Source organism: Gossypium hirsutum, chromosome D08 (genome assembly GCF_007990345.1).
Source record: "Gossypium hirsutum isolate 1008001.06 chromosome D08, Gossypium_hirsutum_v2.1, whole genome shotgun sequence".
Classification (NCBI taxonomy): domain Eukaryota; kingdom Viridiplantae; phylum Streptophyta; class Magnoliopsida; order Malvales; family Malvaceae; genus Gossypium; species Gossypium hirsutum.
Window position 1 is genome coordinate 40,892,581 of NC_053444.1, and position 60,948 is coordinate 40,953,528.

The following is a 60,948-nucleotide window of genomic DNA, read 5'->3' on the forward strand; positions in this document are numbered from 1 at the left end:
TAGTTTGCATACTTAGGATAATTGGCATTAGGGATCATTGCATTTAGTTTAATATATTTTAATCACCACTTCTCAACTATATTGTGTTTTTATTTACCAAATTGTTAATATAATTTTACAAATCAAGTGACATAGCACAAATACAATCCCTGTGGAGACGATAACTCGATACTTACTTATTACTTGATAATGACTGTGTACACTTGTACAAACCTAATCGTTACAAGTTTTTGGCACCGTTGCCGGGGATTGTCAATTGTTGCCATAGTCATTTTTTTCGTGAAATTATTTATTTTTAATTTGATTTATTTCTAACATTACTAAGTTATTCTTTTTAATTTTTGTGATTTTCTTTTCAGGTGTTTATGAGCATAGATCGAATTATTGATTTACTCCCTATAGACCCTAAAATTGAGCAAACTTTTAGATAAAGAAGTCGTGAACGAACAGTTCAAAGACAAGTCAAGATGGACCTTGGGAATTAGAATCAAGACCAAGGTAATGAAGCCGATCATGTACGAAATCCTATCCTCATTTCTGATGGTAGGGATCGATGCATCAGACAATATGCTGTGCCACTTTTCAGTGAGTTAAACCCAGGAATTAGAAGGCCAGATATTGAGGCAACCCAATTTGAATTGAAACTAGTGATGTTTCAAATGCTACAAACAGTGGGCCAATTTAGTGGTATGCCTACGGAAGATCCACATCTCCACCTTCGATTGTTTATGGAGGTGGGTGATTCATTCAAGATAGCTGGTGTGACTGGAGACGCACTGAGGTTGAAGTTGTTTCTGTACTCGTTGCAAGATCAAGCGCGAGCATGGCTCAATTCATTGCCACCAAGTTCCATATCTACATGGCAATAATTAGCAGAGAGATTTTTGGTTAAGTATTTCCCACTTAGCAAAAATGCTAAGTTGAGGAACGAGATCATAACTTTCCAACAATTGGATGACGAGTATTTGTATGAGGCTTGGGAGCGATTCAAGGAGTTACTTCGTAAGTGTCCTCATTATGGGATTCCTCACTGTATCCAATTGGAGACATTCTATAATGGTCTCAATGCACATACAAGATTCATGGTAGATGCTTCCGCAAATGGTGCAATTTTGTCTAAGTCTTATAATGAGGCTTATCAGATCATCAAGAGGATCGCGAGTAATAACTATCAATGGCAAACAAATCAAAAAACTTTAAGAAGACACATAGCCGGAGTTCATGAAGTTGACTCATTCACTTCGTTATCAGCTCAGGTATCGTCTATTTCCTCTATGTTAAAATAGTTAACCACTAATAGTACTAAAAACTTTGCAGCTCAGCCACTAAGCCCGTTTGAAATAGTTTCCTGTGTGTACTGTGGGGAAGGTTATTCTTTTAAGAATTGTCTATCAAATCCCGAATCAGTGTACTATGTGGGGAACCAATATCAAAATAGGAGTGGACAAGGACCCCAGTCCAACTTCTACAATCCTTCATGGCGTAATCATCCTAACTTTTCTTGGTGCAACTAAGGAAATAGACCGAACAATAATGTATTACAGCAAATACCCAACCAATCTAAAGGGTATAATCAACAAGCTTCAAAACCACCTCAAGCTGAGGCATCAAACAGTTTGGAGAACTTGTTGAAAGCGTACATAGCAAATAATGACGCTTTGATCCAAAGCCAAGCAGCAACACTGAAAAATTTGGAAAACCAAATGGGTCATTTAGCTATAGAGCTATGTAATAGACCGCAAGGAACCTTGTCGAGCGATACTGAGAATCCAAGAAATTTGGGTAAAGAACATATCAAGGCAGTGGCACTGCGAAGTGGTAAAATTCTAAAACCCCGATTGATTGATGTCGAAGAAAAGCGCGTTGAGAAGAATCAACCAGCTGTTGAAGTTCCTACACCAAAGGAATCAAAATCTGCAAAGTCTGACAAGGTAAAACTTGACTTAGTGAATTCAGATATTTGAACATCTTCTTTGGATGCAAATTTACCTACTCAGAAAAGTTGTCTGGTTCAACCAAAAGTTCCACTACCTCCATATCTGCAAAGATTGCAGTAGAACAAGCAGAAACAGGAGGTGCAATTCAAGAAGTTTTTGGATGTTCTAAAGCAGTTACACATCAATATTCCATTGGTGGAGGCTTTAGAACAAATGCCGAATTATGTGAAGTTTATGAAGGATATACTATCCAAGAAGAAACAACTGAGTGAGTATGAGACTGTTTCCTTGACAAAAGAGTGCAGTGCGTCCCTACAAAACAAACAGCCACCAAAATTGAAAGACCCAGGAAGCTTTACTTACCCTGTAATATTTGTAACACCCCAAATTTTAGGCCTAGAAGAAATAGGTTTTGAGAAAGGGAACAGCTAGGAGACTGCACATAAATATTTAGTTGTGCAAGGAAGTGACATAAATGAATGTCTGCTTCAATGGTTAAGCGATTTAGGAGTGTTTGGAAGTGTCTGAGAAGTCAGAGGTTCAAGCCTTGACTTACGCAAAATTTTTTATTTTAAGTGAATAAAACCATTGGATCTAGATAGTAGGTTCTTAAATTATTGTGGTTAAAATATGATACAAAGGGGCGTGTGGAGTGTACATGGGGTCTAAGGTTCGAGTGGTGGTGCATCAAAAAAGGGAGTATTTATTTTGCTACCTAATTCGTGTGGGTGGTAGAGTTGGATTGAAATACTACTAAATGGAGTTTGAACTGGTCATAGAGAGAATTGAGGAGGGATATTTGGAGAGATTTGATGAGAGAATATTGGGATTTGGGGAGGTTGTTGTTGTGGAGAGTAGCCGAATTAGAGGAGGGATTTTTGGGATTTGGGGTTGTTGCCGATTTGATGAGAGTTAGAATTCGAGTTTCATTCCTTTTCTTTCAACCTTGGCCGAATACAGCTTCTCTCCTCCCTCACCATTTTTCTTTTTGGTTTTCTCTTCTAGTCGATTCTCCCTTCGTTTTGTTTTTAAGCTCTGCCGAATAGCTCTTGGCTTTAGCAATGGTTTGTTGATCAATTGGGTGTGCACGGTTTTTATCTTCCTCTCCCTCAAGTGCTCTTCATTGGCCGAATACTTATAGATTAATCTTGATTCTCGGTTCTTTGTACGCTACATCTCTAATCTACAATCTATTTTATCGTTGTTGGTAAGTGGTTATGGTATGATAATGAGTCATCTGTTACTTTTTGAGAAACAGTATTGAGTGGTAAGTGGGGTGCAATTGAGATGGTTTGTCAAGTATGAGTCTAATATAAAGATGGTGACTTTTGTGCAGGTGGTGGTTGAGGTTGATTGGCACATTGCTTGGGAACCAAGGGTGCGATGATCATTAATTTTCAGAATAAGAGTGTTCGGAATGAAGGGAATCTGCAAATCGCATCAGGTGTGTAAACACCCCACTGTAACTGTAGAACGGCAAAAGTCGAAAATACGGTGTTTGAGACAACACGAGTGTGCGATCGCTCGTATGGTAAGCCAAACCCACAAATCATGGGCGATAGACTGTGGAGGCCTCCATGAGCATTATCATGGGCTTAGGCCGTAATGGGCCACGTTGGGCTGAAATGGGTCGTGTGGGCTCAATGGGCTCGTTGGCCCCACAGGAATGAAATCGATGATTTATGGAAAATACTGGACTGGGCTATGTAGATCTCATAGCCGCGGTGAAATTTAGGCTAAACGGGCCGTACGAGCGTGTGGGCCCACTTGGGTCGAGTAATAGGCCTTGGGCCCATTTACACTGTTATGACCATTTAGGTTACCTGAGTTGCTCAAGGCGACTGTGGACCTTTCGAGAGGTCAATATCTACACTGAGACCCCAAAATAGGTAAAATAACAGAAATACCCCATAGGGTAACATGATCGAAATACCCCGATAGGGTAAAATGATCGAAATACTCTCATAGGGTAAAATGACCAAAATGCCCTTATAGGGTAAAATGACTGAAATACCTCTATAGGTTAAAATGACCAAAATAGCCCCATAGGGTAAAATGATCGAAATACCTCCATAGGGTAAAATGATCGAAATACCCCCATAAGATAGTATGATCGAAATACCCCCATAGGGTAAAATGACTAAAATACCCCCATAAGGTAGAATGACCGAACTACCCCCATAGGTTAAAATGATGAAAATACACCCATAAGGCAAAATGACTGTTATACCCCTAAGAGATGAAATGACTGTTATGGCCTTATGTTATGTATGACTGATTTGCTCTATGATATGTATGACTATGATTGAGCATGACATTTTGCATACACATATGATATTATGTCACGACATATTGCATGGGGATAGGTTGTTATATTTGGTGGAAGTGTACCGTACTGATAAGGTTGCATAGGTCGCCCAAGACGACTGTGGACCTACTGATGGCTATATGTCGTTTATCTTACTAGCAGCTTTGTTGTAATACTGTTTAGTGCTGCAATCGGTGTTAATTTTGGTGTGCCTGGCTGGGTGGGTCGATTTTATCCCCACATGGTGTGTTTGGCGGGACGGAGTGGTGTGTAGAGGCTGGATTGGGTAGGACTTCTAACTGCATATCTGCACTGATTAATGATATTGTATTGTTACTGTATCGATTAATAATATTACACACTATTCACTGCATGACTGATATCTGTTACTGTTATGGGCCAAGGCCCCACTGATACTTTACTGAAATTGGGCAAAGGCCCTACTGATTACTGGCATTGTGATGGGCTCAAGCCCAATCGTTTACTGTTACGGGAAAGGGCTTAGGCCCACACTAAACTGAAATGTTACTGTAACGGGCTCAGGCCCAAACTGCATTTATCTATTGTTTAATTGACTGTTTGCTTGTTAGGAGATTACACACTGAGTTTTCGCAAACTCACCCTTCTGTTTAACTGTACAGGTAATCCCCAGTTGTAGATGAGTCAGTGCTGCAAGGGACTCAATGATGACCACACAACCGCATCAGCTTTCGTTTTTAGCTTTTGATTTATAAGTAACTGAATCTGGGTATTTTTATGTAAAAATCCTCTTTAAATTTATAACTTTAAATTGGGGTTTTTATTTATTTAGTTTAATATAAGCTTCTAGTTGTAGAAAAAGACGAGTTTTCAAAAGGTAACAGTTTTCAAAGACACCACGTTTTCGCAACATTTAGAACGTTTTAAAAGTGATTAGCTTTCAATGATGCACGCTTGGAAATGAACAACCCGTTTTGGAATCACCGTTTAATAACAAAATGATTAATTGATTTTAAGGATTTCAACGATAACAAGTTTTACGCTAATCACCTCAATGTGGCACCACCAGATTCGGCCATAACTCCTAGGTCGGGTTTGGGGTGTTTCAATATTGGTGACTCCTACTGTGGTAAAGCTTTGTCTGATTTAGGAGCGAGTATCAACTTGATGCCTAAGTCTATCTTCAAGATGTTAGGGATAGGTGAAGTAAGACCAACAACTGTGACGTTTCAACTAGCGGATCGATCTTTAGCATATCCCAAAGGAAAGATCGAGGATGTTTTGGTAAGAGCCGATAAATTTATTTTTCCTGCTAATTTCATTGTCTTAGATTTTGAAGCAAACAAGGAAGTGCCGATCATCCTTGAGAGTCCTTTTTTAGCCATGGGACGAATGTTAATTGATGTGAAGAAAGGAGAACTCACCATGCGAGTTCAAAACGATCAGGTAACTTTTAACATTCTTAAAGCGATGAAATTTCTCGATCCGGCAGAGAAGTGTTCAGTTATGGAAGAGATAAAAACCTTGGTTTCTATGGAAAACAATTTTGAAGAAGATCCATTGGAGAAAGCCTTAGATCTTAACCTTTTGGAGGATGAAGAAGGTGAAGAAAAGATGTCTTTGATGGAAGCCAATCCGGGAAATTTTATTCAATCCACACAGTTTGAACCGTTGGAGTTGGAAGTCAGAGAATTTGTGCAACCCAAGTTGTCAATTGAAGAACCACCTAAACTCGAACTAAAGGTATTTCCTTTCCATTTGAAATAAATTTATTTTGGTGATTATTCTACTTTGCCTGTGATTATTTTAGCGAAACTGACGAAAGATCAAGAGGAGCAACTAATTGTTGTTCTAAAGAAATTTAAGAAAGCAATTGGTTGGACCATAGCTGATATTCGAGGTATAAGCCCTTCTTTTTGCATGCATAAAATCATTTTAGAAGAAGGTGAAAGAGCTCGAATTGATGGGAAAAAAAGGGTCAATCCTATTATGAAAGAAGTTGTGAGAAAGTAAGTGATCAAATGGTTAGATGCAAGAATCATCTATCCTATTTTAGCTAGTTCGTGGGTAAGTCCGGTGCAGTGTGTGCTAAAGAAAGTGGAATCACGACTGTTGAAAATTAGCTTAACGAGTTAATTTCAACAAGAACTGTTACCGGTTAGAGAATTGATATTGATTACAGAAAGTTGAACAAAGCCACTCGGAAGGACCATTTTTCGTTGCCTTTTATGGATCAGATGTTAGATCGACTGGCAGGTAATGAATTTTATATTTTTTAGATGGCTATCCAGGATATAACCAAATAGTTGTAGCCCTAGAGGACCAACATAAAGCAACCTTTACTTGTCCATACGGTACATTTGCTTTTAGGAAAATGCCTTTTGGTTTATGCAATGCACCTGTAACTTTTCAACGATGCATGATGGCAATATTTACTGATATGGTTGAAAATTTTGTTAAGGTTTTCATGGATGGTTTTTCTGTCTTTGGTAACACTTATGATATCTGTTAGAGTAATTTGGCTAAGGTACTAAAGAGATACGAAGAGACGAATCTTGTCCTTAGTTAGGAAAAATATCATTTTATGGTCAAGGAAGGGATTGTCTTAGGTCATAAGATCTCAAAAAAATGAATTGAAGTTGATAAAGCAAAGGTGGACGTAATTGAAAGATTACCGGCCCTAATGAATGTGAAAGGAGTCAGAAGTTTCTTAGGCCATGCTGGTTTTTATCGAAGGTTTATCAAAGATTTCTCAAAAATTTCTAAACCATTGTGTTTTTTGATAAAGAAAGATACAGTGTTTGCTTTCAACAAAGCATGTTTGGAAGGTTTTGAAGAGTTAAAAAAGCGGTTAATCTCAGCCACAATAATCGTTACACCTAATTGGAACTCACCTTTTGAGTTGATGTGAAATGCAAGTGACTATGTCGTTGGAGCTGTGATGGGTCAAAGAAGAAATAAAGTGTTTCACCTATTTACTATGCAAGTAGAACTTTGACGGGAGCCCAATGCAATTATATAGTAACCGAAAAATAACTCTTCACTATAGTTTGTAGTTTTGACAAATTTTGCTCATATCTTATAGGTACCAAAGTTACAGTATTTACTAACCATGCGACCATTAAATACTTGCTCACGAAGAAAGATGCAAAACTAAGGCTAATTCGTTGGATACTTTTACTCCAAGAACTTGAGATCCAAAATAGAAAAGGTGTCGAAAATCAAATAGCTGATCATCTATCGAGGTTGGAGCAAGATGAGGTAACTCAGTCATGTGTGCCTATCAACGAGAATTTCCCAGATGAACACTTATTAGAGATAAATCGAATTCATGAAATACCCTGGTTTGCTGATTTTGCCAATTATCTTTAATGTGGAATAATTCCTCGAGAAATGACATACCAACAAAGGAAAAAATTCCTTCATGATAGTCAGTATTATCTTTGGGAGGATCCATTTTTGTTTAAACAATGTGCAGATAATATAATCCGAAACTGTGTATCTGAAAGCGAGATTGCTGGGATCTTGTATCATTGCCATTCATCTCCAAGTGGAGGACACTTTGGTGGTTCACGTACTGCAGCAAAGACTTTGTAAGCACGTTTCTTTTGGCCTACACTATTTAAAGATACTTATGCTTATGTGAACAACGGTGATAAATGCCAAAGGACTGGAAATATATCAAGGAGGAATGAGATGCCTTTGACAAACATTTTGGAGATTGAATTGTTCGACGTATGGGGCATTGATTTCTTAGGCCTGTTTCCTTCTTCGTATGGGAACAAATACATCTTAGTTGCTCTGGACTATATATCCAAGTGGGTTGAAGCTGAAGCATACCCTACAAATTATGCTAAGGTAGTCAGGCGATTTCTACATAAGCATGTGTTTACACGATTTAGGACACTAAGAGTTGTTATTAGTGATGAAGGTTCTCATTTTGTGAACAAATGGCTTAAGTGGTTGCTTGATAAATATGATGTGAAGCATAAGATTGCTACTGCCTATCATCCCAAGTCTAATGGGCAAGTTGAAAGAGTGAATCACAAAATCAAAGGTATCGTTGAAAAGGTAGTACACTCTAGTAGAAAAGATTGCTCTCGAAGGCTCGATGATGCATTATGGGCCTATCGAACAGCATTTAAGACTCTGTTAGGAATGACTCCTTATCGGTTAGTCTTTGGAAAGGCATGTCATTTTCCATTAGAGTTAGAGAATAAAGCTCACTGGGCTTTGAAGCAGTTGAACTTTGATCTTAAGCAAGCTAGTGAGAGAAAGATGTTACAACTTGATGAGTTGGAAGAACTGAGGTTGTTTTCTTAAAAGAATGCCAAAATGTGTAAAGAAAGATCAAAGAGATGGCATGATAGTCATATACAACCTTGCGAGTTTAAAGAAGGTTAGAAGGTTTTGTTGTTTAATTCAAGGTTGAAGTTATTTCCTGGGAAGCTTAAATACCGATGGAAAGGACCTTATACCATCTACCGATTTTATCCTTATGGAGTTATTGAATTACAAAACAATTATGAAGGTACGTTTAAAGTTAATAGTCAACGTCTCAAACACTACTGGGATGGTGAAGTTGAGCGAATTGAATCCTCGCTCAAATTAGCAGACCCTTAATTTTTCATGAACTCATTTTGTAAATAAATAAATAATTAGAACTTATTTTCTTAACTTATTACATTTAATTAATTCTATCTAAGGAGATTAGAACTTAAGCGGGACCGTTGTGACCCCTCCAGCCTTTCCTGGGAATTAATTTAACATAATTTGTTAAGAATAAATTTTCTAATTAAGACTTAAAATTTTTAAATTTTATTTGTTCTATTTAAATTTAAATTTTTTATGTTAATAAAGGGGGTCAATTTTTTTTAGTAAGATACAGTCTAAGTTTAGGGCCCAAGACAGCAAAAAGGAGGGAAAAATCCATGCCTTGCCGTCACACCCATTGCTTGCCGCCCAAGTAACCCTAATAAACTTTGCCGAATTTTTGGGAAAAGATACCATGTCTCGCAAAAGAACCAAATCTTCAAAGACTACTCCTGAAAACTCGATTTTGATCGATGAAGAAGTGAAAGAGAGATTTGATTCAATCTTCAAGCATTAACCTATGATGCCGGAAAAATTTTTTGACTTGAAGGGTAACGATTTGATGGTTGCCCCTATACCGATTAGAAAGAAAATCAATGCTCTCAAGTGGGAACGATTTTGCGATGCTCGTTCACTTCCCGATGATGAACTAGTTGGAGAATTCTATGCTAGTTTGACTACGGAAGATGCTACTGAAGTCATCATTCGAAAGAAAAAGGTACTTCTTACTTTTAAGTCCATCAATGATTTATTTAATTTACCTAATGTTGAAGAAGATGAGTACTACCCTATGATGAACAATATTAATTGGGATTTTCTTCAACAAGTGCTTGATGTTGTGACAAATCTGGGATCCCAATGGATTATAAGAAAGTATGGGAGTCATTCTTATCGAAGGGAATACTTAAAACCACTATCAAAGGTATAGTTTTATTACGTTCGCTACAGTTTTATGCCTATCTCACATAGTTCCACCATCTTGATGGAACGGATCCTTTTGTTATATGCAATTTTGACAGTAAAGTTCATTAATGTTGGGAAAATTATCCTCAAGGAGATTCACGATTGTGCTAAAAAGAAGGCAGGAAGTGGTTATTTCCCATCATTAATCACTTCACGTTGCTTGAAGGACCGTGTTAAAACACAAGAAAATTTGAAGGGGTGATATGTTCAAGGATGCATTAAAAATTATGATCTTGAAAGATTAGTAGAGAGGGTGCATGAACTGAATCAAGACGAGTAAGAAGAGCCAACTGAGCCGGATATAGAGGAGTCAATAGATGGAACTGAAATTGAAGCTAATTCAGTCACAGACACTGAAGAGGAAGAATCTGATAAGGAACCGAACATTCCTAAACCAAGGGTTGAGCCAGAAGAAGAACCAGTCAAGCTAAGTGTTGAACCTGAATATACAACTGTCATGTCGACTTCTGCAAGTACTTCAAGGAAATCAGAGTTGTCAATTTTGATGGATATGTGCAAGTTCATGCACAATCAACAACAAACTTACTGGAAATATGCAAAAATTAGAGATGACTCAATTCGAAATACTTTTAAGAATATCTCCAATACTTTTGTTCTTGAGTTCCCAGATGCTATCTTTGAGACATGGACGGAAGATATTGATGATGTAAGTGGAGATAGAGCTAAAAAAGACAAGGGGAATAAGTTAGAAACATAAAAAATGGGATTCTTGTCCTGTTATTTATTTAATTATTTTTAGGTTTTTAGGAATTTATTTCTTTCGTAATTAGGATTTAATTTCTGCAAAATAAAAAATAGCAATCATGAATAAACTTAGCACTTCTTTAGAAAGAATAAGACTATGTGATATGGTAGTGGGAATGAACATGTCTAGGATAGGGTTATTAGGGAAGACCTGGTACTTAAGCAGTCTTAATGACTCACCTCTCTTTCTTTACAACCCTACTTGGTGTTCAGTTTTCATTCATTACTTTGTTCTTGCAATGAGGACATTACTTCTTTTTAAAGGAGGGGTAAGGCAAATAAATTGCTCAAACTTTTAAATTTTTCAAGTATGTTTTAATCATTTCTTTCATAAGTATGTTTTAAAAATGAATGTTTAGAGATATTCTTGTTACTGAGATAGTTTGTATGCAAGTATGAATGATGATTTTGTCTAAGTGAAAGTATGTTATCATGAAGAATGGAATGCTTGTATGATCTTAGCCTTAGTAATGTTTGCCATGAAAACTTAGTTCTTTTGAGATTAAACATGCATGAAGGTTTATATCTTTAGAATTGACTTAGTAGCTTTCTTAAGGCAAAATCCTAGGGGACATAAAAATCTAAAATGATATAGGCACTATTTTTTTGGATCGTTTGAGCCTTTTCAAGCCAACCCTATGATATTAGACCCTTAAAACTGTAATTTTGAGCTTAAAGGCCTTTTTTTTGCAATGAGCCTACATTATAAGACAATTATCATTTTTTAAAGATATCCTAAATTTGTGCACCTATCTTAACTTAAGTTGTATTGGGAATCAACATTTGAGGAAATTTTCTTAAAGATGTATGTGCTCATGCTTAAAAAAAATGAAGAAAAGTTCACTCAGTCTCCAAAAAGGAAAAATGTATGAGCTTGAGTTCAAAATAAGTTTGGAGGTCTTCCAAAGGTTCACTTAAAGAAAAAGGTTGTATTATGAGAAAACTAAGACAAAGTTAAAGGTTAAGATTTTTAAACCGAAATGTCCCATCTCTTAAAATCCCTACCTTTAACCGAGCCCCATTACAACCTTATAAAAGACCTGTTGATTTGATGATTATGTCACCTACATTAGTGGAGAGGAAGTCCTAAGTTCAACATATGAAGATCATAAATAAGCCTTGTGATTGTTTGCTTGGTTGATAGGAAATTATGTTGAATGAAGAAAGTTATCTATGGTTGTGACATACATGCAAACTATGATTCATGTTGGCATATTTTAAAGCTTAGTATAATCTTAAGGAATGTTTGCATATGAATTACTTGTTAATAAAGATGATCGATAAGCATGAAGTTATTAATGCATGATTATGGGACAAAGATTGATGTTGCTTACACAATTAGCAATTTTGCCTTAGTAAGACCTTTTGCTGTGCATAAACATTACTCTGGACGAGCAATGATTTAAGTTTGGGGTGTGTAAACGGAAAAATATATAGGATTTTTCCTATGTAATTTATCACCTTTTTACTTAAATTCGTTGTTAAAACTAAGTAATTGTTTAATAAATTAATGAAATATGTAAAAATATGAAATTAGGACATAGAAATTATTAAAATGTGATTTTATGCTTTATTGTATAGTTTTCATGCAATAAATGGCCTATTTTATATTAATTTGAATATATTATATTTTTTAAGACATAAAGTGGGACATGCATGATTAAATTAAATAATAATATATAAAATTATATTTAATAATTCAATTTAAATTATTTCATTAATAATTTAGGTTTTAATTAATTAATTAAATTGGATAAATTTAATTCTTTGGTCCTCTAACTTGTTGATTTATTTTGGACAGGTCTGATGGCTTTGCTGGATTACAAAATCATCCAAATTGGAGACCAAGTCAACCCAAAATTCAGCTACACATGGCTGTCCATAAACCACTTTTTGGTTTAATTACACAAGGTCCTTGAAGAGTTGAAGAAATTAGAGATTTACCTGAAGATTTGCACTTGACCGAGTCTCAGTCCTGAGTTGTTGTGGCACTCAAATTGACAAAAAATCAAGGAAAAATTAGCTCAACCTACTAAAATTATGGCCGGCCACCCATGGAAGATGCTTCAAAAGATGGAAACTCCTATTTTTAGCAAAATATCTCTCTCTCTTCACCTATAAATAAGACACTCTCATTCCTTCATTCATCATCCCTCAAGCATCCATCAAACATCATTCTCTCTTTTTCTCTTAGCCTTTTCCATTCTCACACCTAGCATCATCTCTTCATAGAGATTTTAGCAGTTAAGCCTCTTAAAGAACCCTTGGTCAGCCACCTTGGAGAACCATCAGCAAAGGAGCAAAGTAAAGGAACGAATGAGTCTCGTCAATCAGAGTCTTGGGTGACAGCCACTCTGAATTGAGTTTAATCTTCCTTTTCTTTAACTTAATATAAAGATTTTTTCTATGTGTTCTTTGTTCTTCTTTACAACAATGTTAACTTAATTTTATTTAAGCTAGGATGATTGCTTTGATTAAATAATATTTAATTGATTCATGCTTATAATGTTTGTGCCTCAATCGATCATGTTTTCAATTAAAATCAAGTTTGTATTTCGTTCATATGTGATTGAAATGCACCTGAATTAGCTGAGCCATCCTAGCCAGACGACGGCTAATGGACGCATAATTGAAATGTGCATGCTCAATTTAAATCCTAACACGATTAAATTGTAGGTTGCATAACAACTCTAACCAAGCTCTGTTATCTGTATAATTTTTAGATTTGTGTGATTAAATTGTTTCAAACCTAACACGTCCCTATTACCTCACATGAATGCTAAGAAACCCTTAGTAAATAAGGATCAGTAAAATGCGTATTTACTAAGTAAAGGATTTCGAAAGGACCTAATGTGGTTTCCAAACTCATGAAAGATCGAGTTGCCATGGAATGTTTTTTTGAATGTTATTAAGCATGTTGATAATAAATTGAGTTTAATTAAAGTAATTGTCCTAGTTTATTTATGTTATAATTGTTGCAAATTGTGCTTAATTTTACTAAAATCTATTTCAATCATATAGTTTGCATACTTAGGATAATTGGCATTAGGGATCATTGCATTTAGTTTAATATATTTTAATCACCACTTCTCAACTATATTGTGTTTTTATTTACCAAATTGTTAATATAATTTTATAAATTAAGTGACTTAGCCCAAATACAATCCCTGTGGAGACGATAACTCGATACTTACTTATTACTTGATAACGACTATGTACACTTGCATAAACCTATGCGTTACAGTGTCTTACCTCGAAGATATGCTCATTAGGAAAGTTCTCATTAATTGGAACAAGTGAAGAAGTTACGTCATTTTTTTCTAACCGTGACAGATGATCGATTACTTGATTTTCAACAAATTTTTTATCTTGGATCTCAAGGTCAAATTCTTGTAGCAAAAGTATCCATCGACTTAGCCTTAGTTTAACACCTTTCTTTGTGAGTAAGTACTTAATGGCAACATGGTCGATAAACACTATAACTTTGGTACTTATAATATATGAACGGGACTTGTCAAAAGCAAAAACTATAGCAAATAGCTATTTTTTCAATTATCGTATAAATGATCTGGGCTCCTATCAGAGTTCTACTTGCATAGTAGATAGGATGAAAGACTTTGTTCCTCCTTTGGCCAATCACAGCTCCAACAGCAGAATCGCTTGCATCACACAATAACTCAAAAGGCATGTTCGAATCAGGTGTGATAATTATTGGAGCTGAAATTAACTGGTTTTTTTAATTTCTCAAAAGCTTCTAAACATGCCTTATTTAAATAAAAAACATATTTTTCTAAAATCATACATAAAGGTTTAGAATTTTTTTCAAAAATCCTTTATAAATCTACGATAGAAACAAGCATGGCCTAAGAAACTTCTAACTCCTTTCACACTAACTAGAGGTGGTAATCTCTCAACTATGTCCACCTTTGCTTTATCCACTTCGATTCCATACTTGGAAATTTTATGTCCTAAGACAATTCCCTTCTTAACAATAAAATGGCACTTCTCCCAATTAAGGACGAGATTAGTCTCCTTGCATCTTTTAAGTACCTTAGCCAAATTATTCAAACAAATATCGTAAGTATTACCAAACATAAAGAAATCATCCATGAAAACCTCGGCATAATTTTCAACCATATCAGTGAAACTTGCCATCATGCATCGCTAAAATGTGGCAGGTGCATTACATAAGCCAAAAGGCATTCGCGTAAAAGAAAATGTACCATATGGACAAGTAAAAGTAGTTTTATGTTGATCTTTCGAGGCTACAACTACTTGGTTGTATCTTGAATATCCATCTAAAAAGCAATAAAATTCATTACCTGCTAGACGATCTAACGTTTGATCCATGAAAGTTAAAGGAAAATGATCCTTACGAGTGGCTTTGTTCAAGTTTCTATAATCAATACAAATTCCCCAACCCATGACAGTTCTCGTCGGGATTAACTCATTTCATTCATTTTCGACAATCGTGATCCCACATTTCTTCGTTATGTATTACATCGAACTTACCCACGAACTATCTGAGATAGGGTAAATAATTCCTGCATCTAACCACTTAATTACCTCCTCCTGAACCATTTCTTTCATGGTAGGGGTAAGTCTCCTTTTCCCATCAATCTTACCTTTTTCACCTTCCTCTAAAATAATTTTATGCATGCGGAAGAAAGGACTTATACCTCCTATGTCAGTTATGGTACAACTAATTGCCTTCTTAAATTTCTTTAAGACAGTAATCAATTACCCCTCTTGATGTTCTATCAGTTTTGCTGAAATAATCATAGGTAAAATAGAACTATCACCAAGATAAAGGTATTTTAAATGAGAGGGAGATACCTTTAGTTCAAGTTTAGGCAGTTCCTCGATTTGAACCGCGGTGGTTGAATATAACTCCTTGGATTGGCTTTCATCAAAGCCAAACCTTCATTACCTTTTTCATCTTTGAATGGTTCAGACCCTAAGGTTTTTTCCAAAGGGTCTTCTTCAGAATTGCTTCCCATAGAAACTAAGTTTTTTACTTCCTCCATTACTGAACACTCTTCCATCGAAACAGGAAACTTCATTACTTTCAGAACATTAAATGTTACTTTATTGTCTTGAACTCGCATGGTGAGTTTGTCTTTTTACACATCTATCAACGTTCTTCCTGTGGCTAAGAAAGGTCTCTTCAAGATGATCGGAACTTCTTTTTCTACTTCAAAATCCAAAATAATGAAATCAACAGCAAAAATGAATTTATCGACTCTTACCAAAACATCCTCGATCAAGTTGAAATGTTACGGTAATGGGTCTTACTCCTCTTATTTCTAATAGCTTGAAAATAGATTTGGGCATCAAGTTGATGCTTGCTCTGAATCACATAAAGCTTTACCGCAATATGATTTACCAATGTTGCGAAGTAACGTAAACTTTCCAGGATCCTTCAGTTTCAAAGGTAGTTTGTTTTGTAAGAACGCACTACACTCCTTCATCAAAACGACAGTCTCATACTCACTAAGTCGTTTCTTCTTGGACAATATATCCTTCATAAACTTCATGTAATTAGGCATTTGTTCTTGAATGAAATTTTGATGTGTAATTGATTTAAAACATCCAAGAATTTCTTGAGTTCTACCTCTTATTTCTGCTTGTTCTACTGAAGTCTTTAAGGATATGGAAATCTAGGTTGATATGGACAACTTTTCTGAGGAGGTAAATCTACAAAAGGTGTTAGCTTCTCAGAATTCACTAGTTTAGAGTTTACCTCATTAGATTTTTCAGCATCTGATTTTTTTGTTGTAGGAACTTCAACTGTCGGTTGACTTTCCTTCTTTCTAGTAGGCTCATCTTCAACCACAACCTTCTTAGGCTCCAAAGCCTTACCACTTTGTAACTCTACCACTTTGCAATGTTCCTTACTCAAATTTTTCAAATTTTCTCTATAGCTCAGCAAGGCTCCTTATGGTCTACTACAAAGCCCAATAGCTAATTGACCCATCTGGTTCTCCAGATTTTTTAGTGTTGCTACTTGACTTTGGATCAAGGCATTATTTTTTGCCATGTACACCTTCAACAAGTTCTCCAAACTGTTCGATGATTTTGTTTGAGGTGGTTTTAGGGATTTTTGGTTAAACCTTTGGATTTGGCTGGGTCTATGCTACATTTGATTATTTTTCGGTCCAATTCATTAATTACTTCAGGAAAATTTTGGATGGTTCTGCCACGATGGATTGTAGAAATTGGACTCCGACTTGTCCATTTCTGTTTTGATACTGGTTCCTTACATAGTACACCGATTTGGGATTCGAAGGGCAATTCTCAAAAGGATGACCATCCCCACAGTATACAAAATTATTCAAACGATTAGTGGTAAACTATTTTAACATAGAGAAAATAGAAGATACCTGAGCAGAGATTGAAGTCAGTGGGTCTACTTCATGCACTTCAGCTACTCATCTTCTTGAAACTACTCTTTTTTTCAACCATTGATAGTTATTACTTGCGATCCTTTCAATGATCTTGTAAGCCTCATTATAAGACTTAGATAAAATTGTACCATTCGTAGAAGCATCCACCATTAATCTTGTATGTGCATTGAGACAGTTATAAAACGTCTCTAATTAGATACAATGAGGAATCTCATGATGAGGACACTTACAAAGTAATTCCTTGAATCTTTCCCAAGCCTCACACAAATACTCATCATCCAATTGTTGGAAAGTAGTTATCACATTATGCAATTTTACGTTCTTACTCAATGGAAAGTATTTTACCAAAAACCTTTCTGCTAATTCTTGCCAAGTAGATATTGAACTTGGTGGCAATGAATTCAGCCATGCTTGTGCTCAATCTCGTATTGAGTATGGAAACAGTTTTAACCTCAATGCATCTTCAGTCACACCAACTAACTTAAATGAATCACTAACCTCCATGAATAATCGAAGGTGTAAGTGTAGATCTTCCGTGGGCAAACCACTGAACTGGCCTGCTGTTCAAAGTATTTGAAACATCACTAGTTTCAATTTGAATTAGGGTGCCTCGATATTTGACCTCCTAATTCTTGAATTCAACTCATTGAAAATTGGCACAACGTATTGTTTGATGGCACGATCCCTATCATCGGCAATAGGGATTGGGTGGTGCACTTGATTGTCTCTATTACCTTGTCCGTCATTTTATTTTTCAAGGTCCATCTCGACTTGTCTCTAAGCATATCTCTAACGTCTTCTTTGTCTAAAAGTCCGCTTGATTTCAGGGTCCACGGGTAATAGATCAATGATTATGCTCATAAAACACTTGAGAATAAATCACAAAAAATAAAGAATAAAAAATAAATTAGTAATGTTAAAAATTAAATAAAAACCAAATTGTAAAAATTAATTTCACAAATATGATTAAGGCAACAGTCCCCGGCAATGGCACCAAAAACTTGCAACGAATTGTAACGTGTTTACGCAAGTGTACGTAGTCGTTCATGTAATAAGTAAAAATGAGTTATCATCTCCACAGGGACTATATAAACTTAAACAATTAATTTCAAAATTATAATTAACAATTTGATGTAAAAAACTCAATAAATTTGGATAGGGATTATTAGATTAATTAAATGCAAGAGTGATCCCTAATGCAATTTCTAATCTAAATGCAATTTACCTAAATGTATGAATGAAGGCATTAGCAACAAAAAAAATTAAAATTAAATGGGCTAGGATAATTATATTAATCAAATCAACTTACTTTCATCATGCTAATATGTTCAGAATTACTTCTATGGAAACTCGATCTCTTATGGGTTTGGAAACCAAATTCAGTCCTCTCGGATCTTTTACTTAGTTAAATAGGCATGTTATTGATCATATTAGACTAAGGGTTTCTTAGCATTTATGCAAGGTCACAAGGACATTTACGTTTGCAACAGTTTAATTACATAAATTTAAAAACCATGTAAGATAATAGAGCCAACTAAAAATATTATGAACCTTAACTTAGTCGATTTTAATGACCTAAATTAAGCATTGCACTTTTCAATTATGCATCTAGCAGCCGTCGTCTGGTTAGGATCGCTCAGCTAATATGAGTGCACCTAATTATGTATGAATGAAACCTATCATGATATTAATTAAAAACATAACCAACTAAGGCATAAAACATGTTAACATGGATTAAATAAATCTCATTAACTTAATATTATTATTCCAACAAATAGGATTTAAAACTTCATAGTTGATGTCAAAAGCATAAAACTCAAAGCAAACATGTTAAAATAGATAATCAAGAGGAAATAGTAGACTCAGCTCAGCAGCCTTTCGGATCTATTCTGACTGAAGCGATCATCCATTCTAATTGAAGCTTCTTTTACTAAGGGTTTAGAAGGTAGCCAGCTAAAGAGCGCTTTTGAAAAAGCTTTTGAGGCTAAAGAATGGAGAGGGGATGGACGACTATGCAAGGGAAAAAGGTAAATGAATTGAGAGAAAACTAGAATGAGCGAGAGAGAAATGTTGAGAGATGGAGGATGATTGAAGAGTAAGGAATGGAAAGGTATTTATAGGTAAAGGTAAGGGTTTGAGTTTACCAAAAATATGTTTAAATTTCATTCCTTCTCTCATTCATGTGGCCGGCCATGCTTCAAGGAAAAGGGATGACCAAGTTTTCTCAAATTGAATTCGAATTTCAAGCTAAAAATAGCTATAGAGTGGACGGTTTCAATAAGGAAGTTGTTGGGTTGAATTCTAATTATTTTCCAACTGCATGGACCTTCAATTAAATATCCCAAAACACATTTTGGGTAGCCAACATCAAGTACCAAAATTGGGCTTTTAATTCCCCTTGTTGGATGGGTTTTTCAATCCAATAACTTAGCAGACATGTCAATCTTTTATCACCTTCTTTACTAGGTCAAGTAGTAAACCCCATGACCAAAATTGAATAGTCTTGCCATCCACATGGGTAATTTGTGCATGGCCATCTTTTATTTATTTAAATCATGTCTCTAATGGACCTCCTACATAGTGAAAAGTATATACATTAATAAATTAACATGAATTAATACAAAATATGCATGAAAATCATGTACTTAAGCATAATTTCACATACTTTTCAAATTCATGTCTAAAGTTACTAATTAACTTATTTGAATAATAATTACTCAAGATAAACTTAATAATTAAGTAAAAATGTGGAAAAAACATATAGAAAAACCTTATATAATTTAGAGTTTACAGTTGTGCATGGCCTTTTGAAATTAGGAAGGAAATGGTTGATTGAAATGTTTTTGGATGTGGGTACTTGGTATATTTGAAGTATGTTAAATTATTGAACTTATGATGTTAAGTTGATTTAGGATAAGTGTTTGAAATGTGGTGGCTTTGAGTGGCATATTGGTTAAAATGTATAGGTTGGTTGAATTGGTATGTTTTGTATGTGTTTAAAGTGTGTTTTGGCCATATAAATGTGTATTTGAAAGTGTGTTTTGGTATGCAAGTATAGGTTTTGAAATGGCTTGTTTTAGGGGCTAATTTGGAGCACACGGCCTGGGACACGAGCTGTCACACGGCCGTGTGCCACACATGGTCACCTCACACAGTCGTGTGTCTTTTATATTTTAAGTACAGGTTTTACATGACCTACAACACAGTCTGAGACACGGCCTACAACACGGTCGTGTGTCTCAAAATAGTTTGTCACACAGTTTAGCACATAGCCTACAACACGGTTGTATGTCCCAATTTGGAATACACACACAGGTGGACACACAAGCTGGGACACGACCTTGTGTCCCTACTTTGAATGTCCACACTGTCTGAGCTATGTCACACGATCTAGCCACACAGCCGTGTGACCCCTGATTTTTCAATTTTTCATATTTTTCCTAAAATTTTCTAGTTTATTCAAAATGATCCCTGATCATTTTTAAATTGTTCTTAAAGCCCCGAAAGCTTGATTTAATGTTCAAATGTGTATGTTTGCTATAATTGGAATGAGTTATTGGAATTCTATACTTAAGTTGAATTATTATTCTTTTTTGAAGTTTAAGGGTTTGTTTTGTATAGTAATGCTCTGTAACCCTAATCCGGTGATGGAGACAGGTTAGGGGTGTTACAAATAGGACACAAATGACATGTCATTAAGGTTTATTAGGTACTATGTGCCGATAATTATATTTATCAGATACTATGTACTGGTACTATATTATTAAGTACTTTGTACTAGTGTTCATGTTATATCAGAAGCTATGTGTCAGTGATTATATTTATCAAGTACTATGTACCGGCGTTGGATACCATACTGATGGCTGAGATCCAGCATTTGTTTCTGATTCTCCACAGCTCATTTCAGTAGCATCGAGTAATGTTAATGTCCCTATTTATGCTTGAGTGAGCAAAGTTATCTAGAGTATCCGAAGCTAATTTACTATAGTTCTTCGGGCTGAAACAGTAAATAATTGATTCTGAAATTAATAGAAAGATTAAAAGTGAAACCGGTTGTTATACATATGAATTGTTTGTGAAAGAAAGACTGAGTGAATTAAATTGAAATGTTACAAAACAAGCATGATTGAATGTGATATGAAATAGAACTTAATTATATGTGTTTATAAATTGAGGATGAATTGGATATTACATGTTTTGTTGTATTAAATTGTAAACTAAGTATATGTGATTTGCATTAGCAGTTCTTGATGTATAAATAAACTAACCTATTGATTGTTTTTGTTGAAATGTATATGGAAGTACAAGGAAGACAAGGATGTCATATTAATTACCAAATTGATTTACTAATTTGATTTAGTTTAAGGTCAAACTATGTTGTCTAAAGATGTTGATGATGTTAGGTGATTTGGTATTATTATGAGATATGTAAGTGGCAAGTGAATATCCAACTTGAAATGTTATTTACTCAAGCTAATGGATATACATATGTGAATGAGATTGAAACTTATGTTTTGTTTCATTTTGATGTGGATATAAGTGTAATATTTGAAAGTGATGATCTTATTTTGGTTGGTTCGCAATATGAGCTGCATATATGTTTTGGTCAATGTGGTGTATTTTTCTTGATGGGTTTTGACACTTAGAAAGGATGAACTTTGTTGATGAAATATTGGCATTTGGAATGATGAACATATATAAATGTTAAGTAGGAATATTGAGGCATGAATGATGATGAATGATAGGATATGAATTGTTGAATTGAGGTGCCAATTGTGGCATATTGGTTAGGCACTTAGGATTAATGATTGAAGTTGTGTTTTGGCATGTTTTTGGCGTATTTGAATAGGTTGAGGAATGAATGTTGAATGGTTATAGAGTATTTGAGTGTTTGGAATTGTAACTTGCCTTGTAGGGTATCTTTTAGGTATGTACGGTCTGACACACGGCCATGTGCTATACACGGGCACATGGCATGGTTGTGTAGTCTGTATGATTTGGGTGATAATTGGTGCACATGATTACAGTCTCTCACACAGCCTGGCTACACAGTCATCTGAATATTGAAAATAATTTACAATTAGGCCCACATGGCCTCAGTCTGCCACACGGCCATGTGACCCCTATTTTGCCTTTTTACTTATCTTTTTGTAAAAGTTTCGAATCAGTTTGGAATTGATTCCCAGTTGGTTTCGGAGCTATCGTAAGCTCGTTTGAGACTCAAATATGTTTATAAATCATATCTTGCTTGAATTATATCATGTTTATTATTTAATGGAATGTTCAAAGACGAATTTGTTTGTGATATTCTTTGTTAACTATTATAGCATCTTATAGCTCGAGTTCGGCAACTGGACTGGGTAAGGGGTGTTACAATATGAATTTAAATTAAAAAAATTTATATGACACCAATATAAAAATATTGTAAAATTAAGGGAATAATTTTTGTGGAACAAGACATACTTTGGTATTTGAATATGCATAATGAATTTAATGACTATTATGCAAGCAAAAGTAAGTTAGTAATGTAAGAGAGAAAGGAAAGTACATGTGAATCTAAATTTCAAGGAACTAAAAATGAATAAATGAAGTCAATACACATCTATAATATGTGCAAATGATTACGAATAATGATTGATTGAAATTTTATGATAGTGATAAGTTTAATGTAAATATATTTGCATTCAAATTAGTTTGAGTTGCTCTGACAATAGATGTGATATCTCGCATTGGAATCCGTTGACTAAGCCCACGTGTCACAACTCCAGTTTATCATGCCATATTTTTTGTGTGATAGAAAGGTGTTTTTTAAAATAAAATCCATGCTAGTATTTTAATCGAAATAGTTTTGATTAACTTATGCTATTATAAAAGTAGAATACTAATTATGTAAAATTAAAAAATAAAAATTAAATCTCAAATATGAAGATAGTAAATAGATAAAAACTGTAATTTGACTATTACCTTCTGATAACTAAAAAAAAGGTTGGGTATGTATCATAGAATGACACCTCTAATGGTGTTCCTTTTTAAGATTTTGAAAATATTAAAATTCAAGTTAATGGGTATAATAGTTATCATTTGATGATGATAGGATTTTGAAATTTTAGAAAGTATAATAACTAAAAATAATTAAAGTAAAGTAAAAGTATTAAATTTATATCTTTTGTAAAGTGTAAGGTGTAATAGCAGAATTTAACCCTAAAATGGTTTTTTTTAAAAGGTTAAACAAAGCCAAAATATAGAAAAATGAAACGACAATGATATTGATCTTCGACAAAACTACCATTAAATGTCATTTTTTTAAAATTTATCATTTTAGGTCATTTTTCGGAATAATTACGGGAATAGGCCGATTTTTTAAAAGTGCTTCCACGTAGACGCATTTTCTGGTGTAATTCAAAAAAGCGCTCCTAGGTGGACGCATTTTCTGCATACTGTCAGTAAAGCGCTTCCAGTTGGAAGCATCTTCCCCCTCCAACGGCTAATTAAATAGTCGTTTCCCCCCTAACCTTCCCTCCTATAACCCCTCCCCCAATTTTATTTTTCTCACAAATCACTCTCAAAATTCTCTCAATTCTCTATTAAATTCTTATTTAGATTTTATTTCTCCACAATTTTTTTATCAGAATTATATTAATATTTTTCAAAAAAATATTAATTTTATTAAAAATTAACCTGTGTTTTTCGAAATTAGCATATGGCCAAATCTCTAATCCGTTTCGATGGCAACCACATTTCCATCAACCAATTGCAAATGGTAAGTATTTTTTAATATATTTCAATGTTGTTTAATTTTTTTATTTCATTGTTATATTTGAAAATAATATTTTGTATTTTTTTTACATAAATAGGCAGAAGATCGAATTTTGGAGTGTTATATTCGTAATCTACTCGGTCCTCCATCACCCTTAATAGAACCATACTTAAGGGAAGTTGGTTTTCGCACGTGGCCTTTGTAGGTCGGGGGTGTAAGTTGGACCTGACACTCATAACCGTGTTGGTCGAAAGGTGGAGACCTGAGACGCATACATTTCATCTTCCATGCGACGAGTGTACTATCACTTTGGAGGACATGCAGTTATAGTTGGGGTTACCGATGGATGGGTCGATAGTCACTAGGTCAGTTTACGCGTCGATTAGAGACGCGCATGTGGTGAAATTTTGGGTTTAGTTCTAGAGACGATTTATGGAGGCCATATTGAAATGACTTGGTTAAGAAGAAACTTCGGGGGGCTTGATGAGGATTCGACTGAAGTCAAAAGAGAACAACACGCTCAAGCATACATTTTTAGATAATTGGGGATATCCTAATTCCGAACAAGTCATGAAATCTTGTCCATCTAAGGTGGCTGCTGAAACTCGACAACTTTAGAGAAACGGGCTAATTCAGTTAGAGGTCCACTGTGTTGACGACCTTTTAAAGGAAGATGTGTCGAGCGATGCAACCATGGAAAATTAAAATTGGTGCTTGCATTCTACTACTGCAGTTATGGACGCAGTACCGTCTGCAATTTTTACATCCTTGAGAGAACTATCCGTCTACATTCTCACTTATAATAAGGTAAAATTCATTAGATGATATATTTACCATAATAAAATTAATTAAAATTTTAATTATTATGCTAACAAGTTATTTCAATAAGTGGAACCATGGGCTGAGTTATGTAGGATTAACAAATGAGCTTTGAGATATATGGCTTCTGTTGGACCAACGGTCAAAAGCGGAGGTATCTATTTATTTAAATTTGAATCAAATAATATTAGTGTAGTCGATTTGGGATTTAGTAGTACGCAAATATCACTAAAATTTTTATTATTTTAATATAATTTGAATGGATACCATATGAGGATCTAGAATTAAAGAATGCATCCTTGAGGAATTCTTTATGAATTCGAACATCTGGCACGTGAACGTGCCATTGGTAGTGTACGCTACAGTCGAGATGCACCAGTCGGATAGAGTGTTGCAGTAATTCGGGTTCGACAATCAATTCCTGTGGCACCTGAAGACATTGATAATGTGCATCCTATTGACTTGCAAGGTCGAACGGATGAGAATTCACGATATTCCATGTGCAATACATCAACATGTGGGACAATTGGTATGAATTCTTACCTACACGCGAAGCCATTGTCGCTCCAGAATTAGCCTACGATTCGAATTACATGCCATGGTTTAGGGTCCACTGAAAGCCATACTTGTACAGGGAAGAGGCGACGAAGCCGCAACAGCATACGAGGAGGCCACAACTGGCCCCTATACATCTAAGGACTAGTGGGGCGGATCCATCATCAGCACCTATACAAGAAAAGGCACCGATCGTAGCTCCACCCACTAATCAATATGTACCACCTTATTCTGGTGCATATACTAACCCTTTCATCTTCACACAAGCACAATATATTGTACCACATTTTCCTGCTTCTATGAAATGTTTTGTTTTCGAACCTCCTTCCCTAATGTATTACATGCCCATGCCATCTACATTTTCAACGATGACATATAAGCCGTCTATGTTTCACGCACCGACCGAGAGTTTAGTCGCTATGCCATCAGTGTATAGGACACAACATAGTTATACTCATACGCCATTTGTGTCGCAAACACCTCTGGGATCATTGTTTTACAAGGTTGGTTCATCTTCCCAACCACCTATTCCTAGACCAGAGGATGTACGATGGCAACCGAGGAGCAACCTATCACAATCAACTGAAGGCAAAGAAGATGAGAGGTCGAGGCCAGAACCCCAACCGAAGGTTGAACCAAGAAGGAATCCATCGCGCAACTATCGACCACTCCGATGTGGCACAGATTCTGGCTGGCATTTGCATTGGTTTACTTTATCATTGTGCTCATCATGTTAACATTTAAATAAATGTAAAATGTTTATATTGTACTCATGATGTATATTATTATGTTTTTAAATGAATATCATTTTTTTCATTTCAATTGGTAATTATTATCATTTCACAAATTTAAATCAAGACTATACGTGGATACCAGATTACAATGAAATTGATGTTAACGATGTGTTGTACTTGTATTGTCCCTTCGATGGGGACATGATGGCATTAAATGGCCCGGGTTCCTACACCACCCACATAACCTTAGTTGGTTGGACCTCTCCCGAATATCCACGTTATCATATCTTTGAGTCGACTTTGGTCGACCTTTTGGTTTACGACGTAGTGATCTATCAGGTAACAACTTAACTGGAGCACTTGGTATAGACGACCACCTACATTCATCTAGGACGGTGGGAATACGTGTCTCTAAACATTATACATGTTTTCTAATTTGTACACTTTATCCACAAAGTTCATGGGATCCAAACGTTGATCGCTACATGTTACAATTACATTAGTGCATGGAAAATGAAGTGTATCAAATCTCTCATAGTCACAAGTCCTCTGTCTCAGGTGTACACGATATGCTCCCCTGGCAATACCATGGTCCGGTCTATCAAATATTGTTACCCAAAACCATAGTTGTTCATGCGAATAGCAAACTGGATGCATACAGTTTGCTCGAGGTGTGGCCTTTTTAATTTCTTTCAGTACATCCTAGCTCTATACTTGGCCTCCTTGGATCTTCCCAACATAAACCGCCTCTCACTTTAGGAAAATTTTATTCAAATGGAAGTATGTCTCTTTTACAATTCAAGTAATTGACAAATGACGTGTTCCCTTCAAAACAAAATTAATACATTCTGTCAAATTTGTCGTCATGTGGCCATATCGTAGACCCCCCATTGTAGGATTGTTTCCATTGATCGAAGGGTATGTTTGAGAGGTAGCTCACACCTGCATCGTTAACTTTCCGTAAGTTTGCCAACATTTAATGGAAATGGTCTTTCATGAGCTCATACCCTATCTAGAGAAGTGAATAATGGCAATTACATACCAAAGAATTTCAAAGAATCTTTAATAGTGGCGATTACATACCCATGTTGGTCACTTGTGCTCGCTCAATAGTGGAGGGATAATGTCCATGGTAGTTTGACGCAACATGCCTTAGACAATACCTAAGGTGAGTGCGGTTCGGGAAGCTTCCCTGTCGTTCAATTGCGGCCAGTATTCCAGGCCCCCAATTGGAGATGATGCAAATATGGGGTTAGGGGCAAACATGCCTCCTCAACCAAGATAGGAAGAAATCTTAATCGTCTATTGACTCTCCAGGTCTGATTTCAAAGGCAATCGACAGGATTTTTCGATTTTCATCCTGTGCATAGCCAACAACAATCGATGGGTATATCTCTCGTATATAAAAGTATCGTCAATCTATACTAGTGCCTTGCAGTACTAGAATGCCTCTCGAGATTGCTTGAAAGTCCAATACAAATGTTTGAACACTTGACGTCCATGGAGCAACCGGTCATTTTAGTACGTATGCTCTATTTCCATATCAGTTATGCAACCTGGGACGTATGTCTCAAGACCCGACACCACTAACATACCTCGTTGTATGACGCGTCCCACCTACTATGCTCTTCTTCAATGCATTTTGCTTTGCAATCCACACCTTGCGGTACAAAGGCGTGTAATTCAACTGGGTATGAATATTTGTAATTAAAACCAGCACATCAATCTAGGAAATCACTTTCACCGTAGGCAGTATAATGTCTGCAATCATCTCCAAATCTAATTTTGGATGATCTCACGAAATACCTACAACACATGAGTACATTAAACTTAGAAATTCAAAAATGACGTAATATATATTGGTATTGATGCAATACCCATCGCAACACATGTATGTGGAGTGGTAAACTTATTTATTGTCCAAAACCCCATCTTTTTTCTAACAAAAGCCATGATTTTCCATGCACATCCACAGTCTCGCATTGCGCACTTCACCTCCAACTTCTTTGATCGAGATTTAACCACATGGAAGTTTACCCCGTTCTTGATGTTGTACCACTTCATTGCAATGAAAAAATCATCTTTAGTGGAAAACTCCTTCCCCACTTCCAAATCTCTCAAATCCACCGAGGAACTCATATGGCCCGACCTTCTGTGTGATAGCTCTGCAAACTCCAACCCATCCTCTGCTGACAAGTCCACATTATGCATATGGGCTGAAGGCGAATACATCCTAAACCGTGGATCTTCTTTAGCATCTTCGTCAGGATCTTCACATCCTTCACCATCTTCTGGTTCAATTGGAACAAGCGATGGTTCAAAAAATAATGCAATTTCTGAACCATCGGCACCAAGCTCCCGAATTGGATTGGCATTAGATTTACTGCCGTATTCATTTTCAGACCTACCCACATGTGTTGAGTTAGATGTCCCTTCATTGGTGGACGTCGTAGGGAGTACATCATCCTTTATCATATAGTTGTCAAAACGTCCAAAATCATTTATCGATATCCAACCACTCAAGGTTGATGTCATTCTCCTGTAAGAGTTCCCAGCATTAAACATCAACTAACCAGAGTTCAAATCAATACCACTAACTGAGTGTCATGCATGGGTAATGTCTTCCACCCTACCACCCCAACCCAACTATTCGGTGTTCTGCCTATCGCGGTTAAATTGAGGGTTGAGACAGATGAGTGTCTTCCCATTGATGATTCCATGATATCATAATGCGAAGTTCCTAACAAAGTGGTGAACCTACCTCACAACTATGTCGTTGGACTATCGACATGTTCTTCCATTCTGGCATCTCAAACATGAACAAATGCCAACATCTAAGTGCATTGGTCTGGTATTGAAAACTCGGCATATAACTCAAGAAACAGTGAACCACAGTCCAGATGCGTCTGCACCATTGCCTACAACTCCCTCGCACCTCTGATATCGAAAGCTTCATATCTGATGGGGTCAACCGAAGCACCAAAATGGTATTTAAAGGACGACACTCTCAACTGGTTGGATCCGACGATTTTTTGCCTAATTCTTGTTCGTAGTTTTGGCAATTGTATGTTCAAGTTAAAAGTCATTCGCACTGTGTTCTCTGATAAAAAATTGACCACATTCTCGGTGTCACGCACTTCATCATTGTAATAAATAATAGCATTAATCTTCTACTCATTTTTAACCAAATAATCTATTGGGAGACATTAGAAACAAAAACATCATGAAAAAAATTAATGTTGCAACTAAAAATAAACAACAAAAATCAATGCATACTTTTACCCAAATTGTGTCGTTGCTCCAACTTATACGCACTCCACGAACTTCTCTTCTCCTGATCTCCTTAACAACTTTTTATTTGCTCATAAATGACTTATGCCACTCAAGCTTGAAATATGTTTCATTTATAGTCAGGGACGAACTCCAAGTTCATTCTAAAAATTTTCCCCAGCTAGTGGGGGTTGAAATTTGTTGAGAGAAAACGCTCCAAGCAGGACGCACTGTCAAAAAAAGTACTGAAAGTTCATCCAGCTAGAAGCGCTTTCAGCTAACATGGTACTGAAAATACTTCTAGCTACACGAGCTTTTAGTACTTTTGCTGACACTGCATCCTTCTAGGAGTGTTTTTTCTCTACAAATTTCAACCCTACTTGGGACAAAAACCCATCATATATCTCGGGAATCCTGGGATATATGTTTAGAACCCATCTCGTCAATACTAATGCACTGTCATGATAATTCACTAAAATATTGGATCAAACTAGTATTAAGAATGTGAAAAAATTTTAAAACTAATATTTCGTTTCAAACAAGTACTCCGAGTTTCGATGAAAATACAATGTTTTTAAATTTTGAATGTAATAAATTATTAATACCAAAGCCCTAAAAAACCCTATCTCTAAAACCCTAACCTTCAACCCTAAAATAAATAACCCTAACCCTAATAAACAATAAAAGATACAAAAGGAAAACTCTTCTAGTTGGAAGCTTTCTCGGTTCACCTGTTAGAAAATGCGTCCACCTAGGAGCGTTTTTCTAACAACAAACTGAAAAAGCGTCTACATGGAAGCACCTTCATTTAACAACTCTAAAAACGTGTCCACCTAGGAGTAGACGTGTCCATGGGTCGAGTCAGGCCCAACCAAAGTTTTAGGCCCAATTGGTAGGCTCGGGCTTGACCCGACCTAAAAAATGGGCTTATATTTTTGTCCAAGCCCAGCCCATATTATATATGCTAAACCCAAGCCCGACCCAACCCTTTTTTAATATTTTATTACATTAAATAAATTTTAAAAATATAGTATCTCAAATACACTAAAAACTTAAAACAAACAATTCCCCAAAATTATCAAATTGCATTAACAAATATTAAAAATTGGATGAAAACTTATTGTCATTTGTTGGATATATACCACATTAACGTTCATAATAATTAACTATTTCTCCTTTAAAAAAATTAAAATGATTATCTTTCCAAGGGAATAATAAATTTTACACAGAATGGAAAACGGGAAAGTACAAAAATGAAAAACAACGAAGTAAATGATGGCATCAAATTTGTTTCATTGAAGTACATTAAAGCTAAAAGATAGTACATGAAATTTGATAATGAGTGAAATAACATGCTAACTAAAACCAACCACAACAAGATTATATTCTCATGAAAATAAGGTTAGAAACCTGACAAAATTAAAAGTTCTATAATAGCCATATATCAAGCAAAATTAGCACCCAACACCCAACGGTAGCAGCAGAACAATAGTGAAACAATATACCCAAAATATCACCAAAAACAACCTGAAAAATGTAATCAACCATTCAAAATATCTATATATATCAAGCAATCAACATATTTGATTTTATAACAAGCTATAAATTCTAAGGTAAATTATATACCTAAAAAGGAATTGAAGCATCATCGTCCTCATCATCCTTATCGTTATCGTCATTCTTATCATTATTGCAATCAATTTTTACTATAAAATAAAAATAAATAGTTAGATAATAAAATTGATAAAATATTATAAAACTATAAAAATAAAATGAGAATAATAGTTACCCGTTAAAAATCCCTTAGCTCGCATCCAGTCATCAAACCAAACAACAGCTTGAACCGTTTTTGGTTTAAGGGAACTCCTGAAAGATGTGATAACTTTCTTCCCCATGCTAAAAGCCGACTCGGAAGCTACAGTCGGTATTAGAATTGCCAAAATATCAAAAGCCAAAAATGAAAGTTTCCAATATCGAATTGAACTTTTGCTCTAATAATCCAGTACATCTATTTGGCTATTCAACTCAATCTCTGGCTCTTCCAAATAAATATCCAACTGTGACCTTTCACTCTTAGTACTAGACTTACTTAAGTATCTTCTATAATCATCACTTTCATCACAATCTCTTCCCAAATCAACCCTATTAACATTGAGTTGATGCAAACTAGAATCAACATGATCATTATCCGAAACATTGGAACTCTCGGCCAAAGAGGAAGACATGGATTTGGAGTTATTAACATACTCTTCAAACAAAAGTTTAAGATTGCTAAGAATGGTCTGCACAAAGTCTAAAGCATGAGCATCATAGATTGTAGTAAAGCATTACTAGACATAATTTAACTTGTAACAAAGATCTAAAATTGCAGCACATGACAATATCAAAGAATACTCAGCCCAATATTTATTAAATTTCTCTTGCATTTGCATAACCATTAGAGTTAAAAATGAATTAGGACCTTTAATTGTATCAATTAAGACCTTGTGAACCTTTCAAACCCCTCTAAAATAAAGATTAGTCGTTGAATTATTAGAACCAAAAAAAACACAAGTCATATCATAAAAGACTTTCCAAATTTTACAAAGAATAACAACATTTCCCCACTCCTCATTAGAAAGTGAAAATATTTGATAATCTTTATCCTGTTGGCCCTAACAATCTAACACATCTTCATAGTAAAGAGCATATTCAAGCATCAAATAAGTAGAATTTCTTCTCACACACACATCTTAACGTAACTTTTTGGTCACATTCAAATGAAAGCTTTTGTCAGCCATATCATAATTTTTTTTCGTACAAATTCCCGACTTTTTTATGCACTTGATTCCATTTTGAATCTTACCAACAACATCATCAGTAAGTTCCAAATTTGCTTTAACTATAAAATTCAATATATATGCACAACATCTAACTTGAAAAAAAGCACCATCACACAAAAAAGCTCGGTTCACACAAAAACAGATTTTTAGATAAGAAATCATAACATCGTTATAAGAAGCATTATCTAGAGTGATGCTAAAAATTTTCTTATGTATACTCCACTGAGATAAACATAAAATAAGTTCATCAGCTATGTTCAAACCATCATACGGAGGACATAAAACTCTAAACCTTATGATTCTCTTTTGTAGCTTCCAATCTTTGTCAACCCAATAAGCAATAATGCAAAAGTACTCATCATTAGTATGCTCAGAGTTCCAATTATCAGAAGTTAGTGTAACACCCCTAACCCATATCCATCTCCAGAATAGGGTTATAGAGCATTACCGGAGTTTACAAATTAATTTACAGACATTTCATTTCATCAAGCATTCATATTTATAACCAATCAAAATCAAAACATTAATGAGCTAACGTTGGCCAATTTAACTTATACATGCTATTATAACTAGAATCAAATCATCCAAAATTACCGATAGTACCAATGGATAGTGTGATATATCTCCGACAAGCTTCCAACCCAATTGAGCTTCCGATAATCATTTCAATGCATCTAATAATTATACATATTACCAATAATAATTCAATTCCAATAATAAAACGCATATTTATATAATATTCATCACCAAATAACATTCACTTTAATTAAAATTATACAGAATATAGTTCATACGAACTTACCAGGCTAAATTGCAGAAATACCAAAATTCAGGGACATTTTGGTAATTTTCTATTTTCCTCAAATTTCCACCCAATCTTGATCTAAATTAATATTTCATTCAATTTATTAATTTAAATAATAAAACAATTCATTTCATGCAATTTGGTCACATTTTGACATTTTTAAAAAAGTACACTAAAAATTGTATTTTTATTCAATTTAGTCCCTGAACCTAAAACATGTAAATTAGCTATTTTTAAAATAAAACCATATTATCTGAATATTAAAATCTATTTTTCCCTCTCCTCCACTCCATTCCACATACTTGATATATACATAATACCACTATTTACTTGTTTACTCATAACAAGTTGTTCACTATAGTCACTAAACTAATCATATCTTAAGCTACAAAACTCCGAATTTAGATCCGTAATTTTTTTCTGAAACTATACTCACATATATTTGTACCATAAAATTTTTAGAATTTTTGGTTTATCCAATAAGCACATTTTATTCTTTAATATTTCTCATATTTCACTGTTTAACAGTTCCAATCCCTCTTCACTAAAAATTAATTATCTCTTTGTATAGAATTTGGATGATGTCTTCATTTGTTTCTCTTGAAAATATACTCATTAAGGATTTTAAACATATAAATTATAACCCATAATTTTTTTTACAATTTTTAATGATTTTTCCAATTCAGAACAGGGGAACCTGAATTCATTCTGACCTTGTCTCACAAAATTTATTTTATCTCATGATTTACAATTCCATTACTTACACCATTTCTTCTATGAGAAACTAGACTCAATAAGATTTAATTTAATATTTTATTAATACTCTAATTCGATTATCACGATTTATGGTGATTTTTCAAATTTAATCTACTGTTGTTGTTTAAAACTGTTTTAGTGCAAAATGTTGATCACTAAATTTATAACACCCTTATTCCCTTTCTCTATAATATTTTCCATCACTTTCTTTTATTTTCCTTCACTAATATATAAAAAAAATAAGACCTTATATAAGGAAACTCTACTATAACATCATTTCCGTGCTTTTTCAATAATATCACACTTAAAAATATGTTGAAATCTTGATGTTCTTACCTTGTCCTATTGGTTTCAACCTTTAACTTGATTTTCTCTCTCCTCCAGCTTCTATTACTTGAATCTAACTTGATATTCCAGCTCCCCAGAGTCTTCTTGTTATCTTTCACTCTTGATGGCTATAGAAATTCTTTTGATTTCTAGGTGAAAATGGTAAATTTTTGGTGGAAAGACCAAATTGTAAAGAAAGCAAAACTTTCTTCTCTTCTCTTCTCTTCTAACGTGAAATGCATAGGAAATATTATGATTTCTCTTCATCTTTCCTCCCGTTTATATTAATCATTTAATAATAAAATAATACTAAAAATCTTAATAAAATATTAATTAAATAACATTTATCTAATTAATTAATTAAAAATATCACCAACATCATCATTACCTTCTAAAATTATCTCTTTAATTGCCATAGTTTTCCCTTTATAATCTTTTGAAATTCTATCCTTGAGTCATCACTTAATTTGGTAAAATTATAATTTAGTCCCTTAAAATTTTTCACATTTTCAATTTGGTCCTAATTCATCCATTTACCTTAGTTTCTAGATTATTCCACCCTTAAAATATTTAAACTATTGGTCCTTCAACTTTTTTGTATTTACACTTTAACCCCTTAAATTTTAAGTATTTACTCTTGGGCAACAAAACTTTTCTCACTTTTACGATTTAATCTTTTCTTGAATTAATATGTCATAATATATTTCCCAATGTTGACATAACTCAAAATTACCCTTTTTATCACTTTATTTCCTTATTTTACCATAGCAGGGATATTATCTTACTTTCTTACTATAGTATTTTTTGGGGTATTACAGTTAGACAAATTAAACCATGTGCTAAATAGCCAACTCTTCTTTAACATGATCTTTCTCTTTTGCATAATACATTAGGACATCCCTAGTAGCTGTTTGTCTACTTATATTATTAAAATTAGAACTAACAAATCCTGGTTCTTCAACTATCCTAAATGAATGCTTACTACACACAAGAAAAGTTGAAACAGGTCGATGACACTCATTAGCATCAAACTTGTAGGTTTTTATAGATGAATCACCTCCTAAGGATGGTTGAGTGGCTATGGTGTATTGAGTGATGTCCTTATTAATTTTTTTCAAACAATAGTTTAGATGACGTCTTAAATGGGAGGTTCTGGTAGAAGATTTAGCAGAAAAGATACTCTTACAGTGATTACATTGTGCCTTCAACTCGTTTTTGTTCTCACATTCAAGCTTTGTTATTTCACCCCACACCTTTGAAGTAGTAGGCTTTTGACGTTTGGAAACATTTTCATATTCATTAAACCCATCATCCACATTTATTGGAGTATTCGACCTAGCCATTGTCATAAAAACTGAAGTCCTGAAATCGTAAAAACTCAATTATTATATAAAAAACAAAAAAAAAGTTAACACTAAACCTATTTGTCCAAATAGGAGAGCAGTATTTCAATTTAATTAAAAGAAACTTATTTGACAACTACTGGCAGGTATATTCACAAGCAGGTTACATCGACTATAATTAAAAATATAATAAATTTTGGTAAAAATTTTAGAAAATATAATAAGTTTTTTTATTGCTTCAATTATCTTTTAATTTTAAATGAGTTGCAAATTTAACATTTCAACTCTAAAGTTTATTAATTCTTTTACTTAAAATTTATTTATTTATTTATTTATTTAAAAAAAACTTCCTCCTATATTCAAGTGGTGATAACAGGTGAGAAACATAGAGGTAAGTTCATGAATAAGTTCCACTTTCTCCTATATTTCCTTTTGTTTTAGAGGAAAACTACAATTTCTTAATTAGTAGTTTTTATTCATTTTTTACTATTTGGAATCAAGATTTTCAAATCCAATTATAATTCATACTATTGTTAGCTAGGAAATCATCCACAATTACTTTCATTTTTCTTCCTGTTAATCTTATTACCAATTACCAAATTCTTTCTTCAACCTCATCAGATCATCAAGAAAAATGGTTGAACTTGTTGCCTCTCTTACTTCCAACACCAAAAAAAAAAATTTGCTGTAAAGATAAAATTTACAATAAAAATAAAACAAATCTTTATTTTAGATTTCAATGTCATAAGTCATAACTAAATGTTTTATTTTTCTCTTCTTTCATTTTATTTACATTGAATTTATAAAACAATAATAAATCTTTTGGTGTTTCACACATTAAATGTGATCAATTTCAATTAATGTTCTACTATATTGGATAATAAATTAATTTACAATATTTTTTAGAATAAAGAACAAATATATAGAGAGAGAGAGAGAAATACCCTTAGTGGAATCAATTAATTTTCACAAACATGTCTGAGGAGCATGCAAATATATTCAACAAGTCTAAAATTTAGTCAACAGTACCTATCAATAATTGATTGCTGCTTCAATAGCTGTAAAATCCTGATTTTGGGCCTAGTCGGAACAGTGGTTTCGGGACCACAAATTTGATAAGTAAAAAAAATTAATTTATTATATTTTTATGGTCTACGATTTCACAAAATGACTTTGTGAAAATTTCGTTCGAAAATTTCGACGTTTGGACACTCAATTTAGTCAAAAGGACTAAATTGTAAAAAGTGTAAAAGTTGAGTTCTACATGTTAGAGGTGCCCAATTGTTATGAAATTTTAAATTGGAGGTCCTTATATGGTAATTAGACCACTGGTTAAGTTGGTAGACAAAAATGGACATGGTTAGGCATGTTTCCAAAGTTTTTCATTAAGGGCATTTTGGTCATTTAGTTATTAAAATGAATTAAAAAAATTAAAAGACAATTTTTGTCCATCTTCAACCCCATGGCCGAATTTCACAAGGGGAAACCATGGCTATGGTTTTTCAAGCTTCCAGGCTCGATTATCAAGAAGAACAAAATTCAGAGTTAGATTGGGGAAAGAAAAAGGTTGAGGACTAAAGTGTTAGATTTGATCATATTTTGTACCGAAGTAAGTTTACAGTAAATAAATGCAATATTTTGATAATTATTATTAGTGCTGTTATTTTTCAGCAATTATGTATTTCTTTCATGAAAATATCTAATGTTAACTCAAGTATGAGATGACAGGGAATCAGTGTTAAAAGGCCTCGTTGAAACATGAGGAATGTATTGGATACAAATGTCATAACATTTGGGTAAAGAGATCTCATGTAAGCCCATGTCTGGGACATGGCATTGGCATCATTGAGATTATGAGAGGTCCCATGTAAGACCATGTCTGGGACATGGCGTTGGCACCGAGATGAGAGGTCCCATGTAAGACCATGTCTCGGACATGGCGTTGGCACCAAGATGAGAGGTCCCCCGTAAGACCATGTCTGGGACATGGCATGGGCACCTATATAAGAACTCTCATGTAAGACCATATATGTGATATGGCATTGGCAGTACAAGAAACATCCCATGTAAGACTATGTCTGGGACATAGCTTTGGCATGTTATATTCAGACAGGAGACCGAGTATCCTTAGTATTCCAAGTGATTCAACGGGCTAATAAATAGACGATGTTACATGAAAGTTCAGGTAAAAGCCTAATAGACAAGTTCAGGTGAGTTAATAAGATTAAGAGTATCTCAGTTATCAGTTGAGAAAAGAAATTTCAGCAACGAATGAGTAAGTTAAGCAAGCAAGAAAGTAAATGAGTAAGAGAGTAAGTAAAAAAGAAAGTAAAGATCTTAATGCTTAATAAAAATTTATGAATATAATTGTTTATGATAAATGTTGTTATTTATTTACTTGTAAACTTACTAAGCTTTATGCTTATTTCTTTTATTTCTTTTTCTTTCATATAGTATTATCAAGCATAGTTGGGATCTTGAAGACGTCGGAGAGCGTTCACACTATCAACCACCACAACTCGGTATTTTAAGATGATAAATGTTTTGAGCTATGGCGTGTATAGGGACTTGGTCATTTCGATTGTATATTCTTAAGATATGGCCAAAAGATGATATGTAAATATTTGATGATGAATAGTTATTAAAATGGCTAAGTATGAAGGTGTTTGTTGTTATAAATGTCTAGGTGATAAATTATGCATAGAAATCATGAAAAAGTAAAAATTTGTATTGAATCAGTTTTCAGACAACAGTAGTGACGTAATTTTGAAAAATCACCAAGGATAGTATAAAATAAATTAGGGGGTGGATGAGATATATAATTAAATCTTATTGATTCTATTTTCATAGAAAAATAACGGTGTAGACAAAGGAATTATGTATTCTGAGATATTTGTATTTTAGTTAGACAAGGTCAAAGTGGTTTTCAAAATCCCCTTTTCTGACTTTGGAAAATCATTAAAAATTGTAAAAAAATATTTATGTGTTATAATTTATATTTCTAGATTCCTTATTGAGTCTATTTTCTGTAGAAACAAGTGAGAACACCATAGGAAGTTTGTACAATGAGATAATTGAATTTTAGTGATGAGAGGTCAGGACAGTCGATCAGTGAAATAGGGGAGACTTTAACTAATAAACTGTACTAATTGGCTAAACCAAAAATTCTAAAAAATTTATGGTAAAAATATATATGAGTCTAGTTTTAGGTAAAATTTACGGATCTAAATTTTGAGTTTCGTAGCTCGAGTTATAGTTGATTAAGTGACTTCTGCGAAAGTGGACAACCTTATTATGAACAGTGAAATAACTTTTAAAAGTATATTTTTATGCCCCGGACTTTTAAGTTAAGTTAAGTAATGCATCATGCTCGACTCCAGAAATGGTCTCGAGTAAGGGGTGTTACATTTTATTGGTATCAGAGCAGGTTTAGTCAGTTCTCAGAATATTCAGTATGAATAAGAGTCTAGCTATACATGTCATACTTATATATTTTGATAGTGTGACGACTTTTGACGATTTTGAAATGTTTTCTTTTATAGTTATGGATCCCGAATGAGCTGGTACAAATGAAGTAGAGAGTAATGTGTCCGCTCCCGCATAAGGGACGGTGCCACCAGATGTTAATGTTAGTGAAAGGCCCGTTACAGTTAGTCCGGGAAGAGGGGCTCGAGAAGCCTTCTTCCATGCTATGAATGAATCGTTTGCCGAGTTCGTTCGTATGAATCCGGCTGTTAGATCTCCACCCCCTCATGATTTTCAGATTCCCCATATAGCTCCCCCAGTTACATGTACAGGTACAGTTATAAGAGAAAGGCCACCAGTTGATAAGATCAAAAAACAAGGGGCTGAAGAATTTCGGGCTACTAAAGATGATGATGCCGAGAAAGCAGAATTTTGGCTCGAGAATACTATCAGAGTTTTTGATGAATTATCTTGTACACCTGAAGAATGCATGAAGTGTGTTGTCTCACTTCTCAGAGATTCAGCCTATCATTGGTGGAAGACTCTTGTATCAGTTGTACTGAGTGATAGAGTTACTTGGGATTTCTTTCAGGAGGAGTTCCGTAAAAAGCATATCAGTCAGAGGTTTATTGACCAGAAAAGAAAAGAGTTCATTGAGTTAAAACAAGGTAAGATGACTGTGACTGAGTATGAATGTGAATTTGTCAGACTCAGCAAGTATGCTCAAGAGTGTGTATATACAGAAGCTGTTATGTGCAAAAGATTTAAGGATGGACTTAATGATGATATCCGATTGTCAGTTGGTGTTCTAGAGATAAAAGAGTTAGTTGTTCTAGTTGAAAGAGCATGTAAAGCAGAGGAGTTGTTAAAAAAAAGTGAGGTGAAGTTAAGATTGAGGTTCCAGACACGAAGAAAAGGTAGATGAGCGGATCATTTCAGTCAACATCCAAGAGGCCTAGAGAGTTTTCTACTAGAATGAATTTTTCAGTCAGGTATCCTAGCCGGAACAGAGGTAGAGGATTTATGGGTTCAAGAGCTCAGACTACTACAGTTGCAAGTGTGGGTAGTACTCGACCATCTAGACCAGAATTTGCTCAGTGTGGTAGACGTCATCTCGATGAGTGACGAGCAAATGAAAATGCTTGTTTCAGATATGGTGTACTAGATCATTTTATTCGGGATTGTCCTGAAATAGTAAAAAGAGAAGCAATATTGAGTGCAAGATTGGGAAATGCTCCTACTAGAGGCAGATCACAGAGGAACCCGGGAGTTGGAGCAAGTAACAGGGGTACGTCTAGAGACTCAGCAGCTAGATCAAATGTTAGAGCACCCGCAAGAACATATATTATTCGTGCTCGGGAAGAGGTATCCTCCCTTGATGTGATTACGGGTATATTTTCTCTCTATGATACTAATGTTATTGCTTTAATTGATCTGGGTTCGACTCATTCCTATGTTTGTATGAAATTGATACCTAGTATGAACATGCCTATAGAATCCACTGAATTTGTAATTAAAGTATCAAATCCATTAGGCCGGTATGTGTTAGTAGATGAAGTATGTAAGAGTTGCCCTTTGATGATTAGAGGTAACAGTTTTTCGATCGATCTCATGCTATTGTCGTTTGATGAGTTTGATGTGATTCTTGGTATGGATTGGTTGACTGCCCATGATGTGATAGTGAATTGCGGAAAGAAATACATTGAGTTGAAATGTGAAAATGGTGATATTATTCGGATTGATTCAGATGAGACAGATGGTTCTCTCTCTATGATTTTTGTTATGTCTGCTTAGAAATGTTTGAGAAAATGGTGTGAAGCTTATCTTGCTTTTGTATTGAACACTAAAGATCTAGAGTTGAAAATTGAATCAGTTCCAGTGGTACGTGAGTATTTAGATGTGTTCCCGGAAGAATTGACAGGTTTGCCTCCTGTTAGAGAAGTTGAATTTGGTATTGAGTTGGTTCCAGGTACAACTCCCATTTCCATTGCTCCTTATAGAATGGCCTCGTTGGAATTTAAAGAATTGAAAGCTCAGTTGCAGGAATTAACTGATAAAGGTTTTGTAAGGCCTAGTTATTCTCCGTGGGGTGCACCAGTGCTTTTTGTGAAAAAGAAAGACGATTCGATGAGGTTGTGTATAGATTATCGGAAGCTTAACAAAGTAACAATAAAGAATAAATATCCACTGCCTAGAATTGATAATTGATTGACCAATTGAAAGGAGTCACTATGTTCTCCAAGATAGATTTGAGATCCGGTTACTCTCAGTTGCAGGTTAAAGATTTAGATGTTCCGAAGACTGCTTTCCGGACTAGGTATGGTCACTATGAGTTTCTTGTGATGCCATTTGGTTTGACTAATGCTCCTGCCATATTCATGGATTTAGTGAACCGAATCTTTCGACTTTACTTGGATAAGTTTGTAGTTGTGTTTATTGATGATATTCTGATTTATTCTCCTAATGAGACTAAACATGCCGAATATTTAAGAACAGTTTTACAGATTCTAAGAGATAATCAGTTGTATGCCAAGTTTAGCAAAAGTGAGTTCTGGCTTCGAGAAGTCAGATTCCTTGGGCACATTATGTCAGGTGATGGTATTAAAGTTGATTCGAGTAAAATTTCAGCAATTGTTGAGTGGAAACCACCCAAAAATGTGTCAGATGTTAGAATTTTTCTTGGATTAGCTGGTTATGACAGATAGTTTGTAAAGGGTTAAAGATTTAGATGTTCCGAAGACTGCTTTCCGGACTAGGTATGGTCACTATGAGTTTCTTGTGATGCCATTTGGTTTGACTAATGCTCCTGCCATATTTATGGATTTAGTGAATCGAATCTTTCGACTTTACTTGGATAAGTTTATAGTTGTGTTTATTGATGATATTCTGATTTATTCTCCTGATGAGACTGAACATCCCGAACATTTAAGAACAGTTTTACAGATTCTAAGAGATAATCAGTTGTATGCCAAGTTTAGCAAAAGTGAGTTCTGGCTTCGAGAAGTCAGATTCTTTGGACACATTGTGTCAGGTGATGGTATTAAAGTTGATCCGAGTAAAATTTCAGAATTTGTTGAGTGGAAACCACCCAGAAATGTGTCAGAGGTTAGAAGTTTTATTGGATTAGCTGGTTATGACAGACAGTTTGTAAAGGGATTTTCCATGATAGCGACCCCGTTGACAAGATTGTTGCAGAAAGATGTCAAGTTTGAATAGACTAAGAAGTGTCGGTAGAGTTTTGACTAGTTAAAGGCATTGTTGACAGAAGCTCTTGTTTTGGTACAGCCAGAACCGGGTAAAGAATTTTTGATTTACAGTGATGCATCCTTGAATGAATTAGGTTGTGTACTTATGCAGGAAGGTAAAGTAATAGCATACGCTTCCAGACAGTTAAAGTCACATGAGAAAAACTACCCGACGCCGACACATGATTTAGAACTAGCTACCATTGTATTTGTGTTGAAAATCTGGAGATATTACTTGTACGGTGAGAAGTGCCAAATATTCATTTGACAAGTTGGCCGAGTTGTATATTTCAGAGATAGTCAGATTGCATAGAGTACCGTTATTGATTATCTCAGATAGAGATCCGAGATTTACTTCATGATTTTGGAATAAATTGCATGAAGCTTTGGGCACAAAGTTGAGTTTTAGTACAGCTTTCCATCCTCAGACCGATGGCCAGTCAGAGAGAGTTATTCAGGTACTTGAGGATATGCTCAGATGTTGTGTTTTAGAATTTCAAGGTAGTTGGGAGAAATATTTGCCGTTGGTAGAGTTTGCCTATAATAATAGTTATCAGTCGAGTTTGAAGATGGCACCTTATGAAGCTTTGTATAGACGTAAGTGTCGTACACCTTTGTATTGGACAGAGCTTAAGGAAAATCAGATTTACGGGGTTGATCTAGTCAAAGAAATAGAAGAGAAAGTAAAAGTCATTAGAGATTGCTTGAAAGCAGCTTTAGATAGACAGAAATCCTATGCAGATTTGAAAAGAAAAGAGATTGAATTCCAAGTTGGTGATAGGGTATTTTTGAAAGAGTTGGGTCTTTAACATATCGGTTAGCTTTGCTGACTGAGTTAGAGAAGATTCATGATGTATTCCATGTGTCTATGTTATGTCGTTATCGTTCAGATCCGCCACATGTGATTTCTCAGACAGTGGTTGAGATTCAACCGAACATTACTTACGATGAAGAACCGGTAAAGATATTAGCTTGAGAGACTAAACAACTAAGGAACAACAGTATTGCACTTCTAAAAGTATTATGGAATAGGCATGGGATAGACGAGGCTACATGCGAGCCCGAAGAGGCTATGTGAAAATAGTACCCAAATCTCTTCACAGGTAAGATTTCCGAGGAAGAAAATCCCTAAAGGGGGAGAAATGTAACATCCTAATTTTGGGCCTAGTCGGAAAAGTGGTTTTGAGACCACAAATTCGACGAGGAAAAAAAATTATTTTATTATATTTTTATGGTATACGATTTCACAAAATGATTTCGTGAAAATTTCGTCTGAAAATTTCGACATTTGGGCACTCAATTTAGTCAAAAGGACTAAATTGTAAAAAGTGCAAAAGTTGAGTTCTACATATTAGAGGTGTCCAATTGTTATGAATTTTTAAATTGGAGGTCCTTATATGGTAATTAGACCATTGGTTAAGTTGGTAGACAAAAATGGACATGGTTAGGCATGTTTCCAAAGTTTTTCATTAAGGGTATTTTGGTTATTTAGTTATTAAAATGAATTAAAAACAAAATTAAAATCCAATTTTTGTCCATCTTCAACCCCATGGCCGAATTTCACAAGGGGAAACCATGGCTAGGGTTTTTCAAGATTCCAAGCTCGATTATCAAGAAGAACAAAATTCAGAGTTAGACTGGGGAAAGAAAAAAGTTGAGGACTAAAGTGCTAGATTTGATCATATTTTGTACCGAGGTAATTTTACGGTAAATAAATGCAATATTTTGATAATTATTATTAATGTTGTTATTTTCAACAATTATGTATTTATTTCATGAAAATATCTAATGTTAACTCAAGTATGATATGACAAAGAATCAGTGTTAAAAGGCCCCTTTGAAACATGAGGAATGTATTGGAAACAAATGTCATGACATTTGGGTAAAGAGATCCCATGTAAGACCATGTCTGGGACATGGCATTGGCATCATTGAGATTATGAGAGGTCCCATGAAAGACCATGTTTGGGACATGGTGTTGGCACCGAGATGAGAGGTCCCATGTAAGACCATGTCTGGGACATGGCGTTAGCACCAAGATGAGAGGTCCCCCGTAAGACCAAGTCTGGGACATGGCGTTAGCACCAAGATGAGAGGTCCCCCGTAAGACCAAGCCTGGGACATGCCATAGGCACCTATGTGAGAACTCTCATGTAAGACCATATATGGGATATGGCATTGGCAGTACAAGAAACATCCCATGTAAGACTATGTCTGGTACATAGCTTTGGCATGTTATATTCAGACAGGAGACCGAGTATCCTTAGTATTCCAAGTGATTCAACGGGCTAATAAATAGACGATGTTACATGAAAGTTCAGGTAAAAGTCTAATACACAAGTTTAGGTAAGTTAATAAGAGTAAGAGTATCTCAGTTATCAGTTGAGAAAAGAAATTTCAGCAACGAAGGAGTAATTTAAGCAAACAAGAAAGTAAACGAGTAAGAGAGTAAGTTAAGAAGAAAGTAAAGATCTTAATGCTTAATAAAAATTTATGAATATAATTGTTTATGATAAATGTTGTTATTTATTTACTTGTAAACTTACTAAGCTTTATGCTTATTTCTTTTATTTCTTTTTCTTTCATATAGTATTATCAAGCATAGTCGGGATCTTGAAGACGTCGGAGAGCGTTCACACTATCAACCACCACAACTCGATATTTTAAGATGATAAATGTTTTGAGCTATGGCGTGTATAGGGATTTGGGCATTTCGATTGTATATTCTTAAGATATGACCAAAATATGATATGTAAATATTTGATGATGAATAGTTATTAAAATGGCTAAGTATGAAGGTGTTTGTTGTTATAAATGTCTAGGTGATAAATTATGCATAGAAATCATGAAAAAGTAAAAATTGGTACTGGATCAGTTTTGAGACAACAGTAGTGACGTAATTTTGAAAAATCACCAAGGATAGTATAAAATGAATTAGGGGGTGGATGAGATATATAATTAAATATTATTGAGTCTATTTTCATATAAAAATAACGTTGAAGACAAAGGAATTATGTATTCTGAGATATTTGTATTTTAGTTAGCCAAGGTCAAAGTGATTTTCAAAATCCCCTTTTCTGACTTTGGAAAATCATTAAAAATTGTAAAAAAATATTTAAGAGTTATAATTTATATTTCTAGATTCCTTATTGAGTCTATTTTCTGTAGAAACAAGTGAGAACACCATATGAAGTATGTACAATAAGATAATTGAATTTTAGTGATGAGAGGGTAGGACAGTCAATCAGTGAAACAGGGGAGACTTTAACTAATAAACTGTACTAATTGGATGAACCAAAAATCCTAAAAAATTTATGGTAAAAATATATATGAGTCTAGTTTCTGGAAAAATTTACAGATCTAAATTTCAAGTTTTGTAGCTCGATTTATAATTGATTTAGTGACTATTGTGCAGGTGGACAGCCTTATTATGATCAGTGAAATAACTTTTAAAAGTAAATTTTTATGCCTCGAACTTTTAAGTTAAGTCAAGTAATGCCTCATGCTTGACTCCGGAAATGGTCTCGGTTAAGGGGTGTTACAATAGCTATTGGAACTTAAAGCAACGGGTAGTAGCTATTGCAGAAAATTACGAGTAATGGAACTAAGGTTGTAGACTGCAGAGAAACCTAAAGCAACAGTGATGACCGACGACTGGCGAGGAAATGAAAATCAGTAGAAGGTAGAGAAGCAGCAATAGCGACAGTGGCAAAGAAACAAGTGAAAAGCTGCAGAACGAAGAGAAGCAACAATGGTGGCAATGGCAATGAAGCAAGAAGCAAGGAAAAATTGAGGGATTAAGGATTAAGGGGAAATAGGGATTGGAAAGAGAAATGGAAATGGGGATACCGGGATTGGAACTTGGAAAGGGAAGTGGGGAACAAGGGTAAAAATCTGTGGTTAATATAATCAAGCTGGGCACGGGTTGAAAAATCCTTGCCCGAAGCCCTGGCCATTTTTAAAACGGGCCTCATTCCTAAGCCTAAGCCCATTTTTGGGCTATATTTTTTACCCAAACCCTCCCATATTTCAGGCGGGCCTTCAGGTCGAATCGAGTGGCCCGGCCCATGAACAGGTCTACTTTAGAGTGTTTTTCTGAATTACACCTGAAAACGTGTCTACGTGGAAGCGCTTTAAAAAAATTGGCCTATTCCCGTAATTATTCCAAAAAATGACATAATCTGGTAAATTTTAAAAAATAGCATTTTTTGGTAATTTAGTCTCAATCTTCTCTACTTTGTCAAATACCCCTTTTCAAAAGTTTACTTTGAAAATATAATTTCTTTTATAAAAATGATCCAAATTTTTTTATAAATGACCCATTTTAAAAATTATGTACGTAAATGACCCATTTTGAACACTAAACATAGGTAACACCATTGCCATTGGCCTCACCACCTCTAGTTTTAAAAAAAAATTATTTTTGGGTGTCGTTGTTGTATTGGCAGCACCAGACTAAAGTATAATCATACAAAACGTTCAATGACCTGATAAAGCAAGTATCTTTTTAGATTGGACGGAAAAAGGGGTGACATCATTCCTCCTACGGGAACAATTAAATGCTTTTAAACTTTTGATCTATTTGCATGTTAGGTCTACCCCCTTTTGAAATTAAATTTAAATAGCCCTTAAAATATAAAAATAAAAAAATAAACCATTTTCAATTTTTATTATTTTTGGAAAAGCAATAAACTTAAAAAACAATATAAAATTCTTATTTAAATTACCCAACTATATCCCTCAAAAATTTTCCTCAAGTTTTAAATAAGAATTTTTTACTTGAGGAAAATTCTTAAGGGATATATTTGGGTAATTTAAATAAGAATTTTTTATAGTTTTTTAAGTTTATTGTTTTTTAAAAAATAATGCATTTTGAAAAATGTTATAAAATAAAGAGAGATGGAAAGAATAAAGAACAAAGAAAATATGAAAGCAATAGAGAATGTACTTTATTGATCAAAAGGGATGATTTACAATACTTTATTAGAGTCTCTATTTATAGGCATAAGAAGTATAAAAGAAATAGAGATCTAATTTTAATAACTATTAGAGTTTAAAGTACATCAAAACTTTATCTTGATCATGATGGACATCCACTTAATAAGATATTCATAACACTCTCCCTTGGATGTCCATTGGTAAATAATGTGCCTCATTAAAACCTTATTAGGAAAAACCCTGTGGGATAAAAAACCTAACGAAGGAAAAAGAGTACACAATCTTCTATTACAAGCTACCTCGTTAAAAACCTTTACCAGGAAAACCCAATGGGACAAAACCTTGGTTAAAGAAAAGAGTACAACTTGTTTTTAAACTCCCCCTAATGACAACATTACATTACATCTTTGAGTCGACGCATTCCAATCTTGTGTAGTAGTCTTTTAAATGTTGAAGTTGGCAATGTCTTAGTAAAAAAATCTGCTAAATTATCACTAGAATGAATATGTTGAACATTTATATCACCTCTTTTCTCAAGATCATGGGTGAATAATAATTTTGATGAAATATGTTTCTTTCTATCACCTTTATTGTAACCACCCTTTAATTGAGCTATACATGCTGCATCATCTTCATATAAGATAGTTGGCATCTTTTCCTATAAAGGAAAATTATATATCTTCTGGATATGTTAGGTCAATAACCTTAGCCAAACACACTCTCAACTTGCCTCATGCATTGCAATTATTTCTGCATGACTTGAAAAAGCGGCAAGTAATGTTTGTTTTGTTGAACGCCATGATATGGCAGTAACCCCACATGTAAATAAATATCCTATTTGAGATCGACCTTTATGTGGATTTGATAAGTATCCAGCATCAGCATAGCCGACTAATAGGGATTTTGAATCATTTGAATAAAATAACCCCATATCAATGGTCCCTCTAAGATATCTAAATACATGTTTAATTCCAATGTCTACGTGTTGGAAAAGAACTAAATCTTGCTAACAAGTTTACAGCGAAAGCTATATCAAGTCTTGTGTTATTTGCAAGATACATCAATGCCCCTATGGCAATTAGATATGGTACTTCAAGACCAAGAAACTCTTCATCATTCTCGCAAGGACGAAATTGATATTTATTCACATCTAACGATCGTACAACCATCAGAGTACTTAATGGGTGTGGTTTATCCATGTAAAATTTCTTTAATATCTTTTTCATATAAGTTGATTAATGAACATGAATTTCATCTTTTAAATGTTCGATTTGTAAGCCAATATAAAACTTTGTTTTTCAAATATCTTTTATCTCAAATTCTTTCTTTAAACAATTTATTGTATTTTGAAACTCTTCAGGAGTTCCAATAATATTTAGATCATCAACAAAAAGGGCAATTGTCACAAAATTTGATCCAAACCTTTTTATAAAGACACATGGAAAAATTAGATCATTTTTGTAACCTTCTTTTAACAAGTATTCACTAAGACGAGTGTACCACATACCTCCAGATTGTTTTAATCCATATAAACTTTTTTTTAATCTGATTGAGCAATTTTCCCGAGAAACTATATATCCTTCTGGGATTTTAAATCTTTTAGGGATTTTCATATAAATTTCACTATCAAGTGTACCATATAAATAGGTTGTAACAACATCCATTAGATGCTTGTCAAGTTTTTCACGTACTGCCAAACTAATAAGATATCTAAATGTGATTGCATCCACCACAGGAGAATATGTCTCTTCATAATCAATGTCGGACCTTTGCGAAAATCCTTGTGCTACAAGTCGTGCTTTATATCTTATGACTTCATGTTTTTCATTTCATTTTTTTGCACAAATACCCATTTATATCCTATCGGCTTTACACCTTTAGGTGTTTGGACTACAGGTCCAAAAACTTCACGTTTAGAAAGTGAATTCAATTCTGCTTGAATTGCATCTTTCCATTTTGGCCAATCTTTTCTATTTTTACATTCCTCAATAGATTTAGGCTCAAGATCCTCATTTTCATTTATTATTTCAATAGTAACATTATAAGAAAAATTGTTGTCGACAACTACATTTTTTTTCGATTTCATCTTTTTCTCGTATTGACATAACTTATCGAGATCTCTTTATTTTTATCATTTTCAATTTCACTTTTAGGTACCTAAATCTCTTCTTAAGTTTATAATTAGTTATGTCATGGGTCTCTTCAGGAACCCCCGCCTCTACTATATGACCATCTTAAATGTTTGCTCCTTTTCTTTTACGAGGATTTTTATCTTTGGAACTGAACGGTCTTCCATGCTTCAGTCATGGATTACTTTCTTTTGCACTAGCAATTTTCCCTATTAAGACATCAATTTGGAACATTTTCAGCTAGTATGAGAGATTTAATGAATTTGGAATTGATTTGTAAAATTAATTATCTATTGAACTTCTGGTTCACATTACTTTGTACAAGGATCTTAGACATTGACAATTCATTTCAAGTACTTTATTAATCCAGCTTTTTATCCTCTCCCCCTAATATTGGGAAAATTGACAACTCATGTCACAACTAAATATCGTATTAATAGCTCAAAAATATTATAAGGAGACTCATATAAATATACATTTTCAATCTCTTATTATGACCCATCTTTGTGCATTGTGGTGGAGCAGTTGGAACATATATCGCACATCCAAAAATTGTAAGATGGGAAATATTTGACTCTTGACCAAAAATCAATTGTAATGGGAGTATTTATAAGTTATTATCTTGATGCGTACAACATGTAAATCTCATGCTGAAATAGGAAGTTTTGTTCTCATAAGTAATGGTTTAGCTATTAGTTGGAGGCATTTGATAAACGATTCAGCAAAATCATTTTGTGTGTGAACATGAGTTATAGGATGTTCAACTTTTATACTAATTGACATGCAATAATCATTGAAAGCTTGTGAAACTCACCAACATTAGCAAGATGAATTGTTTTAATTACATAATCTGAAATTAATCATTTAAACAAGCAATCTCGCAAATGACAGGTTGCGAGTTGATAATGCATGTGATTATTTTGTAGATGCATCTACCAAAATCATATAATATCAAAATCATCCACAGGGTGGATGAATAAGCCCTTATTCATTTCAGAAATGTAAGACATTAAATCTCAACTTTAGCTAGTGAGTTTCTAAGAATCAATTTTCATTGAAAACAAACAACAAATGAGATTTTTTTTTTAAAAAACTAAAGAATCTGTTCTTTAATAAATGTCCATATAAATTCTCAATTGATTTTCACATCATATATGATCCAGGATGGTCTAACTGGTCATGCCAAATATTAAATGTATTTGTATTAGTAAACTTCTAGTTTACTTCAACATGTTTTTCAATTGCACTAATAATATAAACTTTGACAATTGATAATTTTATTGACATTCTTTTTTATTTTGTATCCATATATAAATACTATTGTGGCATTTACTACTGCAAATGTCTAAATCAATATGAAGTCTATAATGTCACTAAGTCAATAAGTAAATATAATTTTCAAACATATGTAATATTTGCTCCAGGGAATATGTCAAAATCTTCAAATATAAGACATTTGGTCTAGTGGTATGATTCTCGCTTAGAACGCGAGAGCTCTCGAGTTCGATTCAAAATATAAATAACTCAATCGCCGTTTGATTCATATGAAATATAATATTTTCCTCATTCACAATCTCAATATGAGATCCATTATGAATATCTTTTAAAACTAATGCATTAACCACCACAAACTTTGTGCTTTTTAGATATTGATATGTTAACTCTTGTAGAGCTTTCAACTAATTTTGTACTATCAGATATTAGAATATATTTGTTTATTTCAGTACCAAATAAGATAAATATTTTATATCTTTAATGATAAAATTCATTATTACATTCTCATATCCTTCCTTAAAGAATATTAACAGAGACAAAATATTGGGCATACACCACATATATGACCAATAATCTTTCATATCACATTGATAACATAAGTTATCTTTACCCTTTGAAAAGTTATCTTGAGAACACTCATTGTTCTCTTATTTATTACTATGTTCTCACTTTTAGTGTTCCATGAGTATATCTTTTATTTTCTTTATATTTACATTCACTTCGGGGAATGCAACAAATCTAGTAGGACGGACTTATAAACATCCTAATAGATTCTTTATTTCATAATCACCATCGCAAACATGCGTGAGATTTCAAATTAAAATTTATCTATTCATGTTGTCATGATTAGTCTTCAATTATAATAAACATGATATAATAAATAAAACATAGTAAAAAATACTTGAAGATTTTTAACATCATCGTCATCACCTTGACTATTATCACGAACACTATTACAAGAAGTAAAACAACTTTATTTTTGTAATAACATTTTATAATCTAATAGTAAAAAACATTTAATAAATAATCAAAATTTTTAAGTACGATGCTTGAAAATTATCCGATACACATTGTACCAAATTTCAATACCACATATATGTTATAAAATCTTATCTTGCTCTAATAAAATATTTATATGTTCAATTTAAAAGATATCATACAATCATTCAGCATTAGCAAGTTAATAAGAATAAATAGATCCTATCAAATTTCCCTTTAATCAATAACGATAGGTTAATAACACTTTCCACCATAATTTTAATAAAATTTCAAGAATATTTAATAATAAGAATTTAATAATCAAAACATCTAAATATTATGCATAATATAACTTAATTAAAAAAACTTCAAAAAGAATGATTTACCGAAAAAATAATAGAGAAAACATCCCATATTAATAGCAAACATATCTAATCAACAATTATATCTTTTACATAAAAAAATTAACTTAGAAAAGCAAAAATCAAATACCATCAGAATGTGAAATTTATGTCAAATAAAAATTAATAGTAGTCATACCGTAATTGAAAAAGAAAATATGGTCGAAATATAAAAGTTTCTTACCAAATCTATAATTTACCAATGCTTGTTTAATAAATCAAAGATCGGGAATAAGAACCATATTCCATTCTGAGATTGAATCTTTCAACATCCCGAAGATAAAATTGTAAGGGTAAAAGTTTAAGGTGAAAAAGAATTTGATCTGTGGGATGACTTCAAACAATTTTGAAAAAAAAATATAGAATTATCGTGCTGATAACGTGTTATAAAATAAAGAGAGATGGAGGAAATAAAGAACAAAGAAAATATGACAGCAATAGAGAATGTACTTTATTGATCAAAAGGGATGATTTACAATGCTTCATTAGAGTCTCTATTTATAGGTATAAGAAGTATAAAAGAAGTAGAGATCTAATTCTAATAACTATTAGAATTTAAAGTACATTAAAATTTTATCTTGATCATAATGAACATCCACTAAATAAGATATTCATAACAAAAAAAGTTTACTTTTGTTATTTTTATATTTTTAAAGATTATTTAAATTTAATTTCAAAAAAGGTCAAACCTAACATACAAATAGACCAAAAATTTAAAAGTATATAATTGGTCCTGCCGAGGAATGACATTACCCTTTTGTTCATCCAATTTGAAAGGGTAATTGCTTTATCATGTCCTTAAATGTTTTATATAATTAGACTTCAATCTGGTGTTGCCAATAACAACTATGACACCCAAAAAAATTTTTTTTTTTAAATTAGAGGAGGTGACGCCAATGACAATGGCGTGACCGATGTTTACCGTTCAAAACGAGTCATTTATTTTATATAATTTTTAAAATAGGTATTTTCGTAAATAATCAAAAGCTTTTGGTCATTTTTATAAATAAAAAGAAAGCCAAAAATATCCGACAGAACACAAGTGTGGTTTTGTCATTTTCTGCACGTCAGCATCAAAAACCGTGTTCCATCGTTAGTTTCATCCTTCAAAACCGACGTCGTCCACTCAGCCGCCTCCACCCCACTTCCACTCTTCTTCTTTATTACTCATATAAATCAATTAATCAATTCTCTAAAATTATTTCCCATCCCCCGAAGGAAAAAAGGAACAACAATGTGTAGGTCTACGGATTATTACGACTTCCGGTGCGCCGATCAAAACCTTTTAAAGATCAAAGCTTTCTTCATCCGAATATCGGGTTTCGATTCCTTTTCAAATTCTCTCACTCTACTCTACCCACCAAGGATCAACGAATCGGCGCTTCAAATTTCTGGGGCTGCTATCCGCTCTGATTCCTCCTCCTTCTTAGTTCTCCATCGGATGGTTAATGTCAAGACAAGGAGCGGAGAGGCAATTTACGGGAGCAGGGAGCGAGTTCAGGCCGGTGATGGGGTCTGCTTCGATGTTTACTCAGGAGAGGACAAGGTGTTGAAAGGGATTTTTAGAAGAGAGGAGCAAAAGTGGAAGATGGAGTGCAAGTGCGCGCTGGAGACAAGGGATGGGAAAACGGTCGGCGCTGAGCGGGCGGTGGCGGATGTTTGGGTGGCGGTGGAGGGAGACAAGGCGATGGGAGAGAGGGTGAGGGTGATTGCGAGGAAGAATAGGAGGGTGGGTTTTGATCAGCTGGAGGATATTCCAGAGGAGAGTGAAGTGAGCGGTGAATGTAGTTGCAGTTGTGTGGAATCAGACGGTGGCGATATGGAAGGAAGGTGCGACGGAGATTGTGAAGGGATACAAGATATGTGTACGGCGGGGGAGGGAGTGAGCTGGGCCTTTGATGTGGGCATTTGGGTGATGTGCTTGGGTGTTGGATACTTGTTCTCCAGAGCCTCCGCCAAAAGTTTGAGACGGATGAGAATACTATGACACTGTAAATTGTAAACCAGAGGCACAAAACAGGCTCTCTGCCAAACTTTGGCCGTTCATTAATCTAAATTTTGGAATTTAGAATGATTAATTTCTTCTCTCGGGTTCAATTTTACTTTTTCTCTATTCTTATTCCGAATTTAAAAATGCAAATGTATGAAGCTCAGGTCAATTATATTTCTTATATAGTTACTACTTGAATTTATTATTTACCATAAAAATATATGAACTCGAAATTTTTTATTTTTCTAAAATTAGAGGTGTTGACATATGATAATTTTAATGAGGGTTAATTGATTATTTAAGTTTATATTTTGATAATTAAACTTTAAAAAATATTATATCATCAGTAATGTTGTTAATTTATTACGTGATTATTGAATAATTCATTTAACAATGTAACGAAAATCTAATGTGATATTAAAATGCAATTGTTATACACATGAAATCCACGCAATTTTCACTTATTTTCTTTTTGATTTTTTGACTTCTTTTAATTATGTTAAACTAATATAATTATTTTATTAACTAAAACCTATTATGTTACCGTAATTAGTAAAATACATTGGAGGGTTTTTTATTAAAATAATACAAATAAATTAAAAAAATATCAAAATAGTATACTTTTTTTTATTTACTAAAATGGTACAAAAAAACAGTTAAATTTTTTTTTTAAAAAAGCAGAAATATGGGGCAAAAAGGAAAATAATGATTTGAATGTTTCAAAATTTAATTTTAAACCGAAAAAATCAAAATTTAGGGGCAAAAAGGGATCTTTTTCGACAAAAAGTGCAGCAAACCGCCTTCGGCAGTTTGTCAGCGCGTAGATCTCGAAAAGTTATTCGAAAAAAAATCGTCTCAATCGGACAACCGAGCCAAAAGTTATGGCCTTTCAAAGTTTTTCAAGCTAAAAATGAGAAACTATTCATCCATGTCAGCAAATCACGTCCTAGAGGGCGCGATTTGTGTCCACGTAAGCAAATCGCGCTAACGTGGACGCGATTTCCTGGCGCGTACCCTGACATCGCGCTGACGTGGACGCGATTTCGCGGAAAATAGACCATTCCGGTAAATAATTAAATAATTGGCCAATTTCGGTAATTTTTGAAAAAAAAGGGCTTTTTTTGGTCATTTGCCCTAAAAAAGTATACTATTTTAGTATTTTTAATTTTTTTGTATTATTTTAATAAAAAAACCCTACATTGGAGCCTAACACATTCTCCAGAGAAAAATGATTTTCATTTCACTTCAAAGCGGAAAAAGTAATTAAAAAAATACTTTTCATGTTCTCAGAGATGGAGAGAAAATCAATGAGGTTTGATTGAGAAATCTGTTGAGGGGAGGAATCTCATTGTCTGAAAATGGATAAGTAGATGCTTCATTCAAGAAATGATTCAACTATGACATACGATATGTAGCAGCCCGATTTTGGGTCAAGTCGGAATAGTGGTTTCGGGAGCAGAAATTGGATGAGAAAAAATGAAATGACCTGTATTTTTAGGGGTGTCGGAACGGTGATTCGAGATCACTAAATCCGACAAATGAGTAGAAAATATTATTAATTTTGTGAGTGTAAGTTAAATGTGAAGTTAAGAAAATTTTTGAAATAGTGAATAGTGCACTAGAAATAAATATTAAAATAATTAGAAAAAATGAGATATTGAGACCTCAGAGATTTTAAACCGAGCCATAAATATTTTTATAAATATTTATGGAATGTTAAAAAGTTAGTATTAAAGTTTCGTTAAGAAATTTTAAAGTTTCGATAATTAATTGAATAAAAAGAACTAAATTGTAACAAATGCAAAATTATGGGAAATGATTAAATAGCTTAAATGATAAAAAGGAAGAGGACTTAAAAGACAAATAGACCCAATGTCTATTTGGGCTGGACGGCAAAGGCATGAAATCAGTAAGAAAGTAAGGAGAATTAAGGGCTAAATTGGAATATTGCAAAATTACTTAATAAAGCTAGGGTCCAAGTGGAATTATCTAGATTTCTCTTTATTTTTCTGCATTCTCATCAGCAAAAACACCATAGAAGTGTTTCCTTAAGCTGGTTTTTCATATTTTTACTGCAAGTAAGTTCAATTCTTGATTATTTCTTAAAATTTTTGTGTTTTTGTGACTTTTACAACTAGGCCCACTCGTTGAATTCATTAGTTTTTGATTCTATGAAAGAAGTTGAAAGTTGCTATGAATATGTGCTACAAGTATATGATGATTTAGCATGGAATTAGAGCTTTAAATTGTTTATATGTTGATTTTATTGAAAGAATTAAACAGAAAGTGAATGTTTGGGACCTAATAGTAAAACAAGTTAGGGTTTTATGAGGAAATTCTGAATTTCAATAATTATGAATAACTTATAATGTCTAGGTAAAGTACTAATTGAGAAAGATTAGCTTAATTGAGGGGTTAATTAAGCAAGGACTGAATTGTATGAACTGTGAAATTTGGGGCAAAATGGAAATCAACATTTTGCACTAAAACAGTTTTAGACAGCAGCAATAGTTTAAATTTGAAAAATCACCAAAAATTGTGGGAATCGAATTATAGAATGAATAAAATATGAAATTAAATCTTATTGAGCCTAGTTTCTCATAGAAGAAACGATGTAAGTAATGGAATTGTAAATTATGAGATATAATAAATTTTGTGAGACAAGGTCAGAATGATTTCGGGTTCCCCTGTTCTTACTTTTGAAAATCATAAAAAATTTAAGAAAAATAATTAGGGGCTTAAATTTATATATTTAAAACCCTGAATGAGTCTATTTTTAAGAGAAACAAACGGAAACATCATCCAAATCCCTTACGAAGAGATAATTAATTTTTAGTGAAGAAAGGTTGGAACTGTCTAGCAGTGAAATAGGGGAGACTTTAAAGAATAAACTGTACTTATTGGCTAAGCCAAAAATTCTGAAAATTTTATGGTAAGAAGATATATGAGTCTAGTTTTAGATAAAATTAACGGATCTTAATTTTGAGTTTTGTAACTCAAGATATAAATAATTTAGTGACTCTGACTCGGATTGACAGATTTGAATTTACTTATAAGTAAATAGTGAAAATATAGTTAATGTTATTTAAGCGTGTTATATACATTAAGGATGTAGAATGGAAAGGAGGAGGAGGAAAATTGGAAAACATAAGAATGACTTGTGTATAAATCGGTCATATATTCGATCATAATCGATAAACGTTGAGTTAAATGGTAAATACATATTAGTATTGAACTTAATGATATTGAATTGTATGAGAAGTAAATGAAAATTTCTATTGCTAGTGATATGATTTGAATTAAAAGAATTATTGTGATATTGAAATGTACATTGGATTGAGAAATTAATTTGAATTGTTAACATGAGAAATTATGAATTGAATGAAATGGAAATGAAGCATTGAATTGTTAAGACTTGTGAATTGCATGAATAAAAATCGGGTTTCGTAGGCCCTATTTATTATGAATATAATATTTAGAGGATATATTGTGAAGAATTATAAAAGCATGTTAAAAATTTGAAAGTTTTAATTTAGATGAAATTTTATAATACGGTTAAATACGTTTACAAGTGTATGTGTTCTGGTAATGCCTCGCATCCTATTCCGGCGACGGATACGGGTAAGGGGTGTTACACGATAACAATGAAATACTATGTTACGAGCAGAAGATTTTGGGCAGAAAAAGTAGGGTAGCAGGAAGAAGAAGAAATAGAGGAAAAAATCATAATAGAAGAGAAAAGACGAGTGTATTCATTTCATAACTGCCTTCCCCTACCCTTGATTGTTGCCTTTAGGGTGGGTAACAGCTTTTCAGACAAACGACGACTGTTAATACAGCTGTAACAAAACGTGTCATTTTACACAAAAGACAGAACATCCTTAAACGTTGTCGTTTAAGCCTAACGGACCTCCCTCCCTCCCCTTCTACACTGCTGGATATCTATAAGGTCTTATTTTGACTACCTACTCTCATCAATTAATGGGATTTTGTGGTCTTGTAGCCTTACCGGGGGCAGCCCTTAGGTGCTTGAAACACATCATCAAAGTCTTCCAAAAGTTTCACCATGTCTGGGTTCATTTGAGCAGGAGCAAGGGTCTAATCTGTTTGAACACTGGTTGCTAGTAACATTGGACAAGGTCCTTGGCCCATAAAGTGCAAACATTTTGACAATTGTCCCCCATAAATAAGTTGCAAAGCACCAGGAATAATCACTTGGAGAGTATGGTTCTGACCCTGATATTCAAATTGCATGGCCAATGAAGAGAAGTTCCACATGATAGAACCTAGGGATAGCATCCACTAGATACCCAAGACAAGATCACAACCTTTGACCAGGAGGATCATAAGGTCAGTAGTGAATTCATACCCCTGTGCCTTCCATAGAACTGCTCGACATAATCCTTGAGTGGTCAGTCTCACTCCATTATCCACCATTACATGAAGCTAGCTAGGATGTTCTACTGGTAAATCTAACCTCTTAACCAACTTGGAATCTAGGAAATTGTGTGTGCTTCCAAAGTTCACCAACATGATAACATTAGAATAACCAATCTTAGCTGAAAACCTTATAGTGTTATGTCCCTGTGATCCTTGGAGGGCGTGTAAGAACCAGATAGGGGTAGTGGATTCTGGTTCTTACTCCAACACTTTCAAATATTCAGGGCAATCTTGAAATTCTTTAATCACTGGACTTTTGCTTCCCCCTTCATGGTCCTAATAAGGCTCCACTATCAGCTGATACAACTGGGATTTGGTACAGTTATGGCCTGGAGTGTATTTGGAGGCACACTAGAAGCAGAGTCCCTTCTTCCTTCTCTCATCTATCTTAGATTGGGAAAGAGATTTGGACTGAAACTTCTGTCTTAAGTTGCTAGTTGGAGGACCACTAGTTCCCCCCAAATTACTGTGATATTGTTGTATCTTTGAAGCAGGAAGTAGGGGTCTAAGATGACTTATCCCCCCTCTTATACTCACACTCTTTTTTGGAAATTCAGTCACCACGTATTCGACCTGTTGAGCTAATAATTAGAAACCATCCACCATTGTTTGAGGTTTGAGCAGTCTTAAATACTGCCTTATCTCAGGTTTAAGGTTACAAGTAAACATAGCAAGTGCATAATCTTCAGTCAAACGTAGCTGATTAAGTAGACTTACAAAACGGTCATGGAACTGGTCCACTGAGCCTTGCTACTTGAGGTAGATAAGTCCTGACATGGATCTAAAAAGGAGTCAAAACCATTACGGGCCTTCAACCCTCGAGCATAAATCTCCCAAGTCAATTATTGTAACCCCCTTTGCCTTTGCACAAAGAAATGGTATCAGTCTAAGGCTTTTCCCTCTAAATGTAACATGACCATCCTAACTTTGGCTTGATCTTCGATATTTTCAGCTTCAAAGAACTGTTCTAGCTTGAACCACGACCCCTGAAAATCATTCCCATCAAATTTTGGACATTCAAACTGAAGTGTTTTGTTGGTAAAGTCCAGGAGACCAACTCGATAAGGTGTATTCGCCAGATCTGAGGCAAGAGACAGTGCGAGGCAGGGATTTAAATTGCGGTCGTGGTCGCGGTCGCGGTTCCGGTCGCGTCGCGTTTGTCGCGGTCGTGGACATAACGGACGCTATTGCGGTCACTGCGGGTATCGCGATCGTGAATTTTTTTAAAATTCGCACAACTTATTATAAAACATAGTAATTATAATTATAATTATAAAAAGTCATTTTTAATGATTTTTAGAGTTTTGAATATTTGGACTTTGATTGCTTTTTGCTGTTTATTTAGACTTCTTTTTCCGTTTTTTTTAATAACATCAGATTGGGCTTTTATTAATAGAACAAAATTACAAAAACTGCACACTTATAATCCTAAGAAAACGGCCCAAAGCAGATGGCCAAAGGTAAAAAAATGTAGATATTTTTAAAGTAACTTCTAGAATCAACATTTATTGCACTGATTCCTTGTCCAATCAGAAATTGCTGAAATCTGCCCTCTCTTCTTCCCATCATTTCATTTTCAGTTTGACGATTTCCTTTTTCAAAACTTTTCCATTCGAACCGTTCCATTTTCTTATTGTTTTGAAGCTTTCTTCCTTCCGTTCTTCCTCTCCTGGTGCTTTGTAGTCTGGTTCACACAGCCAATTGTATCTTCTTTGTTCTTCAGCGTACTCAGGCCCTCAGGGACCTCCATTTCCAGGTATACCTCCTCTTTTTTGTTCTTTGTTCTTTTTCTCGTTATCTTCTTTGTTCTTTGTTCTTTTTCCTTTTTTTGATTGAATTGTGTTTCAGTGTTTCTGTTGATTTTTGTTTAGAGGAGATGATTTTTTTTAATTTGCTGTTAACGGAAAATAATGGGAGTAGCGGCCCATTATTGCCACAATTGGCCGTTACCCGTTAAATTGCAGCTGCGATCCACCGCTATCGGTGTGACTCTGCTTCACACCGTTATTTTCAGCAATTGTGGTTTCGGACGGCGCCGCTACCACTATATAACGACCGCTATTTCGGTAACAGACTGCTATTTAAATCCCTGGTGCGAGGGGTTCTTTGGGAGGGAACCTAGGTGGGGTGCCCCCCAGAATACCTTTACACTTGTCTTGAGCTCCCCCAGCAACACAGGTAGAAGCCTGTTGGCCAAAGTATTGCTCAAAAAGGGAACGGAGTTCAGTTCGAATCTCTCCCTTTAAGTTTTCATGAAAGTCCTTTAGTCGAGTGTCAATCTTAGTATCAATCTGACTAACCTCCAACAGCATCTGGGCAAGCTCGTGTTGTAGCAAGCCCATTTATTTCTGTAACCTGGTGGTGACCCCATCATTGGCCATGAGAACCGACTGCAGCTTTGATACCTTTGTCACGACCAGAAGATTTTGGATAGAAAAAGAAGCAGGGTAGCAGGAAGAAGAAGAAGAAATAGAGGAAGAAATCATAATAAAAGAGAAAAGACAAATGTTTTCATTTGGGTAACGACTTCTCAGAAAAACGACAGTTGTTTTGTAACAAAATGTGACATTTTACACAAAAGACAAAACATCCTTAAACGTTGTCGTTTAAGCCTACCTGACCTCCCTCCCTTTAAGCGCACCGTTTCATTAAAGTATCATACTGAACGTTGCGTTTTACAGTAATTAAAACTAAAACAAACACAAACAGAAATTAACAGAATTTTAAACATGACCGTTGCCCTTAATTCCATTCCATGACATCTATTATTTTGATTTTCTTTGGCTATTGTTAAGTTAAAAATTCTTGTTTTTACTTTTATTTTCTTTTGTCATTTATTTTTATCAGATTGAAATGCCAAAAATTTAATTCATTTGATTCTAAACCATTTTCTTTTTGAAAATTGTTTTATGATTTTATGTTGTAATGTTGTTGAAAACCCTAAAAA

General features: G+C 34.2%; 1 protein-coding gene and 2 non-coding genes across 3 annotated transcripts; 2 read left to right on the forward strand and 1 right to left on the reverse strand.

The window, feature by feature from the left end:
• Positions 1-917: 917 nt before the first annotated feature.
• LOC121220492 (small nucleolar RNA R71) lies at positions 918-1,024 on the reverse strand. The gene has a single exon (XR_005917695.1). It is a non-coding gene; the product is annotated as a small nucleolar RNA R71 (small nucleolar RNA).
• A 16,136-nt stretch (positions 1,025-17,160) lies between these two features.
• On the forward strand, positions 17,161-17,266 carry LOC121220406 (small nucleolar RNA R71). Its single transcript, XR_005917608.1, has one exon. It is a non-coding gene; the product is annotated as a small nucleolar RNA R71 (small nucleolar RNA).
• Positions 17,267-52,688: 35,422 nt separating this feature from the next.
• Positions 52,689-53,649, forward strand: LOC107911601 (uncharacterized). Its single transcript, XM_016839462.2, has one exon. The coding sequence runs from the start codon at positions 52,806-52,808 to the stop codon at positions 53,556-53,558; it is 753 nt and encodes a 250-aa protein (XP_016694951.1). The 5' UTR covers positions 52,689-52,805; the 3' UTR covers positions 53,559-53,649.
• Positions 53,650-60,948: the final 7,299 nt, after the last annotated feature.

What these genes read in the sequence shown, in the direction of transcription:
- LOC107911601 (XM_016839462.2), top strand. Translation starts at nt 52,806, where the DNA reads ATGTGTAGGTCTACGGATTATTACGACTTCCGGTGCGCCGATCAAAAC.